Genomic DNA, 72,089 nt, shown 5'->3' with positions numbered 1-72,089 from the left:
AAACAGGGCAGATGAAAAAATCACAGCACCACGGGGGTCACAGGCAACTAGTGATTTTAGTGTGTTTGTACTTTTGTAGTTTGAATAGCTCTGGCTTTGCAACACCAGTGATGTTGGCCTTTCCATTTTTAGCTCTGTGCAGTCTAATATTGCATATGTGTTCGGGTAGTCTACTTTGTAAGTTTCGGGCATGTTTTGTGTTATGACGTCTCTGTGAGGCCAAATTGGTAATTCACCTAATACATCAAACATATAATGAATCCAAGAATTGAAAATATTACTTGCTGCTTGCATGTTTATATTAAATCTGAAGGCAAGGCTTTTTAAGTCTTCGTTGTTGCGGAGTTTCATTAAAACAAACAGCAACTGAGTACGGAGGGGCATCTCTGTTATTTGCCAATCATTGTGCTTGTAGTTTAGAGGTACATTTGTTTGAGTGGTGTGTGGATCATTTGGAATGTCAAATATTGTGCACAGTTGATTGAATCGTTCATATGTAAACCCTGTACTGTATTCCAACATCTTGTGGATTTCACTGCTTTGAAGAAGTTCAGGTGTTAGAGTTTTCTTTTTAAATGTGCCAATTTGTGCTTTAAGGCTTTTTAATTCAGTTTCTTGTAAAGACAATTGCAATTTAATGTTGTTGTTTTCTGCTTCCAATTCCTTCTCCTTTTCAGTGCTCTGACAGGACTGCTCCTCCTCAGGCTCCCTTTCCAGCTGGCATCCAGGAAGTGGGGGGTGCTCAGGACTCTCTGTAAAGAAAAATATGTTTGCACATTAATGATTATAATTTATTGTTCTCACCTTTTACAGCTGCCACTGGTTAGTCAAATTGGAGAGCCTTGTGTTGACCCTGGAGCAGCTACAGTTAGACAACCAGATGACCTGCCCAACTTTCCCCTGCCATCCCAACCTGCCGGCTTCTGCACAGTGCTGAATGAAAGTGCCATGCATCGTTACACAGAACTGAGCATTTCTTTGCCTGATTCTATAGCTCTGGAACAGGAAACCAGAGAACAGAGCACAAACAACTTATGGTTTAACGCAAGGTCTGGCCGAATCACATCAACATCTTTTAAAAGAATCTGCTCTAGGAGAGCTGACCATGAAAAACTAGCTAAAAGTTTAAAGAGCGCAGGATCAGTTCAAACTAAGGCCATGAAAAGAGGCATAGAACAAGAGCCTATAGCAGCGATACATTACACCAAGCTCACAGGTCATCTAGTGTATCCATGTGGTTTTGTTGTAAATCCCAATGCCCCACACCTTGGTACGTCACCTGACCGTAAGGTGATAGAGAGAGGGAATGAAAGCTCAAACTACGGGCTTTTAGAAATTAAGTGTCCTTCCAAGAATAGCTTCACAGAGTGTCCCTACCTTTGCAAGCAGGTTGATGGCAGCTATAAATTAAACGAGTGTCATGCCCATCATTATCAAATAATGGGGCAGCTTGGTCTCTCAGGTATGTCCTGGTGTGATTTCTTTGTTAAATGTGAAGAAGACTACCACCTAGAGAGAATACATTTTGATGCTGCAAAATGGGAACAAATGAAGTGCAAGCTTGATGCATTCTTCTTTAACTTCTATATGATGTGCCAGTGATTCTTATTTTGTTCGATTGTTTTGTTCGCAGTGTTGAGCAAGTTACTTTAACATTGTAATATTCTTTTAGCAAAAGTTGAAACTGAAAATGGTGAGCAAAACGCCACAGAGCAAAAGTGCAGTCACAGATTCATTTTTCTCAGTCCACATTCTTTTGAGTTTGATTTTGATTCTGCACACGGCTTTTTCTTCACCAATATCCAGCTTGATTTGGTACTGCATCTTATTTGGGGAGAGATGCACTTGTATTCCTGTATATTTATATATAGAGGAATACATATATTCCTGTTTATATTGATAAATAAATTGTAATTTATTATTATTATTTATTATTATTTATTGTATTCCTGCATATTTATCTTATTTGAGGAGAGATGCACTTGTATTCCTGTATATATCTATAACTAGTTACTTTTGTAACTAACAATGTTGGATTGACCTATGAACTGAGAATTTGCCAATAAAAGAACAGATCAAATGTCTGAAACCCCTTGCTGCCTATTTTATCATTGAAAACAATACAGTAAATACATTTACGCCAGTAGTAATGTGAAAAATGCGTTCCACTCACCACTTTCAACAGCATGTTGTTGACTCTCTCCTGTATCAGTAGTGGAGGTGGAACCAGAGGAGGCATTCTGCACACAGACTCTGCGTATGCACACACGTTTTGTACATGAGCATCATCACCCTTTAACTTATTTACAGTAACTTATAAATGTAACATGTTGATAAGCACTATTACCATTAGTGCTTATCATATTTATAAATTGGCCTACCGTTTTTTGGGCGACTTTCGACAGCCTCCAAGCTTCTCCTTAGCTGGGTTAGGCCCTTGCACAGCATTTACGGGATTGGGGAACTCAGGGGTAGGTTTTCCGTTCATAAAATGCTACATGAGAGATAAAAACAAAAGTATTTAAAGTTGCTTGTTGGGGCGCTATGTTCGACTTTGTTGTAAACTGATAAAAAATAAAGTTGGGGAGCTCAAAGACCCAACACAACAGCAGCTAACGTTAATGTAGCTAGCGTTAGTTAACATGTTACTGTTGGCTAAAGCTAAAGGGCTCGTTAAACTTAGCTTAGAGAGTAGGTTTACATTCTGGCAATGATATCCATGGTAATCATAACTTTTGTCCAATTTGTGTTCTTGCCTCTAGTTAGTAGATCTAACGTTAGACAACACGGTAAGTTAACTAGTTAAGTTAGCTGTTAGTCTTACCTTTGAGCAGACGTATTTATGCTTTGTAATGTTCCACACATTCAACTGGGAGTGGGGCCGTCCACACTGTTTGATCCATTGTAGACACCGCTCACGTTGAGTTTTCGGCTTTGTAAATGGAAAAAAAAACAACTCCTCCAGACAATCTCTCGGGGTATCTACTATCCGATTTACAAACGCCGTGTGCGCACCGCTTCACCATCTTGCTTGGAGTCAATTGTTTGTCGGACCTGCTCACATAGTAACGGTTGCTATGATGTGTGATTGGACAATGGCCGTTTTGGGGGAGGAGCCGGCGAAAGGTCAATTGGCTTTGCTAAATAACTTCAGGATGTGACAAGAAGGGTTAGGGTATTGGTTGGTTAGTGTTGGTTGGTTAGTATGTTTATGTGTGTAACCTAGTTACCAATGTTTTATGTGTGTAACCTGGTTACCAATGTTTTATCTCCTGGGGGCTTAATATTAACACTTTTCATGCAATTCACTTCATATAGTATAGCAGTACATAATTCAAGTCTCAACTCTTTTTAGAAATATTGTTCATATGTGACTCTGGATCACAAATGTCACATGACTCATGTCGCACGGGTATATTTGTGGCAATAGCCAATAATACATTGTATGGGTATTATAGATTTTTCTTTTATGCAAAAAATCATTAGGATATTAAGTAAAAATCATGTTCCATGAAGATATTTTGTAAATTTCCTACCGTAAATATATAAAACATTTATTTTAGTGAGGGAATGCTGCACAATCGCGAACATAAATGGGCAACTTGAAAGGCGATTTTCTCAATGTTTCTAATAGTTGTATAGAGACTTCCTAATAGTTGTATCTCGGCCAAATATTGTCCTATCCTAACAACCCATACACCAATGGAAAGCTTAATAATTCAGCTTCCATATGATGTATAAATCTCAATTTCAAATAAATTACACATGTGACTGGTTTTGTGGTCCAGGGTCACATATGCAAAAAATATGCTCAATCCCATATGGAATGGTAATGCTTGAAAGTTATGTTTTCTCCGATTTGAGGTACAGTGGAGATCTTTGGTTATATCAGCTGTAATCCTCTAGATAGAAAGGTCATCTTGGACTTAAATTGAAGCCTATAAACTTGGGAAGTTTATGTACATTTAAGGCAGTGATGAAATGATCACTTGAAAATGATCACCTTTGATGACAATTTGTCAGGCGGACAGACATATTTTTTGTATCTTGGGGTATGTTGAGGGTGATATTTGACAGCAAAAAGGCAGCAATCCCCAGAATCTTTTTGTGCTAGTTTCCCCTATGTGTCAGGATACACCATGCAAAAGTGACGATATTCGTTGTATTTGCTCTACATTATCCTGCTTATTACTTGGCCACCAAATAAATCAATAATTTGACACAAAATATTGATTTAAAAAGGAGTTTTTGATTTAAAAATAAATCATTGCTTCCGCTAAAGAAAATAGTCCATTCCGTCTCTACGGTTAGAATCCTGCGTCCATAGCAACGCTCTGTTTTTCATGGCAACGGTGTGTTAGCAGCGTTCTGTTATCAAGAAATAACAGACCGCATTCTACATTAGAATTCAACCAAGCCATGTACTAAGACATATTTTTGGGAGATATAGAGTGAGAAATTATATTTAGTAGGTATGCAGTGAAATTTCGGCCGCAAATAAATATCGGCTGAAAATGGCATTTTTGTTATTTGGCTGAAAATGTATGCCTCCCCTCAGTGTTCAGTGCTCAGGTTTTAGTCTCGCTCTAGCCGTTATCACTGCGCGGTGTGACGCTCCGCTCAATATTGCACTCTATACACGTGCGCTCCGCTCAGTTGCTCACGGCCCATCCGAACACTCAATGCTCATCGGAAAAGCAAAATTCGCTCAAATAATGCACTTATATATATGTGCAATAATATACTTGTTTCTGTTGGCAATAGACCTGCTGTGCTGTTGCATGGTATGGTATAGCTGTGCTGGGCAATGCTGGAAAAATGAAACCCCCTCGTTCACTGGTTCGCTCCCCGCTGCTCTGATAAGAATAGCTTAGGACTATATATTATTTTTAATAATTGGTCAAAAATGTTAAAACCATATGAGGCCAAGGCACTCAAGAATGTAGAAAATATATAAAAAGCCTTTTATTCATGGCTATAACATTTAAAAATGTCACATATAGCCACAAACAGATTTAAGAGACTTGTCTCTTCAGCACATTTGGACTAAACCACTCAATTCATATGGATTAGTTTTACGATTTTACGGTGCCAGCCTCCGGATCGCCAAAGCTGGTAAGCCGCACACAATAGGGGAACAACTGTGTCTACCTTTTAGCCAAAGAGATGACGCGCATCATGTGTGCAGAGAAAGCTGCCAAAGAGTTAAACTTGGTGCCTCTTTCAAATGACACTGTGTCACGGAGAATAAAAGACATGGCTGACGATGTTAAAAAGACACTGATTGAGCGCTGTGAGGCAGACATCGTGAGGCGCTGGCAGTGAAGAAGATGCCTGGTGACCTGAAGTCTGTGCTGGACTCTGCTGTGAAAACTGTGAACTTCATTAAGGCCAGACCGATGAATTCTCGTTTATTTTGTGTGCTCTGCGAGGAAATGGGCAGTGAGCATGTCCAACTCTTGCTTCATACTGAAGTACGGTGGCTTTCAAGAGGAAAGGTGCTTTCGAGGCTTTTTGAATTGCACAAAGAGGTCCATATGTTCTTACAGGACACAAATTTCCTCTTGTCAGACATTTTCGAGGATACTGTGTGGCTCAGTCAGCTGGCAAACTTGTCTGACATTTTTTCACGTTTAAACGAACTGAATTTGGGACTACAGGGACTCTCCATCAATGTTTTTGATGTGCATGACAAAATCAATGCACTGCTTAAGAAGTTGGAGTTATTTGAAATCAAAGTCAAGACAGGTGATGTTTCATCTTTCCCTGCTTTGGAGAGTTTTCTGTCTGAAAATGACATGACGCTTGATGGTAGACTCAGGGAGAACATCACTGCACACCTCGTGTCACTCAGACAACAGTTCCTTGATTATTTCCCAGTGATGCCTGAAGCTGAAGCTAGCAGCTGGATGAGAAACCCTTTCAGCATCGACACCTCTCAGATGGCTTCACTGGACTTAACTGTTGGTGAGCAGGAGAGTTTAATAGAGTTGTCTTGTGACAAACATTGAAGGCAGATTTCAGAAAGCAGACATTGCTGGACTTTTGGATAAAGCAGCACAGTGAATACCATGTGCTTTCCGACAAGGCCGTTTTCATTTAATCTGTAAGTACAGTTTTTATTTCACTTTAAGGTGCAATACATTTTAATTTAATCATTAAAAAAATTACCTGTATGTAAGCAGCACACAGTGCAGTGTTGAAGTTAAAACTGTGTTGTTACAATGTTTAAAGTGGCTGACAACAATAAATATTCTTATTATAAATAAAACTGCCTGTTTTTTGAGCTGTGCATAACTGTAACTGAATCGTTAGGCTACTATTGGTGGTACTTGGAGAGCCAGATATTTTCTGAGGTGGTACTTGGTGTAAAAAGTTTGAGAACCACTGGTTTAGTCCGATCTAAAGTATTTATTAATTATTCAGTCAGTGACAAACATCAGATGGACCCAATAAAATTGTAAGTCCCACCCCAGCTCGTGAACAGAACCAATCAGAGTTGAGGCGGCAGTGCCTGAAGTTAACAATGAACTTGGTGGAAGAGCAGGAGACTGACCGACAAAATGTCGGGGGAAAGAAAACATAAATCAGGGAACCAGAAACGCCATGAGAAGAAGGAGAGGGAGGCCAGGAGATTTGTTGTATCCCAGTCGATCAAGACGTTCTTAAAGACAGGTTGCATTGTTATTTCGTTGGGAATAAGGGACCGTTCGGTATTTATGGAAGGGGCCACCGGAGGAAAATAGGGGAGGGTCATGTCTTTTTATTCTTTGTTGAGGGGAGGGTCATCCAACTTTTTTTAGTCTAGGGGGAGGGTCACCCAACTTTTATATTCATTAAAACAGCAACATTTCAAAGTGGCTTGTTTGGTGCTATTTTTTTTTTCCATTTAGCTCCATGTTGATCTCGCGTTATCAGCCCCCCATCGATATCAGATGGGTCTGACCCAACAAAAATCCAGTTTGGCGCTGTTTGACAGTGCGCGCGCACTTCAGTTCGCGCTTAGAAAAAGTGCATCATGTCAGAACAGAATGCCAAAGAAATGTTTACCCGGCAAAGCTTTAAAGCACGAGCAAATAATGAACTTTTGTTAAGTGCACAGTGTCCTGTGAGTGTAACTCTACGGGCCCTATCTTGCACCCAGCGCAATTGACTTTGTACACCGACGCATGTATCATTCCTATTTTGCACCCGCGCAAAGCGCGCTTTTCCCTCCACAGAAGCACGTCGCTAAACTAGGGAATGAACTTGCGCTCCCTGGGCGGTTCAGCGCAAAAAAGGAGGCATGTTCCGGCGCAAACGTTCCTTCATGCTATTTTGCAGGTTTAGAAAACAATTGCGCCACTATAACCAGGAAAAAATAGTTTAATATTTATAATTTAATAGTTTCATATGCTATTTTAAGGGCGCATGCTTGGCCATAATCAATGTAGCGTGTGCACAACGTGCATACACTTTAATTCTCTCATCTACACACAGACGCAGCAGTTTTCATTTTTGCAAATCATACATTATTACGATAGATAGATAGATAGATAGATAGATAGATAGATAGATAGATAGACGCCAGTTTAACCGAAGTTAATTTGGATGGGTTTCTCCATTTCAATGTAACTTATCTCTTTTACGACCGTGACGAGAGCGTTGCTCTCCTTGGCTGTGAACCGCTCCTGGCGCGCGTCTGGCAAATCCGCCGTTATGATAGGAATCCGCTTTAGAACAAGCACAAGGGAATGTGAGATGACGCTCTGATTGGTTTATTTCACGTTACGGCCAAACCACACCTATGAATAATGAAGCTACTTCAGACCAACACATTTTAGATTGTCGCCTGGCGCAAGAGTCATTTATCCCGCCGGGAAAATAGCAACAGCGCCAAGACCCGCCCACAAAGTTACTTGCGCTTTGTGCTTGACACTTGCGTTTCAGATCGTTAAAATAGGGCCCTACCGCTGCATTAACATGTGATGTGAACGTACGTCGAGTTTAACAGTATTGGGACTGAGGCGCCAGAACTGCAGCTGATAGAATGTGCGCTGTAGGGCGATAGGCCTACTGCATATTTTAGTGTCCATTCTTATTTTGTTTCCACGATGTGTAAGATGTAGGGCTAAATTACTATTATTTAAGTTAACATAAAATACATAGACCTACACCACAAAAACTAGTTTAGGATAAATTCGTTAAAATTGGGCGATTCCAGTGTTATGGACGTGACATTTGCAGTCAAAACTTAAAATAAAAATTCTCAGAAAATGCATTTAATACCAATATTTTGAAACGTCTGAAAGGAGTCAAGACATTAGAAAAATATCAGTCTACACATGCATTTTATTAATATGAGGGAAATACACATCATGTGGCAAAATATTTTTTAGTAATTCTATAAATTACACTGTGCAAACCAAAGATATATACCCACCGGATGAATAAAGATCGGCCTCCACAGAACATAAAATATTATATTATTTTTATTTTATTTTTCGTGTTCGCATTTATGTGAAAAAAAAAAAAACAATGTTACGGGCGTGACAGTTCTCCATTACGGGCATGACTGCTCTGAAGCAACTTTAAAAATTTCACAGAGACCTCAAACAGAAAGCACAAAGCCTTTCTTTAAAGTGAATTTCGTTTTTTTATTAACTTTATCTTAATTTTAATCAATGTTTCATCTGGATTTAATAAATAAGAAGTAGTCTAAATATAGTAGAAAATAGATAATCATGACACGGAGGCGCGGGCGAGTGAACTGGACTCTTGTCTCATAAATGAACCGAAACTCAGCGTAAGGTAGGCTATGCTACTTGCCTCACAGACCTGAGAAATATATAGAAAGCTTGAAATGTCTACTTTTAAACAGAACAATTCAAAACTAAAGAAAACAGACTGCTTTCTGCTTATGAAATGTGCATTTCTCTCTGGCGCGTTCTGAGAAGATCGCGACGCATCGTCAACTTCATCTTTGCAGTAGACACAGAAAACACTTGTTTATTAATAAACAATTAAAATGTCTCCTAGCTATATTTGACATATTAATAATCATTACTTTTGCCGGTTCTTTGTGACAGCTTTTAGATGCTTTATTCGCAACGCCACCCACATGTTGAACGAGTCACACCGCATCAGCACCGAAAACATGATTTTTTTTTTAAATCTAAAATCAAAAATCGTGATACGAACCGGTTTGGTCTATCGTTACAGCCCTAGTAAGATGAGAAAGCAAGAGTTTATGGTTTAAAAAACAAACAAACAATGGCTATCTGAACATCTTTGCCAAGCGCAAACCAGTACAGAATTAGGCTAATCAATAAATTATCGGGGAGGGTCATGCCTTTTTTCACAATCATTTTGGAGGGTCATAGAAAAATGTATTGCTGGCGAAGGGAGGGTCATGTCTTTTTTGACAACAGATCTCAAAACTCCTCCGGTGGCCCCTTAAATAAATAACGAACAGTCCCTAAGAAAACTCCCATCTACAGCCTGCCGGGTCCTGTCACTCTTCATTATCGGTGCGCACCACAATCCACCGAATGATTACGTGGTCAAAATCCCTGTCTTTTACACTATTGTAAATGGAGTTAAAAAATTGACACGAGTCACAGTGCATTGCATTATGCACCTGACCTGCCGGCTGATGATGTATTACATCAAGAAAACACCAATACACACTGCACTTGGTTGAATACATTTATTAGCTTTATTTAATAATATTATCTTCATTAAAAAATAAGACAATACATTACTTTATTTTTTTAAATTTGACTGCATTCTTGTCAATTTATAAATGTTTATTTTTTGATTTATGAATTAGACTGATGGGGAAAAAAACATTATTTTGCTGTTTTTTTAAAATTGGTTTTATTATTATTTAACAATTTCTTTTTATTAGTTGTAATTTTTATATACATTTAACTTTTACAATAAAGGTTTTACAACAACATCACCATCTTCAGTTAAATGTGGGCCTGCATGCTCATCTATTGTACAGTATATGATATTGGTGGTGGGGCCCCACATCAGTATTTTTTCAGGGGGTCCCGAATCCTCTAGCTACAGCCCTGCCCATAATGTTTACTCATTTGGCCAGTAGGTGGAGAGTAGGTCTTTTGTGGCTCTTCGAATGCATTCAACCACATGAGCATCTACACTGCGAAAGCAATCCTGTCAAATGTGTTTTTGACTACCTCTGGAAGTGGTCGATAGTGGACAAGCTCAAAACATTTTAGACTCTATTTACACCTCTCTATTGCAATGTAAATATTTGTATAGTTTAGTGGGGCATACATATGGCACAATTTCATTGAAGAGAAATGGACAAATCTAATTACCTCATTATTTGTCTCAGTTACTTGTCTGAATATTAATAGATAGTAGTACTCAGATTTTTAACCACTCTGTCGCATACAGTATACACAAGCACACACACACTGTTTATTTTTTTATATTTTATTTACAAATACCATCTGTTTATTTGATGCTTACTTGGAATGCCAGATAAACAGTTGGATCACTAATTAACCAATTTGTCACTGCTTATAATTACTTAGCAATGTCAAATAAACATATAATTATCATAGATCATGGATCACTGAACACACAAAACATACTAAAATGAAATGTAATTTTCCTAATCTATCACTGAAGTTTGTGCGAAGATAGAATGAGAACAATTGTATTGTTTTATTGTTAGATTATACCTCTATATCAGTGGTCGGGAACCTATGGCTCGCGAGCCACACCTGGCTCTTTGACAAAAATCATGTGGCTCGCGAGGTCTCTCACCCTTTACCAACAAACGATCGATAAAAAAAAAAAAAAAGTTCTCTCTGCAGAAAAAGCAGCCAATTACAATTCCCTTTTTGTAGCCTACAGCCTACCGAAGTTAATGAAACGTTTATGATAATAATAATATTCAAGTTGTACCGGAAAAAGTGCGTGTTCAGTGCTGTTCGCGAGTGTCACGAGTCACCACAGCAAAACTAACCACTTACGTTTCTGTGGTAACCTACAGCTCCTGCACTGGATTCAAGCAGCTGTAGCTTGTTTAAAGTAATGACGAAAACATTTTTTAGAACAGCAGCGAAAATGTAAAAGTAGGCTATATAAACTTTAATATATCCTTTTATTGAAACGGGTGCTTTTTGACATTTCGGACACATTTCACCCGATGGTACTTTCACTTATGCCGCAGAGACCCTTTATGTCCTATAAATGTGTTGTATTTTTGATAATCCGCGCAGATTTCAGTTGATTCTGTTCAAACATGAATGAATGAGAAAGAAAAGAGCAGGATGTGCTTTATATTGAAAATAAATATTAAAAGCGTGATAAGTCGCGAAAGAGAACTGAATTCTACTGACAGGATGCTGTGCGCGTGCTCCGAGCGCAACACGGACAAGCATAGTAGGCCTAGCCTTTGTCTTTGGTTGCGCGCCTAAACGGCCAAATAAACAGAAATATATCAAAATGCAAAGTCGAGTATTCACGTAAACACAGTAGATGTAAGTACTGTGTGCATTCACTCTCTCTCTGTCTCTCTCTCTCTCACACACACTAAAGAGGATTTATGCTCATCAGTTGGTAACTCAACCTCACAATGAAAGTCCTGCACAATTAATTCCATATTGCAACTTATTTATTATTTGCTGAATATTTGTTTGTTTTTAGTTGTCTATGGACCTAATAATTACTACTGTTGAAATTTTATTGAAAAAAGCACACCTTTAATAATAAAATTATATATATATATATATATATATATATATATATATTATTTTTTTTACTGTGGCTCTTTTGGAAAAATGCATTAACCAAAAATTAAAAAAATGGCTCTTTGGTCAAAAAAGGTTCCCGACCCCTGCTCTATATATACTGTGATTTCACTGAGCAATTGTATGCCTCTGATAAGTAAATTCTGATGAGTGATCACAGAATTTAAGCATTTCACAAGATACAACATCCGCCTGGAGAGCGTGCATTCATCCGCTGGATGGCCTCCATCTGTTGTCTGCTTTGTTGCATCATCATAGCCATAGACTCCTCATGTCTCTTGTTGGAGTTTTCTAACATCTCTGCAAACTCTCTAGCTCTATTACTCTCAGCTTCAGCGTTCTGTCTCTTGAACTCTTCCATCTCCTGGCTCATTCTGTCTGCCTTCTCCTTAAAGCCCTTCTCCAGCAGATCAGCCTGCTCCCTCAGTTTGCTGTCCATGGCACGCTCAGCCTCCTCTCTCTGGAGCCTGATCTCCTCATCCATCTTCACCTTCATCTGTCTCATCCTCTCTTCGTTACTCCGTCTCTCTGCTTCCATCTTCTCTTCAAGTTGTCGCTGCTTCTCCTCTTTCGCTTTGATTTCCTGCTTCAGGAGGGTCGCTTTCTCTGTTTCCTCTGGTCATTCATTGACAAAAACAAAAAAAGGGAAAGAGATGTATTATAGAGACTCAAACTATGTGATTAAGAGTGTATTCTGGTGTAAGACATAAGATATTGTTTTAATATATGATTCACATACAAATACTCCTTTTAAGAGGAACACTTCATTCCACTTTCAACTTCCAAAGAGATTATTTTCATCTAAGTTGCACTCTTTTCAAAAACATGGGCTGCAGTTGTTATTGCAGGGTGCAATTCTTGGACCCTTGAAACAGCTTGTACCAAAATAAGAGGCTGTTACTTCATCTTGTCCATGTGTCCTTCAGTGTCCAGCAGCACTCTCACAAGTACCTAAATCTTTGAGCACCTCTTTCACAAGGACTCTGGTATGAGCTTACAAACATGGAAAATGGGATTTAAAGGCTTAAGACTCTCACCCTTAATAATTTTTTCCTTCTCGGTCAGTTTTTTGTCAGCCTGCAGAATTGCTTTTGATTCCACAGACTTCTGCTTCAGAAACTCCTCCAGGACCTCTTCAGCCTATTACATACAGACACATATAGAAAAAAAAAAGATAATTATGACGATGATCATATGTCTGTACTGTGCAGTATGTGTATAGAAGTGTAATAAGTGTAATATGGGCAAGACCTTGACTTCTTTATTGGCCTGATTTTTATAATTCTTCACAATGTCCTCCAGATCCTTGCAGAAGAGATCATAGCCACCAGGTTTGGCATAGAAACCCTGCTTGAGTTTTTCTGTCATTGTTTCAGAGAGCGATGACAAGAAATCCTCGCATCGTCTCTTTGAAGCTTGCTCGTTTTGGCACAGGTATCCATCAAAGAGTTTATTAATGTTTTCCTAAAAAACACAACATGCACCAGAGGAGATTTCATCTACGTATACTCTGACATCTCTTCATACCATTGAACCCCAGGAGAGGACAGTGAAATAATCACACTGATTATTGGATTTGTATTCAGAACCAACAAAGGGCCAGAAGAGAGATTGCATTGTTAAGTTGGTTACCCAGTGTTACTGAGTCAACAGTTCACAGCATCATCCTAAATTAACTGAAACTGAAAATCCGTGAAGAGATTCGGTCTACCTCTAGACATTTCAGGTACTTCCCGTCAGTGTCCCTGAAGGAACGCTTCATGAAGGTTTGTGTCGCCATATTGCTGAGACGTTGGTGTTCTGAAGACACATCCTTCAGTTCCAGAGGGAAGGATCCCTTCAGCTTCTCCATTCCCCTCTTGTAAACCTCAAGACCCTCCTTCACTGCAGCCTCATTCTCAATCATTGACATGGCGATCACAGCATTCTCCAGACACGGCACAGCCCCACTGGAGATGGTGTCCACATACATTTTCACCAAATGACTTAGAACTTCAGAAAAGGAAAGAATTCAAACAACATGATATGGGAAAGGTATTGAACAACAGACAGTCATCTGTAAGTACATGCAAACTCTAAACAGATTTATTTTTGAGTAACCTCTGCCATTGACTGTGATTCCATCCTTCAGCTTCTTCACAAGGCTCTCGTGAAAGACAAACTTGCAGAAACGATCTGTGACCTCCAGGAACTCAGAGGAAAGATCAGCAGGCTCCAAGCTTTCCAAACGAGACACATTCTCTGGGGCGGTTGGAAACGGGAAAGTGAAGCACGTCCTGGAAGGGAAGAATTTTTGGATGCATTCCCTGGGCAAGTTGAACTCCATCACTTTTTTTGATGTGCCTGAAACAAATAAGCACATGCTGTAGCTCCTCTCAATTCAAGTATAATTAAACCATAAGTATTATCCAAAAAATTATGAATTTTAAGAGAGTAAAACAAAAGATCTGTTGACAAAATCTAGTCACACAAACTCATTATGATAGTGATTGTGAGGACTCTTAAAATAATATTTTTGTACTATTATTAAATTACCATGTTTGAGCTTCAGAGCAAACTCTAGGTACTCATTCTCTGTTGCGTCTTTGCCATCGATCTTTCGCTCAAGGGTGAAGTCCCTCACAGCCCAGATGAAACTAGGGAAGAACTTCACAAACTCGCTTGAATCGTCAGCATCCTCATCGGCATCTGATGATTTGACCTTAATGCACTCTGTTAGTTCAGTAACATATCTGACAGTTTGTTTAGGTATGAACACAAAGAGACTGTCAAACAACACAATTTACAAACTAACAAAAGTTTGTCATTCAATGAAGTACTAAGCAAATTCTCAACACCGGTGCTAAATACTTTAATATCTATGTATTCATAGCCTAGCTATGAAGGAAGCAGTTAGATGTAGATAAGTAGGTGTAGATATAGGTAAGTAGATGAAAATAAAATGTATTTTAGCACCTTACAAAAAGGGACGTCTCCTTGTTTTGACTACTAAGTTGTGCTGTATTTGTTTTCATTTGTAAAAACATCAGCTAAATGACATAATAGTTATCTAGACTGTCAGAAGGATACTGTAGTTCCTCTACAGCCCTGTTGTCAATCGTCCCTCGACTGTTGTAGACCAGAGTGCTGCTCAGTAACACAGCCAGACAGAAGATGTTAGTGTCATGCTTTGAGTCTCCCTGAGAAAGAGAAAGACAATCACTGGAGATTAATCTCAAAGAAAGCTGCTCTATTTAACAGTGCAAATTAGTCTTTAAGTTGGGTGACCAGACGACCCATTATTCCCGGGACAGTACCGTATTTCAGCTCTATTTTTAGTATCCTGACTTATGCGAAAATCATGTTTTGTCCCACATTTTTAAGTATTTTGTTTTTTACGTCACCTTGTCCACATCTCCGAGTCCCTCAGTGTCCAGCAGCACCAGAGTGGTTCCTGCTTTAGTGGGGTGAGACACACACCACATCCAGATGCCCTTCGTCTTGGACTCGATGGTGCTGCCCAGCGCAAATCCTGATAATGCCACACCAAAAAAATTGTATGCATATAACTGCACAATGTTTCTCTCAAGCTTCTGGATGCTCTCAGCACTGTATAGTTCTAACCTGTTTGTTTCCCTGCGAGGCGATTCATCAGGTAGGACTTCCCGGTGCGGTAGAGACCCACCACGGCCACCACCACCACTGGCTCCTGGATCTGCTGCAGGATCTGTAGTGCTGACTCCTGCACACACAGCTTCCCTTCTGACCCAGTGTCAATCAAGCAGACTGGTGTATCCATGATCACTGGAGAGTACAGCTGTACAACAGATACACACATTTAAAATGCCAATAAATAAATAAATAAATAAAATGCAGTGTACTAGAAGTAAAAAGTTAAGGTAGGTTTTGAGATATTCCAGTAAATCTACAGTACACAATACAGTGATTCCCCAGATGAGCAGCTTTTTTCTGTTTGGGGAAGTTTGTGTAAAAGTGTTTCTCATGTTGTCTTAACACACACAAACACATGTGGAAAGACAAAAGCCACTGAATATACTGACTTATAAACATTTATAAACAGTCCAATATAAACCACATCTTTTAACACATCCAGACATCCACAATCACATAATGCACACATACACGTTCACCACAAATGACACAAGCACACTGAATGAGACTAAAATGCTGTAAGCTTTGTTTGTGTCCAGATAAAATATCAGCCCCAATTCAAACTCCTCTGGTCTATAACTTTACTGGGTTTAGTTGATCAAGGTAATTTGAAGCTGTAGCAAGACATGGTCCTAAACTTTATCAAGACATGGGTGACATCTTACAAGGGTGTAGAGATCACTCATACCTACTCATACACACACACACACACACACACACACACACACACACACACAATTTCTATATGGCTTATGGTGACTCTCCATGTGTAATAGCTTTTATGCCGAGCTAATGATATTTCCTATCAGTTGTATTATCAATACCCATGTAACCCATGGATGAAGGAATGTCACTTACTCTTTTGCTTTACTTGACTTCAGTTGCTTGATCTGAGTTGTACACATGTTGTAGCTTCCTCACATTATATCTGTATATCTTAGACACTCCTTCAGGTCCGGCCTCTTAAGGCTAATTGGTCTAGAGTAAGTTAGGGGATGTTCCTGGTCTCTCAGTTTATCTCTGGTTATTCCCTGACTGATTTACATCCACTTTTATTGACTGAGCAAATAGCAATGTGCAGTTTAACTCTTGGTTTCACTTTCAAAATAAGCAACTGCAACATGTGTTAGCAAATACAAGAAACTTGGAGTCTTCCAGAATGTGTAACCACATTGTCATTGTTAATCTGTGGTGTGTTTTTTCCCCCCCGGAAATTCCTAACAATGTCCCTGTGACTTAATCAGTAAAGATGCTGACAATGCAAAGGTAAGAGTCCAGGAAGCTCATTTACTCAACTTTCTACCGTAAAAAATGTGTTCAATAAGTTTACTGTTCAATAAAATGATTGCATAAAGCCTTGATACAAACATCAAACCTTGCAAGATAAACAACAACACAGAACCTTGTGTCTTCAACAAACACATGTAAAGAGTTTAAATTCTAAAGTCTCTGAAATAGCAGATTGCTGCCATGGCCTGACATGCTGAGCTAAGAGCTTGTTAGAGCTGTGATCAATAAACCGTGTCTGTAGCAACTCGTGATAGCAGATCCTTTTAACGTGTTTAATGGTCAAAAGTAGGTGAGGGGGTAAATTACTAATTTTCTGACAGATTATTTCTCTAGAACAAAGTACAAGTGCATTTTCTGTGCTTTCAGCAGTGTTGACAAGTAAAAGTCTAAGATGGGTTGAGAAATATTCCAGCAATTCTACAGTACACAACACCAGATGGGGTCTCATTTATAAAACTGTGCGAAGGATCCTTACTAAAAGTGTACGTGCGCCCGAAAGCCCAAAATGGTGTACGGCAAAAAATATTCAGACTTATAAAACCATTCGTCCACCAGAACCTGCGCAGAATTCACTTTATAAATCCCAGTCAGCGGAAGATTGTGCGCACATGCGTCTCCTCCCTGAAATAACCATACATGGAGATTACAACGCCTCGTTTTACTATGCATATCCTCATCTGCATATCATTTGCATATGATTATTCATCCACGTGATAACATGTTTAACGGTTACAAGACAGTAGGAAAACATGAGATACAGATGTACCGTCACATTACATTGATAAAAATCATTTAGGAGCCTATACTTGCCCTGTTTTTGAATAAATAAATCAAATAGTGTAAAATATATTTCAGAGGAAGTTTTTTATCAACTTATGGGGCCTCAACTCAGGGCCTGTTTTGTGCGTACGCAACGGTTCTAAATGAGGCCCCTGATGAGCAGGTTTTCCTTTTTCTGTTTGGGGACGTTTCTGTAAAAGTGTTTCTCTTGTCGTCTTAATAAACACATACACACATAGAAAGAGATACAAACAAAAGCCACAGAATTTACTGACTTGTATACATGTATAAACATTCCAATATAAACCATATCTTTCAACACATCCAGACATCCACAATCACATAATGCACACATACACACGTTCACCACAAATGACACAAACACACTGAATGAGACTAAAATGCTGTAAGCTTTGTTTGTGTCCAGCTAAAATATCAGCCCCAATTCAAACTCCTCTGGTCTATAACTTTACTGGATTTGGTTCATGAGCAAAGTCATTGGAAGCTGTAGCAAGACATGGTCCTAAACTTTATCAAGACATGTCAAAGTGAAGAGTTACATCACAAATTTTAAAGCACACACACACACAAATTTATATATGGCTTATGGTGACTCTCCCTATGTGTAATAGCTTTTAACCTGAGCTAACGATCATAGGAACATCACTTACTCTTTTGCTTTACTCGACTTCAGCAGCTCGATCTGAGTTGTATACATGTTGTATCTTCCTCACATTATATTTGTATTTCTTAGACACTCCTTCAGGTCCGGCCTCTTAAAGCTAATTGGTCTAGAGTAAGTTAGGGGATTTGCCTGGTCTCTCAGTTTATCTCTGTTTATTCCCTGTGGCTAACTTACATCCACTTTTATTGACTGAGCAAATAGCAATGTGCAGTTTAACTGGTTTCGCTTTCAAAATCAGCAACTTTATCATGTGTTAGCAAATACAAGAACTTGGAGTCTTCCCAGAATGAGTAACCACATTCTCACGGTTAATCTTTAGTGTTTTTATTTTTCTCCCTCCAAATGAAACTGACTGGGAATTCCCAACAATATCTGACTTTCTCCTGGGTATCAGACATCATGAAAACATTGGGGAAATATGTTTACCTCTCTGACTCAATCAGGAGAGCCTGATGGTAAAACAATGCAAAGGTCAAGAGTCCAATGTCTAGGAAGCTCTTATACTCAAACACTTTCTACCAGAGAAATGTATTAGTTAGTTTGGATAAAAAACATTTGAAAGAGTAAATAAACTGTGCCTGTAGCAACTCATTATATATAGCAGATCATTTTAATGGTCAAAAGTAGGTGAGGGAATGACTCATTCTCTGTCAGATTCTTCCTCTAGAAGAACAAGGTATAAGTGAATTTTCTGTGATTTCAGCAGTGTTGACATATTGAAAAAATAACATTCACAACAACTGTTCAAGAAGATATAAAATTAAAGCTAATGTAAGTGATTTTGGGGAGTAGATTTTAACACTCTGATTATTAAACATCATATGTTTGCCTACATCATATGTAGCACAAATGTTAACTAATATCACTTTGTAGACGCAATATATAAACTTTTTGTTTATTTAAACTAAACATGAAACTTTGATAAGTAGGTAGTTTAGTTAGTGTGTGCTCCTCCTACATAGTATGGCTATCACCAGACCAAGCTCAATCTTTTAAGATTGAACATTAGTTTGGGGAGTATTTTCTCCCCAAACTACAAACTGTGTTTCTCCCCAAACTACAAACTACAAACTCCCCAAACTGTGTTTCTATGTATTTTCTACTGTACAAGAGGCGTGATCAATGGGCATAGTTCAAATGACTCTGTACGCAATTGGATAGTCCTTCAACCAATCAGTGACGCGAAAACTCCAGGCAGGAGTTGCAAAACTCCAGGCAACACGTGTCAACAAATGTGTTGGTTTGGAGCATTGATTAGCGATTTGCAGAAGCAGCAGTGGCATCGAGCAATTTTTGCAGGTTGTGCAAAAAAAAACATGAAAGTGAGTGGTATTTACACCCACTCGAGCGATTTGTTTGCTAAACTAAAGAAGCCATGAGCATCGTCAAGAGGTTAAAAGGAATAGGACTGACGTTTGTGGTGCGAGAGATGGGTAAATCAGATAGAGTGTGTGCTTCTCTATCGTCATTGGGTTAAACCCACCAATAGCGCGCCGAGTGGATAAGCCAGTTTGTGATTGGTTCCCACAAATTTGTAACCGAAGCAGGAGAAATAAATGTACAGGTTTCCAGCCTTAGCTGCTGGGCGAAATCAAATAGCCAGCAGATCGGGCTGGGTTTACCCAGTCTACCTCCTACAGGCAGTGGGGGAAGTTTTGTTACAAAGGTTTGTAGAGGATTGATTGTGACAGTCATTGCCCGTGAGATGTGTGTCAGGCAGAATCAGCACCTCTGTAAAGTAGATCATCTTTAGAATATATAATGTATTTTATTTTACAATCACTAAAAAAATCAGTATTATTTACTGATTATATACACTTTACATTTATAACTTGGGATTCCATGCAGAGCCGTCGCATTGACTGTGCGAACTGTGCAACCGCACAGGGCCTCGCGCCACTAGGGGGCCTCGCAATCCTGCTGTTTTTTTGTTTTTTGTTTTTTGAAAAAATTATTATTATTTTTTTTGTCCCCACCACTTTTTAAAACATCTCGCGGCACGAATGTAACAATTCTACAAATAAATAAAACATCTCCAGTTAACTGGCAGAGCATTCATTTCATTTGTTTTTTTAAATAAGAGACGAAGCGCTGAAATGTGTTTTTTAAATAAAGTGATCAAAGTGCTCGTTGCCGCTGTGATCAGTGGCGCGGATACAGTGTTTTCTCGTGTGGCTCGCGCACATGCCGCACTGTCTTCACTCGGACGCGCGCATCAATCCGTTTCGGATACTCTATTCGTTCTGGTGAAATCACAAAACATAATGCACACAAATGTGTCCCTGCTTGATATACAACCACTGATGCACATAATCGGTTTTGATGAGAAAAAAAAAACTATACGAGTGCGGATTAGAACCCAAAATCTCTGACATGCTTGGCGAAAATTCTACCACTGAACCATTCAGATACACGTTGATTGAGTAGGCGGATCTATGTAGGCCTATGTATTCACACGAAAATTCTCGAGCTGACTTGAAGTAAAGTCACTCGTTGCACACTTGATTTTTTTCCCTCTTAAATAAATAGCAAAAAGTCATAGCTGAGACTATGTGCATGATTATGCTGTATTATTCTACTTGATAAAAAAGTATTGCAGCGAGATTATGCATGCAATAGAACTAGAACAGCTACGTCCGTATGACCGTTATTCATGTGCAATTGAGCATCCACATCAAGAGCAGGGCCTCACATTTCAAGTTCGCACAGGGCCTCGCACCCCACCTGCGACGGCACTGATTCCATGCATACATTTATTACAGTATAAACAGGATTACAGTATATATAGTGCTATATAATTAAATGTGATTTTACTTGCTTTATAGACCTTATGCGCCAGAGAAACGTGGGCACCGCCATCTTTAGAATATTGTCTTTGAACTTCCGTTTTTGCGGTCGCTCTGTATATTCCTATGGCATTGCTTGTCCAGGAGTAATTAGCTTTTGAAGTGGATTTACTTAATGTAAAGTTAACGAATGTTATCATGAGGATTGTAATGTTTAAAGCAGATGTCGTAACAAATGTCAGTGGACCGGGAAGATTTTAAAACGAGCCGTTCATTCATAAATAGGCAATATCACTGTGAAAATACAGACCGGAAGTCAAAAGACAACGAGCGCAGCACTGAAAAGGGGCGGGGCTACATAAAGTCTATAGCTGAACTATACTATACTATACTTTTTTCATAATTTCATAACTTTAGCAACATTGGCATTACTTTATTACTATGAAGCTGCTTTGAAACAATCTGTATTGTATAAAGCACCATATAATTAAATCACTTGCAGCAAAATATCACCACAGAAACTCACAGAAATGTCCTCTCCTCCTACTCATATTATATTATTATTCCACCTTTACAACATTACCTCTGATTATTATAAACATCATGTTGCCTTACTCTGATCAGTCTAATCTAATGTTTACAGAACATTGAAGATCTAGGCAACATTCCCCCAAACAACTGCTGTGATTCACTGATCCAGGACGAAGGTTGGCTGCAGCTGGCAAAGGCTTCACATGCTCACTTCAGTGAGGATCTGAGACATTCAGGGTGCTTCTCAATATCCCTCCTCGTCTCCTCGCTCCTCCGTCCTCCATCCTATGACCCGGAAACCGATCGAGCACAGCCATCTTGAAGGACATCTCAATTCTCTAATTGCACCGCGAGGAGTCAAGGATCGAGGAGTGAGGAAGCTTCTTGAGGAGTCATAAGCGAGGATACACAGGTGCATCCTATGCGGAAGAGTTTTATCCACTAAACGTGACGCACGTATAAATTCTCCTCCCCCTTCACATCAGTCACAATCATTTTCATTTATACTTTACCTTTGCAGTTTATATAAACCACACATCTCACATACTTCAACAGGGTATCTTGCTTTATTATTTATTATGAATTTCTTAAATAACCAAACTTCAACAACATAAGGGCAGATCCTTTGAGCGCTGCTGATGACGCTGTGAAGTGACGCTCGAGTGATCAAGTATTCCAATGTATAAAAAAAGCTTTCATTCGATTCCTCCGTCCTCCTTTTCTTTCCTTGCGTCCTTCCCTCGCATCCTACAGGGGGAGGAGCTGAGACGCGGGGAAAGGAAACGAGGATGCACAAATAAGAATTGAGAAGCACCCCCTGTGTCACGGTCTGGGTTGATGAAAGGAACGAGGACTCAAGTGCAGGAACAATGGGTATTTATTGAGTGGTAAAAATAAAACAAAAATACAAACAAAAAACTCCCCGTGGGGGAAAACAAGGCAGGCATCAAGCTCAACAGAACTATGGCAGGAAACAGGAAACAGGAGGGAACATAGACATTGAACTAGCACAGTGCTGCGTTCCAGCCCAAAATTGTCATGCCCTTCACTCGCTAACTTCCCTCCGTCTCGTTCACTCGGATGTACGTCATTGCTTACGTTGCACGAGTTCCACTACTGGCAGAAACTGCGGTGGGCTGAATTGGAACGTCCTAAGCCCTTGATCACTTGGAATCAGCTGTGGAGTTGATTTATTTATTTATTTATTTATTTTTCCCTTTAAGAATGTGTTTAATGCAGCATCCAAATGTTTATAGGTGTGTTTGGGTTGTTTAAAAAAATTTTTTTTTGAATTAATATATCATAGAGTTGTTTGTTGTGGTGGTGATTAGATGAGATCTGTGGGGACGTCACAATCGTACTGCATTGTGGGACATATAGGTGTCTGAAGTGTACATATGAAGTAGACTCGCTCCCTCTGTCAAAATTGAGGGAACGAGGATCTGTCCATATAAACTTCCCTCGTCCACTTCACGAAGTGGAACGCACTTCAAAATGGCGGCAGGGATTCCCCCGAGGGGAAGTGCTTAGGGAAGTTCGCAAGTGCGTGTCTAAAAGTGGACTAGAACGCAGCCCAGGACTGCAAACACAGGGAGAATAAATAGGGAAGCAAACAAAAGAGGGTAACGAGGGAAGGCAGGTAGGGCAAATTAATCAATAATCAGGTAACAAGATGGAAAGGGTAAGACAATCAACGAGAAGAAACAAGAAAACACAAGACAAGCCATGTGCTCACAACAAACAGGACTATGACAAACCGGGAGTGTCAGAGCTCTGTCACCAAACCAAGATATAAACTAGACAGAACCCTCACATTCAGCCTATGAAGTTTTTACTGCTAAATTAAATCTAATACTAATCAAGCCAAACGTAATCATTTAGACAGTGGCTACAATGCTAATGCTATCAGATATGTTTCTGTCAGATTCTAAATTCCAAAATCAGCCTAACAGACGATGTAATTTACATAAATGGATGATCAGCTACCAAACATTACCATATTAAATTGACAAAATGCAGAACTTGAAACAGCTAAAAGTTTATAGTTTAGCTAAAAGTTTATAGCTATGATTTCAAAACAACAAAAAGTCACATCAAATGCAGTGAGATTATAGTAATTACAAATTCAGAAATCTGTAAAAGCAATGATCTACATCTTTCAATACATTTCACTGTATAGAACAGCGGGATCGAGATGCGGGTCTGGGTCTGCTATTTATTGCTTGCATCTGCTGATTGTGCTGCTGCCTCAGTACTTCCATGTTCTGTTCATTTCTTCGCTGCTGATCTGATATCATCTGTGCATACTTTCTCGATGTACTCTCCTCTACCTCTGCATTCTTTCTCTTCAACTCATTTATCTCCCAGGTCATCCTGTCAGCTTTCTCCTGAAAGCCCTTCTCCATCAGGGAAGACTGCTCCCTCAGCTTACTCTCCATTGCGCGCTTTGTCTCCTGTTGTTGGCGGGACATCTCCTCTTCCATCCTTTCAATGACCTGTCTCACCCTCTCTTCATTATTCTGTTGTTCAGTCTCCATCTTCTCCTCCAGTTGACGCTGCCTCTCTTCTTGGGCTATAATTTCCTGTTCCAGAAGGACTGCCCTTTCTCTCTCCTCTGGGAGCCAAAAAAAGAAGGAAGGAGAAGTTTAAGGAAACAGGTGAATTAAAGATGGAGAAGAGACAAGAGTCCAATCATGGAGACAATCTAACATAAATAAACTCTACAGTGTCATCTCACATGTTTACAGTGAGTACACTGAAAACTTGCAGAACTCAAAACATTGTGGATATGAAACGAGATTGCCTCTGATTCTCTTGCTTATATAGCTTACTGTTTTTACTTAGAGCAGGTTTTATTGAAAACAACAACTGTACAACTGGGATGGTGCTATTCACCACATCATGTGTGTCTACTATGTTGAAAACACAAAGCTTTTACCACAAATCCTTCTTTCATTTTCAGTTAGTTTATCATCAGCTTGCAGAATGGCTGTGGTCACTGCAACCTTTTCCTGTAGAAACTTCTCCAACACCTCAGCAATCTTTGAGGACACACAAGGGAAGAGTAAAAGTGGTGTTAAAAATATAACATCACTTTACATTCAAAATATATACCACACTATTGTTATTGCATAATTATGGCTTTGCTGCATTTGAACTAATATTAAATAATATAGAAAATACGATTGTCATAATGTGTATGATTTAACATTTATGACCTTGACTTCTTTGCAGGCCAGTGTATTGTACTGATACACAATGTCCTCCAGGTCCTGGCAGAAGAGATCGTAACCACCAGCTTTGGCATAAAATCCTTGATTGATTCTTTCTGTCATTGGGTCAGAGAGAACTGACATAAGACTTTCACATTTTGCCTCAGAAGCCTTCTCATTGTCCCAGAGATACGCATCAAACTGACGACTGATGGCTTCCTAAAACAGCACACAGAAAAACAGGAAGGATACTTAATGCTCATTATTTGGGTTATTTTGCATATTATCCATCTAATCATTCAACAGATGCTTTTATCCAAAGCAACTTACAAGTCAATATTTACCTACAGTTGTGTTCAAAATTATTTAACCCCCACTGAAATTGATTGTTTTGGCCGGTTTGACATTGATTTTGATCATTCAGTCATCCTGCTTACAATTAAATCAAAGAGGCACGTGTAGGTCAGACAAATATAACATAACATTTATAATGAAATAACCACAAATGTCTTTTCTGTGCTCACATTATTATCAGTTTTATTCAACCCCCAAGTGACATTCAATCTTAGTACTTAGTACAACATCCTTTTACAGTTATAACAGCTTTTAAACGTGAAGCATAGCTTGACACAAGTGTCTTGCAGCGATCTACGGGTATCTTCGCCCATTCATCATGGGCAAAAGCCTCCAGTTCAGTCACATTCTTAGGCTTGCGCACTGCAACTGCTTTCTTTAAGTCCCACCAGAGGTTCTCAATCGGATTTAAGTCTGGTGACTGCGATGGCCACTTCAAAATGTTCCAGCCTTTAATCTGCAACCATGCTCTAGTGCAGTGGTTCTCAAAGTGGGGTCCGTGGCGCACTGCCTGGGGGTCTGTGGAAAGTTCGCTATAAAATATAAACATACCCGGAGAAAGTGCAGGGCCCATCGTCATTCATTACTCCCGCGTGTGTAACGTTAGACCAATGAACATTCGGCTTTTACATTACGTCAATCTACCAAAACATTTCCCTCAGGTTTTAACTTCACGTCTCACAGCTAATGAATTAATAAAAGCCAATTAAACAGGCGCATTGTGTTCATCAGCACTCCCCCTGCTTTAACTTTGGGCCAATAGAAACTCTGTTGTATTACGTCAATCTGTCAAAGTCGTTATTTCGACATAATATCTCGTAATTTCGCCATAATAAGGGGACATTCTAATCTGCATTAAGCCACATTAAGCGTTCTTATAATGGTTTTCTATGGGAGGAAAATGCTTAACGTGTATGCATTTGTTGCGTTGCATATGAACGTTGCGTTCATATTCTGGGCTCATCTGATTTACATAGCCTACTTTGTTATGATTTTAGTATCATAATGATTAATAAATGCACGCACAATTATCCGTGAACTTGATTTGAACAAATGCCTTTCAACTTGTTTGTGAAAAGTTCAGAATTAAATGAATGTGCAGCAATTTGCAGAGAGTCTGTAGGCCTGTTGTAGCCATTAAATAAGCGCATTTAGTTTCATATTTGTTCAAATATTATGATGTTATTTTGTTTCCGTTTATGTTGATTTATGAAAAGTGAACAGCACGAGTAAACATGGAGCGGGTTAGACATGATTTTGACCACTTCATTAAGTTTTGTTTTGTAGAAAGCCTTTCTTTAAAGTGAATTTCGTTTTGTATAAATTGTATCTTAATTTTAATACATTTTTCATCAACCAATTGCCTGTATTTAATGAATAAGATGCAAATATAAAAGACAATAATCATGGAGGCGCCCGCGCGGTCACTTGCACTGCACGTTAACTGGAGCTCATCTCATCCTAACTTAACGAAACTCAATGTATGCCTCACACAGACATGAGAAATACATTAAATACACAAAGCTTGAAATGTCTTTAAACGAAATAATTCAAAACGAAAAGAAAAAGGTTACTCTGATTATGTAATCCATGATGTGCATTTCTCACTATAGGCGCGCTCATTACGAATATGGCGATCGTCAACTTCATCTTTGCAGCAGACGCTGTAATAAAAATCAATGCATGCGTCACCGGATTTACAAATGCACATCTTGCTTGTTGTACGCACACATATTATAACATTATTATAAATTAATACATCTTTTAGAATATTTGATTGAATGCTGAATGTTGCGCTTGTTCAATTTAATAAAATTAAAACTTTAATTGTGATCATTAAAATAATTGAATATTAAATATTTAGTGGCCAAGTTTAGCTCATTCATTAATAGTGTATATATATATATATATATATATATATATATATATATATATATATATATATATATATATATATATATATAATTGCGCAGCTCCCCCTGTCAATGATCTAGCACCCCCTCAGCACATGCGTTAACGATTTTGCCGGGGCTTCAGCCCCGAATGTTTTGAGTGTAGCCCTGAATGTTATTTGAAAAGTTGACTGACAAAAATGAAACTGGACAATAGCCTAAACCCCCGAAATCATAAGTCGCCTTATTTCATTTTGCTTTGGCTTTGCTGCTGCTTTTACTGCTATATGTCAGTAAAACTTTCCTGTCGTATCAGCCGTGTGCTCGCAGCGTGCACTCTTCAATATCAAGCGCAAATGCAGCGCGCCCTGTATCACGCAAAAGAAACTACGAGCATGTACGTCGTGTTCTGTCGTCAATTAAGTATTGAAATAACCAAAAGGGAGATTAAAACTGCGTAATTTTTCATTATTAATATTCTAACATTTTATCAATATTGCAAAGCCATCAAAACTGACCCGTGTCATAAAAAAATTATTTTGTGACCAAAAATGTGAAAAATACATCTAGCCTAAATGATCGTTCTTGACATTCTTTTAACTATAAGCAACCCAATTTGTCTAGATCTGTAATATTATTTCCTTTGTATAATGAGCTTGTCTTTGTTTTAAATTATATTGTATTTTTATTGTGAGTGTGAATTGCTGCACAGTCCTGTGATTTAGTCAGCTTGATTAACATTATTACAATGTATTCCTATTTAACACAGATGTTCTTTGCTAATTACAGAAACTATAAGCAAAATATAAGTATAGATATATATTTATAAAATAAACAAACAAAAGATTGCACTAGTGTTTGAAATGTAACATCTATATGCAAAATAATCCTTAAAAGATTTCTCATTTAAGGCCATTCCTGTTTGGAATATGTGATTGTGTATTGTCAACAACAATAAGAAGAAACATTCTGCATTTCCATTTTGTAGTGTGGACCATTCATTTCAACATTTATCATCATTCTCATGTTTAAGAATCTGTTATCTGCTTGATAATTTATGCTACTGCCCACTGACATGCTTTTAAAGCTATTGTTATCCATTTTTTTGGGGCCTTCAAACACCTTAAAATGCACATATGTAGGTCCGATAAATCCAAATTTTCTCGGGGGACCATGCCCCCGAACCCCCCTAACTACCTCACATTTGAATGCGCGTGTCTGTGGGGTAATGTGGGGCTGGTGTGGCTGCCCCCTGCATATAGACCTACAATATACATTATTCTCTGTATCGAATCATGTTATCTTGTAACCCACCCCCAGCCCCTGATGTTTCAGGCTCAGCCCCTGATGTTTTTAAAACCTAAAAACGCCCCTGCCCCTTTCCCATCTTTCTCTCTCTCTCTCTCTCTCTCTCTCTCTCTCTCTCTCTCTCTCTCTCTCTCTCTCTCTCACACACACACACATGATTTAGCTATTACATTTGTGTTGCGGTTATGAGGGGGTCCTTGGAATTTTTTCTGCCCTATGAGGGGTCCCCATCTCCATATAGTTTGAGAACCCCTGCTCTAGTGGACTTGGAGGTATGCTTAGGATCATTGTCCTGTTGAAAGGTCCAACGTCTCCCAAGCCTCAGGTTTGTGACGGACTGCATCACATTGTCATCCAATATCTCCTGGTACTGAAGAGAATTCATGGTACCTTGCACACGCTGAAGCTTCCCAGTACCTGCAGAAGCAAAACAGCCCCAAAGCATGATTGACCCCCCGCCATGCTTCACTGTAGGCAAGGTGTTCTTTTCTTCATAGGCCTTGTTCTTCCTCCTCCAAACATAGCGTTGATCCATGGGCCCAAACAGTTCTAATTTTGTTTCATCAGTCCACAGAACACTATCCCAAAACTTCTGTGGTTTGTCCACATGACTTTTGGCATACTGCAGTCGACTCTTCTTATTCTTTGGAGACAGCAAGGGGGTGCGCCTGGGAGTTCTGGCATGGAGGCCTTCATTACGCAGGGTGCGCCGTATTGTCTGAGCAGAAACTTCAGTACCTACATCTGACAAATCTTTTCTCAGTTCCTCAGCAGTCACACGGGGACTTTTCTCCACTCTACGCTTCAGGTAGCGCACAGCAGTCGAAGTCAGCATCTTCTTTCTGCCACGACCAGGTAGCGTTTCAACAGTGCCCTTTGCCTTGAATTTGCGAATGATGCTTCCTATGGTGTCTCTTGGTATGTTTAACATCTTTGCAATCTTCTTATAGCCATTGCCCTTCCTGTGAAGAGTAATCACCTCTTCTCTTGTCTTCCTGGACCATTCTCTTGACTTCACCATGTTTGTAACCACACCAGTAAATGTCTAGAAGGAGCTGAGTGTCACAGTCATTTTAAAGCTGCCTAATTGGTGCTTATTAGGCTTTATTGCTGCTCCCTGACATCCACAGGTGTTTTCAATACCTGATTGAAAACACTTCAATGAACCTCTGTTCTTCAGAGTGGTAGTCTTTAAGGGGTTGAATAATTGTGTCAATGAAGAATTCACAAAAGAAACATTTACTACTGTATTACAAAACCAATTGATGTCATTTTAGTTGCATATGGTTCTTTAAGAAGTCCTTGTAGGATTTCATTCTGAATACAATTACAAATGTACACTAAATTCCCTAAAACCATTTACAGCATTGGGGGGGTTGAATAATTTTGAACACAACTGTACCAGTGGTGGAAGCTACCATGCCATGTGTCTTATCCTAACCACTGGGAACAAGTAGGGGTTCAGTGTCTTACCCAAGGACACTTGATATATATAGCCAGGATGCACCAGGGTTTGAACCAGGAACCTTTTGACTATCAGTGAATTTCTCTACCCCCTGAGCCACTGTTTTCCAGGTTAAACTTAGATGTTTATAAATTAAAAAATAAATTATGTTTTATTAACAAAGTTCGGTAGGAGCATGTTCAGATAATTAACACAAGTGGAGAGCACTCAGCAATCAATGGTAAGAGGTATATGGTAAGGTATAATGGTAAGACCACCCCTTCTCCACACTTCTAGTCCTAACCACTTACATACGGGGGGAGTACTCTGGGTTTGGGCCAAACTCTGAGCTCGTGGGCCTCCCCCTGGACAGCACGCCAAATACGCATTAAACTTTACCCGCTCAAATTGTATGTAAGTGTGAACTCGTGAAATTCATTAGAGGGAGTGAGAGATGCATACCTGTTTAATAACTTCAAAACCAGGGGACTTTATCCCCTAGTTATTGAGAAATATTATGTACAGTAGCTCAGAGTGACGTATGCGTGTGTGTGTGCTTCAATGAAAACAGTATATTAATATAGAACGGTGATTCGTAGACTTGGAACTACCTGTGCAATAAACAATTTTATAACACACCTTCCAGCCAATCAGACTTCAGTATTCAGACAGACCATGGTATAATTTGGTATGGCAACTCCCACCTACCTCTAAAGATGTCAAGTACGTCCCATCATGGTCCCTGAAGGAGCGTTTCATGAAGGTTTGTGTTGCCATGAGGCTGAAACACTGGTGTTCCAGGGTGATTTCATTCAGTTCCACAGGGAAAGAGTCCTTCAGCTTCTCCATTCCACTCTGGTAAACCTCAAGGCCCTCCTTCACTGCAGCCTCATTCTCAATCATTGACATGGCGATTACAGCGTTCTCCAGACACGGCACAGCCCCACTGGAGATGGTGTCCACGTACGTTTTCACAAGATGACCCAAAACTTTAGGGAGGCAGAGGGGTCAAACACAAAGAATTAAAAAAGGTCAATATAAATGGACACTGGCTACTTAGAGTAGCAGATGGCAGGTAATGTGGTTAACTGAGAGGTTTAATTTCTGAAGCTGTTTTTGATTTTTCAAGCATCATGTCACTAAGATGTTGGTGAATAAAATGTGCAAAAATAGGAAACACTGCCCACCATACAAAAAGGGCAATCCAAAACATTGAGGCTTCCTGATTTACCTCTTCCAGTGACCGTGTGTCCATCTTTCAGATTTTTCGCTTGGCTCTGGTCAAAGATAAACTGGCAGAAACGATCAGTGACCTCCAAGAATTGTTTTGAAATCTCAGCTGGGTCCAGCGTCTCCAGATAAGAGACATTGTCCGGATTGGTTGGGAATGGGAAGGTGAAACATTTCCGTGAAGGGAAATATTTACGAATACACTCTCTTGGAAGGTTGTAATTATTCACTTGACTCGAGTTACCTTCAAAAGAACAACACAAAGCTTTCCTTTAGTCAAATGATACACAGTGTACAAAATTAACTCTTTAAAATCAAAGAAACTGTAAGCCTCCAATTTATCTTCAAAAAATAAATAAATGATAATGACCAATTGACTAGATAAACACAGGAAGCTAAAATCTGTTATTGGAACAGTTCCACATATCCATAAACTAGCTACATAATCTGATAATGCAGGTAATTAAAAAAAAAACTTTCAGGCTTTAAATATTACCTAGTTTTAGCTTCAGAGCAAACTCTAGATATTCATCTTCTGTTGCGTCTTGGCCATTGATTTTTAGCTGCAGAGTGAAGTCCCTCACAGCCCAGATGAAACTAGGGAAGAACTTCACAAACTCTGAATCATCTACAACTTCATCAGGTGATTTGATCTTGATGTACTCTGTTAGCTCAGCGACATATATGTTTACTGTGAGTTAAAGAACTGATTAGATAGATTCACTATAAGCCATATATAAAATCAGTTGTTATTTACCAAATGTAGCCAAAGGCCAAATTCCAAAATACATAATATGAAGGCCATAATGACATTGAGTCTTTGTAATTTAAATGCATGAAAATCTTTTTGAAATATAATTTGCAAGCTCTAAAATTAAACAAAGAGGAATTGTGACTGCACTTGTTGCTTTATCCTGGTAACATAGTAGATGCATGGTCATTATTATCTAACTCATATTTATGTATATATCAATATTAATATATCAATGTATACATTTATTAATTTTACATCAAATTACTTGACAGTCATACACAACAACAATATATTTTTAAGATCCTGCTTTTGGAGGGCAAATTGACAATGAAATTCAAATTATGATCAGAAGGATACTGCATTTCCTCTATGGCCCGGTTGTCGATAGTTCCTCGGCTGTTCAGCACTAGAGTGCTACTCAGAAGGACGGCCAGAGAGAAGATCTTGGTGTCATGCTTTGAGTCCCCCTGAGATAAATAGGATGTGTGGATTTGACATGAGACCATAATAGAGACAAAATGCCTGACATTTTATTGAATGGTGCTCTAAATAATGATCTGTAATTGTGAGATTGGTGTACAATATGATATTTCAGATCCTGAAGATATTAATTCTCATGCTGCTTTTATCACAGTTTATTTCGCCATCTGTATGGATGGAGAGTAGCGCCTTGATCGTGAGCATCTTTGTCTGTATACAGACTTTCTCTTTCTTCTTCCCCCAGCTAAATATAATAACTAAAGTCATCACTACGACACACATTAACCAGCATCGGCTCTGGCTCTTGTTCAAACAGATGCATTCTGGGATTGATTGTAATGTTAATAGGTTCTGGTCCTGGGATTACATTTTGTAGCATTCCGGGTTCATCTTGCATTCACACAGAAGACTCTCCAGCAATTTATGCAATCAAAGTTTTTTGTGAATGAAGAGATAGATAGATAGATAGATAGACAAATAATCTTTAAAACTCACTCTAGGGTCTATAGATCCACCCCCAACTAGGGCATGAAGGGCCTCAGTGACTACCATGAACTGATAAGAGGGTTTATTGCTGTTAAAAATATGGTCATGCAAATGAGCAAGCTTGAAACGAAGAGCCACAAATTTCCAACAGAGGAATTTTACTGCTTGGAAATTCCACCTTTCTCATTGGTCAAGCAAACCCGGAGGGGACCTTTCTCAGGCTTTATATAGCCTCTACACAAGCCCTTTCCTCGCTTGGCCTTCTCGGTACGTTCGCGTAGCCTCACCAGGCCCCAGGGCACCAGGCCTTGACTCACAACCGGCCATTCAGGAGAGAGAGGACTCTCTCAACCACAACAGAATCAAGGACAACATCGGGAGTTTGTCTCAATTTCTTCATTCAATGCAGAAGAAGTCAATCGCTACTCCAACTATCGAGTCACGGAACCAATGAGATCTTCTTCAAAGACGTCACACACTGCTTCCACTGCAAGGGAGATGCAAGTATCGCACATTTTAAACGGGTTTAATAATAAGCGGTAGACGCCTCTTTTGAAAGAAGAAAGATTATGGTTCTTTTCATAGTTAAATGGATCTTTTCCATAGTTTAATTTCCTGTTTCAGGTTTCATTCTGTCACTTACCATTTTACCCATGTATGGGTGATTGTGTGTATGTGTGTTTAGATTAGTGGTGTTTGTTATTTAGTTGATAAAATGTGTGCACAATACATATTTGGTTCTGATTATCTGCCTTGCAAACAAAGTCAATTTAATTATTACAGATTCTGACTACATGTTCTGTGTAGTACTGTACAGTAAGACAATTATTTGCCAACATTGTAAATGAATATTTCTATTTATTAATTAATTAATTAATAATCAATATTAAGTGTTCACAGGATAAAATGATTAATTGATTGTAATATTACTGTATCTACATCAAGTTTATCTGATTAACTGACCCAAATATTGATAATTAATCATAAGTTATACATATTCATTGTTAATATTTCCCTTTTGAGCTAATTTGCTACAATAGACAGATACTACATGATGAAACTAGTTTGGCAGTCACCTTGTCCACGTCTCCGAGTCCCTCAGTGTCCAGCAGCACCAGAGTGGTTCCTGCTTTAGTGGGGTGAGACACACACCACATCCAGATGCCCTTCGTCTTGGACTCGATGGTGCTGCCCAGCGCAAATCCTGATAAAAAACAAAGACCTGTATGCATACAGGTAACTGCACAATGTTTCTCTTGAGCTTCTGGATGCTCTCAGCACTGTACAGTTCTAACCTGTTTGTTTCCCCGCAAGGCGATTCATCAGGTAGGACTTCCCGGTGCGGTAGAGACCCACCACGGCCACCACCACCACTGGCTCCTGGATCTGCTGCAGGATCTGTAGTGCTGACTCCTGCACACACAGCTTCCCTTCTGACCCAGTGTCAATCAAGCAGACTGGTGTATCCATGATCACTGGAGAATACAGCTGTACAACAGATACACACTTTTAAATTCCTGAATTCCTGTTGAGAAATATTCCAGTAATTCTACAGTACACAACACCAGATCAGCAGTTTTTCCGTTTAGGGAAGTTTCTGTAAAATTATTTATCATGTCGTCTTAACACACACATACACATGTTGAAAGAGAAACAAACAAAAGCCACAGAATTTACTGACTTGTATACATATTTAAACATTACAATAAAACCTACATCTTTCAACACATGCAAACATCCACAATCACATAATGCACACATACACACGTTCACCACAAATGACACAAGCACACTGAATGAGACTAAAATGCTGTAAGCTTTGTTTGTGTCCAGATAAAATATCAGCCCCAATTCAAACTCCTCTTGTCTATAACTTTACTGGGTTTAGTTCATGAACAAAGTCATTTGAAGCTGTAACAAGACATGTCAGGGTGTAGAGATCAATCATACCTACTCAAACACACACACACATTTATACATGGCTTATGGTGACTCTCCATATTTGTAATAGCTTTTATGCCGAGCTAATGATATTTCCTAACAGTTGTATTATCAATACCCATGTAACCCATGGATGAAGGAACATCACTTACTCTTTTGCTTTACTTGACTTCAGCAGCTCGATCTGAGTTGTATACATGTTGTAGCTTCCTCACATTATATCTGTATATCTTAGACACTCCTTCAGGTCCGGCCTCTTAAAGCTAATTGGTCTAGAGTAAGTTAGGGGATTTCCCTTGTCTCTCAGTTTATCTCTGGTTATTCCCTGACTGACTTACATCCACTTTTATTGACTGAGCAAATAACAATGTGCAGTTTAACACTTGGTTTCACTTTCAAAATAAGTTACAAAACATGTTTCAACTGCAACATGTGTTAGCAAATACAAGAACTTGGAGTCTTCCCAGAATGTGCAACCACATTCTCACGGTTAATCTGTGGTGTTTTTAGTTTTCTCCCTCCGAATGAAACTGACTGGGAATTCCCAACAATATCTGACTTTCTCCTGGGTATCAGACTTAATGAAAACATTGGGGAAATATGTTTACCTCTGTGACTCAATCAGGAGAGCCTGATGCTAAAACAATGCATAGGTCAAGAGTCCAATGTCTAGGAAGCTCTTATACTCAAAACACTTTCTACCAGAAAAAATGTATTAGATAGTTTGGATAAAAAAACATATGAAAGAGTAAATAAACCGTACCGGTAGCAACTCATTATAGCAGATCCTTTTAATGGTCAAAAGTAAGTGAGGGAATGACTCATTCTCTGTCAGATTCTTCCTCTAGAAAGGTATAAGGGAATTTTCTGTGATTTCAGCAGTGTTGACATATTGAAAAAATCACATACAACTGTTCAAGAAGATATCAAATTAAAGCTAATGTAAGTGATTTTGGGGAGTAGATTTTAGCACAAATGTTAACTAATATCACTTTGTAGAAGCAATATATACACTTTTTGTTTCTTTAAACTGAACATGATACTTTGACAAGTAGGTAGTTTAGTTAGTGTGTGCTCCTCCTACAGGCAGTGGGGGAGTTTTGTTATAAAGGCTTGTAGAGGATTGTGACAGTCATTGACCGTGAGACGTGTGTCAGCACCAGTAAAGAAGATCATCTTTAGAATATGCAATGTATTTTATTTTACTGTCACTAAAAAAATCAGGGCTCTTCGGATACCATGCTTTATTACCGTATAAACAGTATTACAGCGCCATATGACTTTACTTGCTTTATAGCTTAACTTTACTTTTTTTCATAATTGCTAAACCTTTGCAACATTGCCATTTTATTACTGTGAAGCTGCTTTGAAACAATCTGTATTTTATAGAGCACCATTTAAATACATGTGATTAGGCAAATATCTCTTAGCAAAACATCCACACATAAACTCACACTCCTCTCCTCCTGCTCGTATTGTATTATATCAGCTTTACAACATTACCAATCATCTGGGCCTCTGATTATTAAACAACATATTTTTGTTCATTATAATCAGATTTTTACAGAACATGAAGATCCTCATAAACATATTTGAGGAGTGTAAAGAGGAAAACAATTTATGCCAGGTGTAAAATATCACAAGTCAACAACACTAGCTTTTTTTGCTTTTAATATTATCTAACATAGTGTTATTTTCCTACTGTACTTTTGGAATCAATGGAATCCTGTACAAAAAATTATATGACATCATACAGATCAATTTGTATTAACGTTAGAAATTAAGTTGGAGACATTCAGAGAAAAGATGGATCAAAGATTATTTAGCAACCCCACAAAATCCACGCTAGTCTTCCGTATCCGAATTCAAACGTTCAAGTAACTCCTTAACAGGGTAAATTCTGTGTAGAATTTTAAATGATAATTTTCCACTGAATGTTTTCATATTTAGATGAGCAAAACACTGTTGAACATGGCAAATCATTTTTCTTTAATACACTTAACTTTTTAACATTTAAACTTTATCGCCAATTTCCTTATTTCAAAGTTTTTGTTAAGGCTGCAAATTCCAATCCAGAAGAGGATTTCCTACGCTTGGATCCAGGGAATCTGTAATTATTTTTTATTTTATGTTATATAGGCCTATGTATATCCCCCGGTTTCACAGACAAGGTTTAAGTCTAGTTCCAGATTAAAATGCATGTTTGAGCTGTTTTAACTAAAAGCAACTTGCACTGACAAATCTTAAAATACATCAGTGCCATTTAATGTTTTTTCTAAGGCATGTTTGTTAAATCTAATTAAATGTTCTAATTGAACTAAAGCCTAATCCTGGCTTAATATAAGCTCTGTCTGTGAACCCGGGCCTATATGTTATAAGCTAAAAAGTGTATTGAGTTGTTTGCATAGACTATGATTAACTAAAAGTTTTCATTTCTTATTATTAATAAATGTATTTATATAAAAGTTGAGAATTGTGGGGTTTGTTATTGATGATCATAATAGGTAACTGTAACATGCATCAAGGAAAGTTATATGTGTAGATGTGTGTATGGTATGACTGTATTTTATGGAAAATACTTTTGTTAATCGGATTAATTATATCTTAGTAAAATGATGTCTGCGCAACATCAATCTGATGTCTTGCAGCTGTATTAACATCTCAAGAACAATAAACTGTAAACAGTCATGAACAATAAACAGCTGTACATAGTGAAACATAAAGCTCAATATAAGACACCTCATTCTTTTTTTCTCTTTTCTAACAAACCACTAACAGTCCTGTGAATAGAACAAATACGGTATAAGGCTGGTGATGCAATCCTTCATCATGGTATATTTCTGACCGTCGCGAGCTGCCTCGTGTGAGTAGCCGCGTTTCCATTACCTTTCAAATTGCGCAAATTGAAATTGAAAATTGAAAATACGCCCAATGGAAACACATCAATTGCACAAAAACTCCCATTTATCGAAGAAAAATAAATAAAATAAAAATATTTCCCAAAACTGCAATGAAAACAGTTTTTGTGCATTTAGAGGTCAGCTGTCATATAAACATAATATACTTGAATTAATGTACAATACTTGCAATGTCGTCCCCACGACAACGCATAGTATTACGTGCATCGGCGCGTCGCGTATCAAAAACTAGGACGACACATTTGGCTACTGGCTACGCATCGAGTTCGACAGATAATGGCGGCCGAAGCGTAGCGATGCGTTAACTATGTAACGGCCCTACCTGATGTTATTCGACTAACATTTTTTCCTCTTGCGATAAGTCATTCCACAAATCATAGCAACGGACGTTGGTAGGTTTATGTATATCTCAGCTACTGCACTGGCCATTATTATTAATCAAAGGATGTGTGTTATCCAATCATTAATGGCAAAGAAAGACCCTTATACTTGTGAGCAGCACATATGAGGTGTTTCTGGGTGTTTCTCCCTCATATCTGCTTCGAGGTCTTGGTTGAGGCATTTATTTGAGGTTTAGAATCCATTATTCCTGTAATTCTTTTGTCTTATATGAATTCTTAAGAACTCTGTCTCGTATTCTGTCCAAACACACTGCGTCATCTACGTCAGGTGACCTGTAAATGCGCAAAAAACTGTTTCCATTGCAGTTTTACGAAATATTTATTTTTCGAATTGCCTGAAAAACCACCTCATGCTAGCGTAAAAAAATTTTGTTAAAAAAGTTTTTGAGAAAATTACGTGTTTCCATTAAGCGTATTTTCAATTCGCGCAATTTGAAGGGTAATGGAAACGCGGCTAATGAGACTAAGAAACTCTTTCACTAACACTGTGGAGTCACAACAAACATGAACATTAAAATCACCAACAATTAAAATTCTATCAAATTTAGGGGTAATATCCCCTAGAAATTCTGAGAACTCGGCGATAAAGTTTTTATTTGTTTTTGGTGATAAACAATAAACCACTGCCACCACCAACAAGTTTACAGAGTTCAATGAAAATATTTTGAACTTCAAAGCTTGTGAAAATCTCTAAAATTCTAAAAGTTTCTAAAATTCGGCAACAAAAACTGTCTCTAAAAACAGATGCCAGTCCTCCACCCCGGCCAGACAAACAGGGTGAATTAAAAAATGTATAATTAGGAGGGGTAAGTTCAGAGAAAGGACTATTATCTCCAAAAGACAGCCAGGTCTCAGTCACGAATGAAAAAATCTAAGTTACCAGAGTTTATAAAGTCGTTAAAGATAAACGTATTGTTTCTAAGCGACCTCGAATTTACTAAAGACATTTTGATCGAAGATGAGTCACCTGTTGCGAGATGATGTGCGATGCCCGACAGAGTGGTCGAAGATGATGATAATCCACCCCACCGCGCTGACGAAGAGGCGGCAATGACGAAATTATGAAAATAAGGGACACTCAAAATATATGTACTGTATCATACAGTATATATAATTTCAGGTTCGTATGTGTTTATAGTATATAAACACATTTGTTTTGCTTAACCTATTTATCTAGCCTACAATTTAATTCTAAATTGTTAATTTCATTTTGATATTGCACCCAGGGTTTTGTCTGTGCAGGCATCTCATTGTCAAGCTAGAAATCATCAGTGCACGTGTGTAGCGTTGACATTTATAGCTAATCAGAGTGAGGGGGATTACGTTCAAGATGCCTGACCTTAATAGAGTTTTAGAAGAGGTAGATGCGTTATATGTCAGTATTAAGATGCAGTTTATTGCTGAAGGGAGGTTTAATCGCAACCATCTGACAATGGAGGAAGTACCGTTGAGCGTTGCATCATTTCACCGGTCACATAATGTGCTGAAGTCAGGAGTGATGTTTGGATACCTCAGAGCCACAGGGACCCCTGGCATGGAAAAGTGGTGGATTCCTCTCACTGAAAGGTTACAGTGTCTCTCCACAGATGTCAGGCATGCTTTGCTCCTTGTTGCTCCGGAGTGTATTGCTGTGTTCAGAGACAGATCTGGAAGGTATGTGTAACCCGTTACACGTGATAACTTTGTGTCAAACTTACTAATGGACCAGTGAGCTCAGAAAAATAGGTTAGTCCAAGAAGAGAGATGATGCAGCAGCAGTAGTGAATACTCAGACAAACCAAGATGAGGTAAGAAGTTTAAATTTATATTGAAACAATAAAATGAAAATAAATGATTACAGAAATTTATACTCAATGTGGTAGATTTTTACCCCTATCTTCCTTTCAAGGTTTCAAGGCGGTTTCTCGTTGTTAAGGTAAGTTGATACTTCTCGCTAGATTGAATTTGGTGAGTCACTAATTAGAATAGCCAAATAGGTTCAAGTATTAACCATCTAATTGACTTGTTGTCTTTCTTTTAATACCTTGTTGTTAGATTGTTATTTTAGTTAATCAATAATAGAACAATGACCCATATTGTCAGGATACAGGCACGGAGACAGAGGTAAGTGAATCCAAACACAGCTTTATTCAAGTAAACAAGAGTGCAAGGTGAGTATTCAGTGAGTTCAGGTGCAGATTCGGTGAAGATCACTCGGTGCGGGGCAGACAACAGGTGAGCATGTTCTCTTCAGGTTAGTTAATGTCAAGTAGTCACAGTTCATTGATACTTGTCTTTTTCTCTTACAGATGCAGTCGGTAGCACACAAGTTCAGATGAAACACAGGAAGCTCGGGAGGATGCAGGATCACAGGTAACATGGAATCAAGCAGGATATCTGGAGACAGCGGAACAATGATAAAGAGGTTAGTGCTTCACAGTTAAGTAAACGTTACTTTGCGGCATCATGATGCATCAGAGACTTCAGAAGATAATGGTCAGTTCCTATTGGAGGCTTGACAAAGAAGTGGGGCTATGGTGAGTGTTTTATAGTGCTGGATAATGACTGTGCTGATTGGGAACAGGTGCGAGTGATTAGTAATCCGGAGAAAGTGAGTGCAGGTGCGCCAAAGAGGATACTGGGTATTGTAGTGTATGACAGAGCCAGAGAGAACCAGGGAAACCGTGACACATATATAACCTCACAAAGAATAAAAAAAATAAAATAAAACAAAGGTAAAAAAGACAAAACAAAACCCAAGTTCACTCTGAATGTAAAATACCCAGAATTGCATCAGATGTTTTCTCAATGACCAGATCAGTTCATAAAATCAGTCCCAAAAGTCCATGAGGGGCTTAATTCAGTCGTCCAATTTTATCCCGGATGGGACAAAATGAATGAATGTGCAGTTCTATCCTACCATTCAAAGATGAAAAAGTTCAGTTTCTGTTTCTCTTTCAAAAGGGAAATCAAAGGATTCGACAAACGGGTGGCTCGCCAGTCCAACCCCACCAATAAGCACACGGGAAGAGTTGAGACAATCCAGGAATGATTCACACGTTGTTCGATTCACATTGCAGAGTGGATCACATTCATCAGCTGAACATCACACTCGCACGAAAGCAAAAACAGAAGAAAAAAACCTGGCCTTGAAGATACAAGGCCAAAATAACAATTAGCATTTGATATTATATACAAATCAATTCAGTTTACACACAATTTCTAATAAAACACAGCAAATAATGTCTTTTCATACAACTCTGTGCAATAAATTGCCTTTGTGCAATAAATACATTTTTGCATACTTGTTTGTAAACCTCTTATTTAACATACAAATGCACTTCATGCCATTAATTTAGCATAAATGGCCTAATTACAGTTTCCATTTTACACTTAGGGCTGTATTTGCCATTAATACTTCACCAAATAAACAATAATTTGATGTAATACACTTAATATGACCTTGAATCTTATTGAACCAAACTGAAATGAAAATGAATGAAAACTATATTAACTCACCAAGGAACTCGTTTACATGTACATCGGGAAAAACCAGGGAAGTTCCAGATGATACACGTTCCAAAATGTCACTCAAACATGCACTGCTTCACTCTGAACCCTTCGTTAGAGATATATATACACACAAGTCATATTAGCTTCAAGCTAGCACTAATATTGCGTCATTAAAATACGGTCAACACATATTCATATTGTGAACAATCACATCACTTCAACTCGTTTTAACTGCTACCCAGATAGCATGTATAATCGGCCCGAGCTCGGCTGCCCCGCGGCGCCTGCGGCTCAGACTCGGCATCGGCGTGTGTTAACCGGGCCGACTGTGGCCCGCAGCTCGCTCTGGCACATGCATTTTTGTTACGGCTGTAAAGCACTGGGCCGATTCATGTTCACCGTAACTGGTCGGCTCTGCTGTATGATCTGGACCACTTCTGGAAATGACTCGGCTTAGGTTAAATCAAGGATGGTTTTAATGTAGCAATAATTAACATAAAACTTATTTTAAAATTGACGTAAATTCCTGATTGTATCTTAGGATGTTATACTCGTCGAATGTCGTGACTTCCAAAACAAAATATCTGCGGTAAATAATAATAATAATAATAATAATAATAGTGTAATTTTGCACAGAGCATTATTTAATATTTATAACCATAGCAAAAATATTTAGTTGTCATGAAGATCATTCTTTACGTGTATTTTAAACATGATATCTGGGATGGGTAGCCTACATGCATAACGTCTTGTTAGCAACATGAGTCTAAAATTAATTTTACTGGCTATTTCAAATGTTTACCAGCAGTGACGGTTAAACTCTGGGCGCTCGGCTCAGATGCGTTTACCAGCATGAAGCCGATTTCAACAGTTGCTGCAGCAAGCGTCAGCACAAGACGTGTGCACAACTTTCGGTGAGATAAAACTCAACGCCTGACTTAAAATCACCCCCTTTCGATCCTGCGCCATTACGGTGAACTTGAGGTAAGTCTTGTGTTCTATTTCCTTAAAAAGCATCAACATTTCAACAATAAATTCTTATTTCAGTAAATAGGCAGTGGGCCAAGTCCGTCTATCTCGTTTAGTTTTTGATTTGACAGTTACCCAGCAGCTGTCTGGCTCATTTTTTTATTTGTCTGTATGAATAATTCACAAAAAGATTACCGATTGTTTCCAACGCCAATTGTTGCACATTAAAGTATAAAAATAGATTTAATTTCGCTAGCTGATCACAAACGTTGGCCGGAGTGAGATCCAATCAACGCTCGTGTTGTTACCTTGTTGAATTGATTTGGCCAATCACGTTATTCGTTGAACCGGCGTCGCGTCAGTCTGAAGCCAAATCAACCCACCCTGGAGAGACCGGTGTGTCTCGGCAAGACAACGTCAAGGTAAGATTTGTTTTGCAATGATTATACACCCCTATATCTTAATGCTTTTCATATAAGTTGTATTTAAGACTGCAAGCTATAAAATGTTTTTTTGATGAAAACAGTAACATTAGCCACGAAAGAATGTGGGTAGTGGAGCAGTAAATCTGACGTTAGGTCTAACGGTATGCTGCTTAGGCTAATCCAAAATAATCATTCGGTACATACACAATGAACTAAGCAAAGAGTATTCAAATACGGGATAATTACGGGAAAAATATTTAAACGGGAAGACAGCAGGAAATAAGTCTGACTAGTAAGGGAGAATCACGGGGTAAACGGTATTGGTTACAGCAAGCTACCTAGGCTACAAGTAAGCTAGACTAATTATCAGCTAAAAAGAGTGCAAACCAAAACAAAGAAATGATTTCAAATCAACTTTATAGTGGTAGTCATGGAGTTATTTAAGACAATTATGGTTGATTGAAACGATTGATAGTGGTTGGGCTTCACCTACATAACAGAACAGGTATACTGTATGGTGGAAAAATATTTTAGTTAAAGATGGCTGTTTTTGAGTTATTTAACAAAATTATTTGTGGTCAGAACTGCAGTAGTCTTGGCAAGCTCGTTTAAGATGGTTAGCATCTTAATACAAATGTCAAGATGAAAAGTGTGATTTAAAATGAGTAATGTGCGCTTTCTGTGTTTATTTATCTGAATATAATTCAGTTGTTTATCTAACTCACAGACACGGACAGGACAACATCATATCTCTCCACACCCAAATGACTACAGAGGTGATCGTTGACAATCATCACATCAACAGCACCATGATGGAGCAGGTCAAGATCACGGAGTTGCTTAGTATCCACATCACAGATGACCCATCTTGATCTATCGACACCACCAACAGAACCTGGCCAAGAAAGTCCAAAAACCTCTGCACTTCCTCCCACAGTTGAGGAAGGCTCATCTCCCAAAAATCCATCCTCTTAATTTTCTATAGGGGAATCATAGAGAGCCTCTTCCTTCCACCCCCACCCTCCAGTAACCTAAGGGCAGCTGATTGACTCTTGCACAAATACACTGGTAGTTTACACTATGATGCTGCTACATTGGTTTATTTTGAAATTTGCTATGAACATTTGACCCCACTTACACACAAATTGCACTGCCTTTTGCTGCTTGTCATGTCATCCACTTGCACAATAACACTATATTAATTAGGGATGAGTCACGATTTTCGAATATTCGATTAGCTGATTTTATTATAGAATAGGATGTGCGGGATGATTGTCTTTAAAAAATCCCCATGTTTTAGTTGTGGTTATAAGTTGCAATCCTAAATTCACATAAAATTTTTACACATTTAATAAATATATTCTTAATATTTGTTGTTTTCGTTTCTATGTTTGAGCTTATTTATCTCAATATTAATAACAGTCTGGTTAATTTTGAGTCTTGAATTGTAAACTCTCAAGGGTTGGATTTTTAAATATATATTGGTTGTGTCTATTCAGAATGACTTCTGAGCAGCTACCTTTTTATTTTGGGTATGTCATGTATGCATCACTTGCCAAAATTGGGGCTGACTAGTAAGGGGTTAAACTTATATAAATTAAACGAATGTTTAAATTTTTTAACTTATATTTAAGCGTCACACCGCTCCGCTTTATTCATATGCTCTCATTTTATTAATACAAATAATTTAGTAGCCTATCCTTGCCTTGTTTTTGAATGAATAAATCAAATAGTGTAAAATACATTTCAGAGAATTTTTTTCTCAATCTTTTCCACTGGCCAAATAGTATTTTTAATTGATTTCTATTTTTAATGGAAACAGATAGACCTTGTTGTGCATTATTTGCACGAAACCATTTTCTCAGACAATCTGCTATTATCATAAGCAATTAGTTAAAACATTAAAACACAGCATGCCAGAGGAGAAGTGTTCAAAAGCATTGCATCTACAACAAATATTTATATTTATTGAATATAAAAATGTTGTAACTTCTCAGTAATTATTTCATGTAGTTAAAGTGTTTAACACCATTAATGAGAATGGCATATTTAATCTAAATGTTTATATCAGAGGTAAAACATGTATTATTTTATTTATTTAAACCGTTATTGTGAACATGCACTGTATTTATGATTAGGACTTTACAGAGATTTACGGTTTTACTTCATCTGCCGTTAGACAAGCTATGCGTCAGTTTCACTATATGGCCCAGCATTCTGGTCACTGACCTTTAAAGATTATATGCCTCCGCTGTAGAATCTGTGTTCATTATTTACATTGGTTGTCAAGGAAACGGGAGGTTTTCTAACGTTATGATTAGTACTCCTGCTTCTTTGCCGGTTTAAAAAAGTAAGAGTTTGTAAGGACATTTTGCGTCAAATGTGCATACAACAAAGTTGGAAACAATGTCTATAGTACTTATACGATTTTATTACATGACCTCAGCAAAAAAAAACGTAGACAGCTGTGAGGTAAGTATTAAATTCGTAATTTCGAGGTCCGGCCCACCGCCTAAAAGTAACGTTAGTGCAAGTGGGGGTAATATGAAAGCTACTTTTATGGCGCGAACGAAGCTAACATTGACTAACTTAGCTGCGCTGTTTTTGCGCTAGCAGCTCATATTTTCGTTCTGCTAGCTTGGCAAAGAATTAGTCGCTAGGCTAGACACCGTTTTTATTGAATGCAATTTACGTGAATAATATTTACGAGCACAGTCTGTGATCTGTGGAAGTGGAACAAATGTTAGCTGGCTTAAGGCCAATTCATACCGCACAGAGAAACGCCAACAAACACGTTTTGTCATAAAGTATGTGGACATTTTGATCCTGTAAGAAAATATTTATTTTAATATGTAAATAGAGGAATGATGTGGGACTTTGGTCTGCTGAAAGCTGGGTCATGTCTGTTGCTGAGTGAGATCGGGACTCTATTATGAAAATGAACTGAGGACTCTTATAACGTTCTGAATCTCTAGTCAAACAGACAATCCTCACAGCATGAGGCGATGAGAGGGGAAAAACGCTCCCACGGTACACTCAACTCACCAGCAGACAGCAAAGGATAGAGCTCTGCGCCGGCGACCTCACAGTTGGGGATTATGATTACGCTGACACGTTTGCTCCTGTTTTTACAGGTATACAACAACTTAATATGCACAGTCCTGTAATTCCGATGTAGGCTATATGTTCATGCTGCAAATATTTTGTGTATTAATGTTCTGGGTTGTGAAGATCTATATGTGCAGACTTATTTTTTACAGTCTAATGGTGCAGACCGTCCGCCATTTTGTGAACGCTGTGACATGACGTCGTGAAGTGCATGGCCTTTTGCACAGGGGCCTGTAACAGATGCACTCTCGACATTTAACAAAATATAAAACGAGAAGAAAGTCGTGTCTGAAAGCTGCAATCTTTTACTTGTATTGCTAAAATGAATGAATATCTCGTGTTTTTCCGTGGGTGCTCGAGTTTTTCGGTGTCTGTTGGGGCAGTGTGAACATGACACTTATTTTTCATAACATTCTGAATACAACGGCCAACTTTTGGTGACTTTTTTTTGTTGGTGTTTGCTGGCGTTTGTCTGCGGTGTGAATTGGCCTCTAGTTGTACTTTTATGGCGCAAACTGAAATCGCACTTTATAGCTAACATCAACATTACCTTTGGCTAAATGTGGTCTGTACAGGCAGGTTTGAAAAGTTTATTAGCTAACGTTACCTTCATCAGGGCTGGGCAATATGGCTGAAAACTGTATCATGATAGCGTTTCATATCTATCGATAATTTTATTTATTTATTTATTTATTTAAAATAAGGACCAGTAGAAAAAATATAGTTACTTTATGACAGTATATTTACATTTAACATTTTTTATTTTAAACTTAACCTTCCTCTGATTATAATCCCCTCAGTTATAAAGGCAGAAATGTCAACACAACCATGGAAAACAACACCATGGAAGACACAAAAAACAGGTCTTCTCGGGAGGCTGTGCCTACAGGTAGGAATTCTACAAAGTGATCTCTCTCGGTTTACTCTGACATATCTATGTACAATGTTTTGCTACTAATCTGTTATGCCTGCTTTTTCTTGTGTCTTACAGCAATTGCTAAGGAGATCCTCATCCAGCTTGATTCTATCAGAGAGCAGCAGTTGCTCATCCTGATGCAGCTCCTACAAATCTCCAGCAGTTCCAGACTTCACGCCAGACCCAACACATTTTGGGCTCCCACTTTCAACTATTGAGGAGCTACAATGTTTGGAGGAGACATTAAAGAATCCAGAGGAGAAGAAGAATTTGGTGAGTTAAATTATGCATTAATCAGATCATTCCTAAAAGTCAGTCCCCACTCTCACTCATGCTATATTCCTTAAATAACTAACGAGTTACATGTCTTTGTTTCAGACTGTTCTCCTTGGAATGGTCGGAGGCATGACTCTTAAAAACACTGTGGGGCAGGTCCTGAAAAGAGCAATGAACACTTCGCTGGCGAGACTCATTAAAAGTGTGGTTCTGGGTGAGTGTCAGTGCTGGATAACTGCACTGTGGTGACATCCCAGGGCTCTACAGTTCAAAATATTTATTTATTTTTTTACTGGGTGTGACAGTGACAAAGTATTTAGGAGCACCAGTGCGACTGACCTGATCAGGGTTTTTGGGTGCACCCTCCATTGAAACTAGGGCTGTAACGATTCCTTGATTAAAGTCGAGTACTCGATTTAAAAAAATCCTCAATTGCAATTTACCCGTGTTGAGTAACCGGCAAAATACTGGAAGTGGCGCATTCCACAGACGAGAATCCATGAACCACATTATTACACCATTTTCTAAGGCTACGCGATCTATTTAAAACCATTTACAATCATAATATAGCATAATGCTATCATGAAATCACAAAGGCTGTGATTTAGTTAAGAATGCTCCGGCATCGCCTTATAATGGGTAGGTTAATTTGTCATTGATCAGAAGGTGCTCCTAAATTTTTGACTGTGCTCCTAAACTTTTTAAATTAAAAAGAAATGTAGGCTAAGTGTAGAGCCCTGCATCCAAATTAAGTTTTGGTGGTTGCTGAGTAACATCATGTGGTCATGCTGCCCTCTTCTATCTTGTGTTTTTCTCAGATGCAGTCCACCGCAATGCCCTGACCAAAGAATTTAAAAAAGAGGAAACAGAGCTGCTCATCACCAGGTGTCTGCAGTTAGCCTCTGATAGGGATGGTGGCCGAAGCCAGAGGGCGAACAGGCAGACAACGTAGACAACTCAAAAACGCGGTGGGCCAGAATTAAATGTTTCAAAGTTTAAAATGTTGATATTGGCAAATGGTATTTGAACTCCTTGATTCTACATTAATGCTGTGATATTATTTCTATTCTATTAAAATATGTTATTAATAAGTGTGTGTGCGTAGACAACTCAAACGCAGTGGGCCAGAATTAAATGTTTTAAAGTTAAAAATGTTGATATTGGCAAATGGTATTTGAACTCCTTGATTCTACATTAATGCTGTGATATTATTTCTATTCTATTAAAATCTGTTATTAATAAGTGTGTGTGCGTAGACAACTCAAACGCAGTGGGCCAGAATTAAATGTTTTAAAGTTAAAAATGTTGATATTGGAAAATGGTATTTGAACTCCTTGATTCTACATTAATGCTGTGATATTTATTGTATTCTTTTAAATTCAAATCTGTTATTAATAAGTGTGTGTGCGTAGACAACTCAAACGCAGTGGGCCAGAATTAAATGTTTCAAAGTTAAAAATGTTGATATTGGAAAGTGGTATTTGAACTCCTTAAATCTACATTAATGCTGTGATATTATTTCTATTCTATTCAAATCTGTTATTAAAAAGTTTGTGTGTTTATCCTATTTTTGTAGTGTGGTCCAATAAAAAATGCATTAAACATGAAACCTGTCTTCCTTGTGCTGTTTTACTTTGTTTATCTTGCATAAATAACGGCTGCTAAGCAATTTTAGTATTAACTTGACATAAATGGAAATCAATAAAGTTCCCAAATAAGGAACGGGATTGGAGGCGATCTTACGTCCTCTCACTCGGGGTTCCGCAATCGGGCCGCGTTAAAACCGAGCGCTCGGCCGAGTGTCTTTAGCCTTAATCGGGCCGCGTTAAAACCGAGCGCTCGCAGAGCAATCGGACCTAGATTCATGCCGAGGATCGGCCGATTGTTTTAGCCTTCATCGGGCCGTTTTCGGCCCGCGCAATTTTTGCTATCTGGGTACTTATTAGTGATGTGTCATTCGCCAACGATCCGTTCATTGTGTGCGTCACATGACAAATGAACCAAAGACTTGGAAGGTAAATTAAATATTTATGTTCCCTGTAAATTATCTTTGGCTGCATTATAATGATTTCTTCATTCAAAATATGATTGAGATTGCGTAGGTCGATGTTTTCGGGGAATTTGGCTGTTAAAAGTATAACATTTAAAGCCACTTAAATGAACGAAATGACTCAAATAAAGATTCGTTCATTTTGATGAACAAGATCGAACGAGAGAGTCAGTAAAATGATCCGAACTTCCCATCACTACTACTTATTTCTACATCATCGGCATATAAATTATATAGAGACAATTTAAACAACTCTTACATCAGCTCTTACTCAATTTGAAGCTTTAAATCTCCCGGAGCAGCAACAAGCATCCACTCGCGTCAGAGGTTCATGAAGAAAAGAAAGATCTAGAATGCGCTGCTCTCTAAAAGTGCCGCAATAGCGGACGTTTAACTGACGTCACTCAAAATGCGATCTCATTGGAGGCTTTGCACAGGGAGATAACGCTATTGGATACATTTATAATATTCTATATTTTATATTTCTCTATTTTTATATCATTCATTAATTTGTTTGCAGTCTTATACTGTATTTTCTCTGTCAACAGTTTTCATGCTTTTAATCTTATTTAATTTGAAGTTCCTTCTGTCTCTGCCAGTACCCACTGGTAACCTGGGTTACATACGGATACTTTGATTCTCACTCGAGGACTGCTGCAGGCTTGCCCCATCCGACTGGTCATGGAACTGCTGTCATGTTGACTTTCACCCACCTGAGTGACATGGTAGACAGAGTTCTCAAGATCTTCTGGGATCGTGGTGATGAGACCAGCTATGAATTTATGCCTGTGTCTTTTGAAGCAGAGCAACAGTCTGTCCAACTGCTTTCAACATCTGTTTGTGAACCGGTATCACAAGTGATTTCAGCTCCACCAGAACCAGCAACAAATGTTGGAGCCAAAGTAAATTGTGTTGGCTCAGAAGCTGAAAACCGAGATGTGGTAGATAAAACAAATAAGCACTTAAGAAGAAAAGAAATGCGTAAAACATTTAAAATGTCAAAACAAGGCAGAAAACCTAAGGACACGGCTGCATCTTATGCCATCAGGAAACATAAAAAAGGGATTGTGAGAGACAGAGGTATGCCACTGCTTTGCAATACCAATCAAAGAAAAAAGAAGCAAATAAGGTAAAGTATAATCAAGATGCTCTCTTCCGAAACCAAATGAAATGGTCTATAGTGAGAAGATACAGCACGGATACAGAGGAAGATTAAAGAAAACATGAAGAAGAGGTACAGCACAGATGCTCTCTTCCAGAAGATGAAAGAATACAGTAAGAAGAGGTACAGCACAGATGCTCTCTTCCAAAAGAAGAAAGAGTACATTAAGAAGAGGTACAGCACAGATGCTCTCTTCCAAAAGAAGAAGAAAGAGTACATTAAGAAGAGGTACAGCACAGATGCTCTCTTCCAAAAGAAGAAGAAAGAGTACATTAAGAAGAGGTACAGCACAGATACTCTCTTCCAGAGGAAAATGAAAGCCTACATGGTTAAGAGATATGCAGGTGACCAAGAGTTCAGGGCACATCACATCCTGCAATGTACCCTGCGCAAGACCCAAAAATGTGCCGGCGATGCTACATATCACGTTTTTCATCGGTTGCAATGCGCACTCAGGATAAAAAAGAAATATACATCTTACATCCATCCTAGCAAGGAAACACCCCAGCCTTTGGTTAACAAAGCGATAGAAAGTGCCATACATGCATTCCGGTGTAAGATTCAGCATGGTCCTACACATGTCTGCTCAGTCTGTCACAGAGCCCTGTTTCCTGATCAAGTCAGGGTCTGTAATAGAACGAGATATGACAAAAACATTCATGCCAAGACCAAGAAGTGAGGCCCAGCTGCTGCAGGTGAAGCTGAAGAGACACGTTAAGTTTAAAGGATACCAGCAGTTCCACACGGTGAATATGCAAAACGCTATTGCAGCTTTATCGAAGCTGAAAGCAATGCATTCGGAATACAGGGATATCTCCATAAGAGAAACTGCTAAATTTGAAAGTCCCCTATATGAGGAAGCTGATGTCTCTGAAAGTCACCTAGACGAGGAAGCTGAAGTCTCTGAGATGCAACAAAAAGTCTATGTTGCTGAGCAGGATGAGTTTCGACCCGGGCTCACATTAGACACGTGCATGCAGCCTCCCGACATCGTACAGGAGATCTTGTCGTACGGTGAGGGAATATTTAGTATCGCACCTGCACAAGGACAAAAGCCTGTTGGATTTTTCAAAATCCCAAAGCTGGAAGCCTGTTCAATTCCCCACTGGACAGAATTCCATTGATGAGGAAAGACAAATTTCAATATCTCCTAGTATGTACAGTATTTCAATGTGAGATTGTTCAGCGTGGACACGCGTTTTGCAAAAGATCAGAGTTATCTTTTCTTTGCACAGTTTGTAACAGAAACGTAACTGGCTAGAAACAGCATGTCTATTCAGTTGCAAAAAGGCAAACCTGTCAAAAGAGACGGCCGAAGAATTTCTAACACACTGCTTCAAGACAACCGGGAGAATGAAAGATTGGTACACAACAGAGACGCCACGCGGTTCATGCAACCACTGAGAGGCTCTCCGTTGTATTGGGAGAAAACTTTGAGGGATCTACAGGCTATGATAAGACATTTAGGAACCCCTACGTTTTTTTGCACATTAAGTGCAGCCGAAATGAGATGGCCTGAAGTAATTAGAGCAATCAAGGCCCAGCAAGGTGAACATGTCAACTTTTCCGAGCTTGACTGGACGACAAAGTGTGAAATTCTCCGAAGCAATCCAGTCACTGTAATGCGCATGTTTGAGAAACGGGTGGATGCGCTAATGACTCATCTGCTTTTGTTGCCTGCCCAACCCATTGGTAAAATTGAGGACTACTTTTACCGAGTGGAGTTTCAAGCTAGAGGAAGCCCACATATCCATCTTCTTGTTTGGAAAAAGGACGCACCCGAATTTGACAAGGACTCTGATAAGGATGTTTGTGACTTTATTGACCGCAACATAACCTGCCAGTTGCCCGATCCCTCGGCTGATCCAGAGCTTCACCAAATCGTCACAGAGGTTCAGCTTCACAGCAGGAACCACTCAAAGTCCTGTAAGAAGGGAAATCTATTGTGTCGATTTGGGTTCCACAAAGTAACGGTGTCTAGCACCACGATCACTCATCCTCGACCACAGCGCCCTGAAGAAGAGGATGACACGGACACTTCTCCATCTGGAAGCTGCATGTTTGCATCTAAACAACCACAGCGTCCTGAAGAAGAGCATGAGAAAGCCTAAAAGCAAGCAGACAGAAGGAAGTTGAGACGGGAGGCTGCTCAAAAGGCAATGAGCGAAGCCAGGACAAAACTCAAGCTGGTGTGGGATCTGTTGAATGACCCCCAAGCCTCTTTTGACAGCTTGTCAGACCTACTGACAAAGAGTAAGTTGTCCATCGATGACTACAATGAGAACGTTGAAGAATTGTCCAATGCCAACGTGATTCTGCTGAAGCGTGATCCAAAGGAGTCTTAGGTGAATGGATACAATCCCGATTTGTTGAGGGCATGGAACGTTAATATGGACATTCAGTTTGTTCTTGACGCTTTTAGCTGCGTTATGTATATGCTTTTGTATATTTCCAAACCGGAGCATGAAATGGGCGATTTACTTAAGAACGTTATCAAGAGTGTGCGTGAGACGAACGTTAGCGAGGAAGATGAAATGAAGCAGATAATGCAAGCCTACTCCAAACACAGGCAAGTTAGCGCTCAGGAGTCTGTGGCACGAACATGCAGTTTACCATTGAAGAAGTGTTCATGAAGTGTTGTGTTTCTACCGACGGATGATGACGCGCTAAAAATGAGTCTTCCCCTAAGCGTCCTACAAAATAAAAATCCCGATTCGGAGGATGTGTGGATGTCAGGGATGATAGATAAATACAGAGCAAGGCCTCAAAGGCGTTACTTTGAAAAGATGTGTCTGGCAGATTTTGCTTCGGAGTGCGGCATCGTGTACGGTCAACAAATTAAAGGCAAAAACGTTCACCAGCTGCTCAACGGCATGGGTTTTTTCAGAAGAGAACGTCTGGGAAGGCAGCAGTTATTAGGTATGCACGTTTTTCGGAGGAAAAACAACCCGAAAAGTTTTACAGAAGATTACTTAAGCTTTATATGCCACATTGAAGCAACGAACAGTTAAAACCTCCTAGATTTCCAACTTATGAGACATTTTACAAGAGTGCAGGGGTGGAACTACCTACTCACCCTGGTTTGCTGATGCCTGTCTGTGCCATAGTCCAAGCAATTCAGAAAACACAGCAACGAGGTGGATAAGGCGTTCGATCAGCTGCAACAGCAAGGGCCATCTGAGAACGCATGAACCGCTTTTGCACCTGAAATTGAAGTGGATCGTTTAGAGTGCGTTGCAGAATGACAAGACATCCATCCAGATGATGAGAATGTACAAGATGATGTCCCAGAATTTCAGATTCTTGAACATGGAGATGGAGTCGTGCCACAAATAGAGGCACTGCAGATGAGCATCGAATTTGTCAGGAGGTTGTTTAGAAGTCTAAACGAGACGCAGGCAGCCATATTCTACACGGTCTGCCAGTGGTGTCAGAAACGCGTGTGTGGGGTCATAATCCGGAACAGTTATTCTACTTCGTGTCAGGTGGTGCTGGTTGTGGCAAATCACATGTCATCAAGTGCATTAACATGGAAGCGACCAAGATTCTGCGACAACTGTCTCGACTACGGGAGGAAGGAGATCTGTCTGTGCCTACGGTGCTCTTGAGTGTGTTTACTGGAACGGCAGTGTTCAACATATCCGGTAAAACACTGCATTCCATCTTAAAACTTCCAAGGAATCTGAAGCCACCGTATCAAGGACTTGGAAATGCCCTAGATGAACTACGAGCAAGACTGCGCGACGTGGAGATTCTTATCATCGATGAAGTGTCCATGATTTCGAAGGATCTTTTTGCCTACATAAACTGGAGATTTCAGCAAATCAAAGGCAACAAGAAACCTTTCGGGGGAATCTCTGTCCTCGCTGTGGGCGACTTTTAACAACTGCCACCTTTGGGTAAAGCCAAACCACTCTGCGTGTACGAAGAGGGTGTTTTGGACTTCTGGAAAGACCATTTCCAAATGATTACCCTCTCCGAGATCATGCGTCAGAAAGAAGACCTGGCTTTTGCCCAACTCTTAAACCGCCTACTGGTGAAGCAGAAGACCGACGATCTTGCCGAAGAAGATAGAGCTTTGCTATTCCAGTGTAGTGTCTGGACCAATCAGACACACACAAGTTATTCATTTATTTAATGAATAATCCAGCCAACTCACTCTCCCAACAAAGGCCTGTGAAACTACCCCCAAAAACTAACATCCCAAATGAAGCTAACACACACTGAGGCTGATAAGAGTTTTACGACCCAAAGGAATTTCCAGAGAGTGTGACTCTCACTTAAACTCTTGCAGAGGAGGAGAAATAAACCCTGTAATCCTATATATTCTATATATAATCACTTGAGAAATGTGTAAACATGTATCTAATTTTCCCATCTCATGATTTTCCTTTTACGTGGTGTGGCGTTTGTATTCTTGTAAACTCTATTGGGTTAATGTTTCAAACTTTGCATATTATGGTTAGCCAAAATCATATGTGTGGCATGTTTGGTATCTATAAAATCCAATCTTCGCCTCCGATTTGCTAATTTACATTACATTTTGCTAACTTTGTGACACATTAGTGTTATAAGAATCTTAAAGATTCGTTTCTTAAAGGGTTAGTTCACCCAAAAATGAAAATTCTGTCAGTAATTACTCACCCTCATGTTGTTCCAACCGCGTAAGACCTTCGTTCATCTTCGGAACACAAATTAAGATATTTTTGATGAAATCTGAGCCAAGTCTGAATCCTCCATCGGCTGCTATGTGACCGAAACTTGCTGGCCCAGAAAAGTTATTAAAGAGATCGTTAATATAGTCCAAGTGACTCCAGTGGCTCAATCTTAAGTATATCAAGCGACGAGAATACTTTTTGTGCGCAAAAACAAACAAAAATAACGACTTTATTCCACTATTCATTTCCTTCTCTCTAGACCTCTAGTTGATTCGCGTAGTGTTTTTGCGCAGCGCGTCTGTGTACACGTCACCACGTAGGCTCACTATTGGCCGACGCCGGTCATGTGTGTGATGCGTGATGACGTGTACACAGACGCGCAGCGCAAAAACACTACGAGGCCCAGAGAGAAGGAAATGAAAAGTGGAATAAAGTCGTTATTTTTGTTTGTTTTTGCGCACAAAAAGTATTCTCGTCGCTTGATATACTTAAGATTGAGCCACTGGAGTCACTTGGACTATATTAACGACCTCTTTAATAACTTTTCTGGGCCAGCAAGTTTCGGTCACATAGCAGCCTATGGAGGATTCAGACTTGGCTCATTTTTCATCAAAAATATCTTAATTTGTGTTCCGAAGATGAACGAAGGTCTTACGCGGTTGGAACAACATGAGGGTGAGTAATTACTGATAGAATTTTCATTTTTGGGTGAACTAACCCTTTAAACACCCAATGAAAGTACATTGCCCTGCTAGAACACAATGGGTCGTAAAATTTCCCTCCAAAGGGAAATCTTCTCATTGGCTCACATACATCCAGAGGTTGTGCCATCTTCACGCTTTAAAGTCACTGATCAGCTCTTAGCTCTCGCTTAGTCCCTTTCTGAAATGCTGACATGAAGATGATGCTGAACTAGAAGTTTCTAAGGACCCACCAAACTTGTGCCAGGCTGCGGCCTTGTCTTTCCATTCACCAAAGATATTCTGGAAACCACTGGTTCTCTCTCATCAAGACCACATCAGCAAAGATCAACTGGAGCCTCAACAAATTGCATCAGGACAGTTTAATTCAAATGGGCGAGACATGCAAGTATCAAACTTAGTCTCATAATTTGATACATTAAGTATCCTTACTCCTTTAAAGAAGGGCGTCTTAGAACTAAACTGATGGTTTGCTCAAGGCTGTTGATCTGCTGAATTTCAATCAATGCTATTACTTCTTGCTTTCCTGTATTCTGCTTCAGCTCTCTTTCCCTTGGTAAACTGTATGCATGTATGTGTGTGTATGTTAGATTAGTTTAAGTGTTTAGACTAGTTAATAAAATCTTGTTCATGTCACACGTAAAGTTGTCCGTGTCTCAAGCTCATAACTGGAGTCACTAATCATTTAGATTTTTGCTACTGCTCTTAGTAGTAATGTAAATTAAGAAAGACATTTCCCATGCCCCGGAAATGTACATTTCTTAGAGTTAATAAACAATTAATCCTGAGTGTTCACAGGACAAACAGGCTAATTGATTGTAATATTAATTTAGTCATAATGGTCATAATCATAATGGTGACTAGGAATTTGGATGTTGAAGATGGAATAGTCAACGGGTGTTTTGGAAAGATTGCAAACATTGTCAATAAGACAAAAGATGGAATCGACACCCTGCAAATGTTAGGACTTCAGCTCGACAATCCAAACGCAGGCAAGAAACACCGCAAAAGGGTGCAAAGTGAAGAAGACGACTTGGTTTACATCGAGAGATCTGAAGAAACTCTTAGGAAAGGAGCAGTTCGTCAACAATTCCCCATAAAGTTAGCCTACGCCTGCACAGCTCACAAAGTTCAAGGCATGACAATGGATAATGCCGTTGTGTCACTGAAGAAGATTTTTTAGCCAGGAATAGCCTACGTTGCCCTCAGCAGAACAACCTCACTTCGTGGATTGCTCATTACGGACTTCAGTGAAAAGAAGATATATGCAGATCCTACAGTCACAGCCTCATTGGGAAACATGACAAGAGCGACATTTAAAGGAATCATGCCACTTTTGCAGCAGGTGAGGGAAACCAACATGGATCAAATGCTTAAAATCATTCATCACAACACAGAAGGACTGTCATCCCACATTGAAGATATCAGATGCCATCATGAACTGCTTCTATCGGATATTCTTTTCATGGCGGAAACTCACCTTACCGGATCATTCACTACACCTCATGTCCAATTGGAAGGATACAACATGTTTCTGCGTAACAGACATGTCTCCTACTCGACACACCAAGAAATTGCACAGAAAGCTGGTGGTGGAGTCGCAATATATTGAAAAGAGCATATTTCAGCTCAGCCTAGGCAGTTTGTACAAAATGTGACCGATCAGGAGTATGTCGTCATCAAAGTAGATAGCCCAATCAAAGCAACAATCGCTGCTGTCTACAGGCCACCACACTTCGTGGTTTTTTTCTGGAGGAGTGCTGGTGTCCCCCGGCCCACGCACAGAAAACTGCAGGAAGAAGATGAAGAAGCAGCTGGTCCCTCCACAGCTGGTCCTTCCTTGGCTAGTTCCTCAGCCATGAGGAAAAGATGCCTCTCGAGGGATGTCAGGACCACTTTTGACTGCAAGAAATGCAATAGTCCCGTTTGCAAAAGACACTGCATTCTAATCTGTGACCTCCGCTCCAATCCGTTAGAATATAGTTATTATATATGGTATATAATTATATGTATAAAGTAAATGATGTAAATTATTTATTTATTATATAAATATATAATTACAGTATAAAATATAGAATAAATATAAATATTGTATATAGTTAGTATAGTAGTTTCTCTATTTTCATTTACTGTAGCTTGTTGTTCATTATTGCTGTTTCCTTTTTTACTGTTCAACTGTTTTGCTACTGGTCACTGACTTTTACACAAAATAGACATGTTAAAAAAAAAAAAAAAAAAAAAAAAAACCTTGACAAGAAATAGTCTTTGAGATTGTTTAAAGCTACACTGTAATTTTTAAATTGATTCTTAGCAAAAAAAAAAAAAAACATTAGTGGTTACACCATGGTTCTACATGTTTTTCTCTCAATACTCTCACCAGATGCCGCTAATCTGCCTTCAAAAAATAATCCATATGAAAAATGGATTTTAATTATTGCATAAATATTAATTAGTACCATAAAATTCTCTGAAAATACAATAATACAAAAGAAACAAAAATATGAAACAAAAATATTGAATAAAAATATATTACATTGATTTTACAGGGGCGGGGGTGGGGTGGAGTGTTACATTTCAGTGGTTTAGTCGCAAACAACACAAGTGTGACTCCCAAATGAGGAGCACCAGAGGGTTAAAAACTCATTACTTAGATTTAACGGCAAAGCATTATTAACAAGTTCTGGTCAAATAAAACTTCACTGATTGAGCGTCTGAGATTGCTCTACATACAAGCTTTTAGCAAGTATTTTTAGCAACTAATTTTTTGTTTTGCTACAAGTTATTTACAAGTTTTAGTCCAGAATGTGACTTTTTTCGCACAGAAACAAAGTTGTATGCACGTTTTTGTGTAACAAAACAATAAACATCTTTCTCAATGACACGTAAAATGAATTTTATTAAAAAAAAAAAAAATTATATATATTTGATTTATTTAACTTGAATTAAAAAAGCACATTCCACTGAAATTAAATTCATCATGTGCCATCATGTTTTAATTAATTTATCAAGGTAGATTCCACAAAAAAAAAAAACAACAACCTTGCATTCAACTATAAGTGTATCTTCGCCTGCCTGTTTTTGATCCCTTGTGTGAACCTGCTGGGTTGTTTCACGAGCTTCGCGCCTTGGAGATGTTTAAATTCCCTCCCAAGCTGTCATTTTGAGAGGACAAAAGGGCAAAGCAGCTGGGTCCAACTGTTTTAAGGTAAGTTTATATAATGTTTTATTTTTTTATTAATAATTAGTTTGAATTAGCACAATTATAACTTTTTTTTGCAGCAATAATTCTTAAACTTATACAGACTAAAATTGGTGATGCAACTTGTACGGCAAACAATTGTTACCTCAGAATCAGATATTGACTTGCATAGTCATTTTAGGGTGAGATGATAGATTAATACAGTTAATGATTCTGTATCACACAGAACCATGAAATATGTGAATATCTGTGAAAACAGAGAAAACACAACAGTCATTACTGTCACTGATAAGCGAATTGAACGTGAGTCGAGTCACTCAAAACAAAACAATTGAGTAATGTGACTCACTGTTCTTATGTAAAACACCTACAATTGTCCATACCTACATTTAAAAGGCATAAAAAGTACCCTACGTAAAATGCCATGGGACCGCAGGTCTAAAAAGAAATTACCATCCGGTTCAAATAAACCGGTTCACCAATTTTGAAACAAAATGGTTCCCGGAAATGAATCGACTTGTCAGCACCGCGAAAACTTTCAAAGTGCGTGCGTGCATCAGTGCCGTGGGTTGGACCAGTGAGGTGACTTGATGCATGTGTGGTACAAAAAGTTTTTTACATAACGTAGACTAACCATGTTCCGTACAACAACGTTCCGTACATATGAACTTTTACCGCCAATCGCTAAATAAATACTTCCAGGTCATACACACACACATATATATATATATATATATATATATATATATATATATATATATATATATATATATATATATATATATATATATATATCTGTGTAGTCTTCATTTATCCCTCTTTCATCTCTGACCAAGACAGAGACACCCCAGCCATTTGTTCCTGTGATATTTCAGTAAGTTTGCTAGGTGCGCCAACTGCGCTTGAAAATGGCCGGTGGGCAAGCTACACTTCATACAGTTGCTTGGGTGGGGAGACAGCTAGAGCAGCGAAAATGTACATTTCGATTTAATTTATGCTTTTCACAGTATTACAGTCTTTATAAAAAGAATATTATGTTATCACAAATTGTTAAATATATTACCTTTTTGTTGACTAAATGCTTTGAAATGGGAATTTTTAAACGATTGCGGGCGATGACTGTTTGGCGCCACTCTGAGGCAGCAGAAAGGCAGCACGTCTGTCAGCACAGACGCTGTTTGCCCATCATCCTGCGTGCAGCGATGATGTTTATATTCATAAAGGGCCAATTAAGTTAATGTTAACATAACTTGTTACATGAATTGAATATTTTAACATTATTCAGCAAATTAAATATTAACTCAATCAACTGTGATGTTATTTCATAGCCAACTTTTCATAAAATGTAACTTATGTTATTTAACAAACTTAAAGTTAAACACAATGATAGGATATTCACAAATATTTAATAAGACTTCATACATCAAATGATTGTTTATAAATTGTTTTTATTTACACAGTTTTGTAATGACATAATTTGAAGTTAACGTGATGTTAACGTTAAAAATGTTATAACATATCATCATTTTAAAGGAAAGTTACACAAAGTTACAAGGAAAGTAAAACCAAAAGATGTCAGGAAAGAAAAAGCTGTACGCAAAGGAGATCTTAGTGCAGGCAGTAGAGGAAGTGAGAGCAGGAGCTAGCTTGAGGGCCACAGCAAAGAAAATATGGCATTCCCCACACCACTCTACAGGATAATAAAAAATATATATATTCCCACAACCCTCATCCTAATTCGACCCTGACACCCACAGAGGAAGAGGCCCTTATTTCTTTTATTTTTTGGATGGCGGATCATGGCTTCCCAGTTACAAGATCCCTAGTAAAGATTCTTGTAGCTGGGATCATCAAGGAAAGTGGCCGGACAGAGAGCACCACTGTCAATTTAGAGAAGGGGCCAAGTGATGTCTGGTAGTCCAGGTTTAAGGCCTGCCATCCGGAACTGACGTCACGGACGGCAGACTCCCTGGACAGAGCCAGAGTCCATGGTCCTACACCAGAGGCCAATGAAGGTATTTTTTAAATATATGAAGCCCTCTATGTAATGCATGGTTTGGATGAAAAGCCACAGCTCATCTACAACTGTGACGAGACTGGCTTTGGGGACAAGCCTAGGTCAAGGGAGAAGGTGCTCTGCCAGACTGGGAGGAAGCATGTTTACCAGCAGCAGACAACGACCAGGGAGCACATCACAGTGCACTGCTGTATGAATGCAGCCGGGGACAGCATTCCACCTTTCATCATTTACCCCGGCTGCCTTCCGAGTACTGCACATAGGCTGGATGGGCCCCCCAACGCCCTCTATGGCATCCAGGACAGAGGATACATGGATTCGGAGCTATTCCTGAAATGGCGCCGCTATTTTATCCAGTACGCACCTAAGGAGAGACCACTAGTACTAATCATGGACCAACACGAGACACATGTTTCTAAAAATGTAATCGTGTATTGCAGGGAAAATAAGATTTTCTGTCTTCGAAATTCTCTGCCTTCCTGCCCACACCACCCACATCCTTCAGACCCTGGATATCGCGGTCTTCAAGACTGCCTTCTCCACCATGGATTCCCGACTGGGTCTGGTAAGAGGGGATCTTGTGGTGGGGAAGAGGCAGTTATCTTCTCTTCTGAAAAGCTTTACCCCACTGCTGTCACAGCCCAAACCATCAAGGCTGGTTTCCGCAAGGCTGGAATCTTTCCTTTGTCCAGGGCTGCTGTGGACACAACCCAGGTCATTTTAACTTTAATACAATAATAATTCATCCTCTAAGCTACATACTTTTCTTTTAAAGTTTTCTAATGAGTTTTACAAATGTTTTACTTTCTTAGGTGGTGAGACAGCTCCCATCTGCAGATCCATCCAGCACTCAAGCCACTCCCTCAAACACCTTGCCCCACCTGTAAAAGAGTGACTCTAAAAAATGACCTGGTGGCAGCAGGTGTTATCCCTGAGAGTCTGGCCAATGTCCTCATGAGCCCAGCCTTGGAGAGGAAGGAGAAGGTGAGGCGTCGCATTCCGTTGCCAGCCCGTGTCATCACCAGCGACCAGTATTTCAGCCTGCTGGTAGAAAAAGAAGCTGAAGAGAAAGAAAAAGAAGAAAAGAAAAGAAAGCGGAAGGAAGAGATGGCAAAGAAGGATGAAAAAAGAAGCACCTCCTCGGACTGAAGAGGATGGAGAACACTGCACTCTCTGCAAAAGAGTGGTCCGGCCTGGCTCAGATGACACCATCGATGAATGGGTCCAGTGTGATCTGTGCCATTTGTGGTTCCACTTGGAGTGCGCAGGGGTGGAGGAAGTGCAGGACACTGACTGGCTGTGCCATAAATGTTTTATGTCCACATAAAAACGCACGTTACACACACACACACACACACACACACAAATGTAAATAGTGCACAGGTTTAACTTACAGTTTAATATGTCTAGTTCTGTTTTTTTTTTTTTAACCCTTTAGAGGTTAAACCAAGGTAGGTTGCACCAACAACAGCGTAAAAAGGAGTGACCTCTCCTTTTATTTGATTCTAGCGAGGCAACTGAGCCAGAAAGGAGAGAGAAATGGCTCCAGGCGATTGGAAGAGGTGTTAGTTCACACAGCACAAAGCGACAGCTTTCTGTGGTACCTGGTCGATGCAGGCGCTAGGAGACTGTCTATATACTGATAAGACATTCTGTAATAGAGCCCGACCGATAAAGGATTTTTAAGGCCGATACCGATACAAATATTTGGTGATTTAAAAATCCGATATTCCAATATATCGGCCGATATATATATATTTTTTTAAAAATCCAGAAACGCGTAACAAAACATGAACAGATTTCCCTAACATATGTTATTTGTAGTTATTTAAGAGTCCTCAGCCTTACTAAAATAATATGATAATGCAGTTTAAAAATAAACTTGTTTGTTTTATTGTCACAACAGAACAGAATATATTAAAGTTCTGATAAATATAATGTATATTAAAAATACAAACTTAAGATATGAAACTTAAAGTCCTTTGAACAAAACAAAATCAACTATTATTATTAATATTGACAGTAATAATTTAAAAAAATCAATGATGATGATATTATTATTATCATCATCATTTGTATTATTATTAAACAAGACAAAGGTCACTCCTATTGTTGTGTGTGTGTGTGTGTGTGTGTGTGTGTGTGTGTGTGTGTGTGTGTGTGTGTGCCATCATTTCACCATCAAATGGAAGTTTTATCAGAAAACTAATCAGAAATCACTGGAAACAGCGTTGAAAACAAACATGATAAAAGCGGCCGTTTGCTGGCATTTTTGTTGTTTACTTGAATATTTAAAACCCAAGCATCGATGTTTTACCACAGGTTTACAATAAAAAGTGATACATTGATCATAATGAATTAATTTATGTCAAAATTGCACATTAGTCACTCAGAAATAAATTACCGTTAACGTTAGGTCTATTTCACACAAAAAAAAAAGAGGACACACTTACTTCTTCAGTTGCGTCTGTTTTTGTTTATCTGGTAGTTACAGGACATATTTACATCACATTTAAAAAGAATGATAATTTCTACAAATATATGCCATACGACCTGAGGAGCTTTAGCACTCTCTCGACTCCCATACAGATATTTTCAGTCAGAGAAACAGAGGAAGCTCCCGAAAAAAAAGTTGCTTTATTTTATGATAGTCCGGTATAAAGAGACGAGACGTAAGTTACTGACAGATAAAATAAAAACATGACTGTGATAGCCTTAATTATTGGTCGGATTTCTTCAAGCGTTCACTATGTTTTTTTACTATGCGTTTCTTCAAGCGTTTACTATGTTTACTATGGTAATGGTTAGCGCGCATAGTCTTTTGCGTCACAAACAGAAGGCATTCAAACATGAACGCGAGTTAAATTACCGTATTTTAAAAGTCTTTAATGCTGACAGAATCATCCGGCGCTGCCGTCTCCCGACTCAGGTGAACTCCGCCTCTGTTCGTAACCTCTCCTCTAGCCCGAGCTGGCCCGCTTTGGCCCAAGGTATTCGAGGGGCCAGAAATCCTGGCCGTTGGCCTCGAGTAAGCCCCGATCCAGCCCCAGAAGTGACAGTGGAAACACGACTGGGCCTGGCACGCACTAGCCATAGGCACTAGCACAGCCCGGCCCTGGCACGACCATGGGCACGACAGTGAAACGCGGCTATTGATGTTAGCAGTCTTCCTTGTAGAGTGCCCTCTGGTGGACAAACTATGCAGTGCCAACACTCATAACATGGTTGCAGGGTGTTTCGTCCGGTTTTATTTTATTTTTTAAATATTCATTTATCGCCCGTTATAAATGCCGATACCGATAGTTTGGAAAATGCCTAATATCGGCCGATAATATCTGTAATAGAAGATCTGTATTCTGCCAACTCTGACACATTCAGCGTGAGACACACGCAATTGACACTTTTCACACACTCTCGTGCCACACATCCACAGAAAAATCGCGAAGCAAAGAGGACACGGAAACCGACAGACTAGACAGAGCAGGTTAGTTATGATATATATAAAAAAGCTCAGCTCTCAGATTCTGTAACTTTTATTACGAAATTCAAACACGTTTTGGCGCTTGTAAATGTGACGCGACAGACCATAATAGGCTATAGCACGTTAGTTGGCAAGAAAAAAAGAGCTAGGCTATAGAGAGTATTTTGCTAAATATGTTTACTAATTACATATTTATTATATTTTTACTTATATCATTAAATAAAGTTGTTAATATAATAAAAAAAACGCATTATATTTACGAGTTATTTTTAACATTAAATAATACTGCCAGCTGATAGGGCTCTCTGTATGTTTAACCAAGCTCCAGTATCCCTTACATTTTAAGACAGGTGTACAAGAAAGCTAAAATCACCACTTGTCAACCACTTAGGGACTGTTCGTTTTTTATTTTTGGGGCCACCGGAGGAGTTTTGAGATCTGTTGTCAAAAAAGACATGACCCTCCCTTCGCCAGCAATAAATTTTTCTATGACCCTCCAAAATGATTGTGAAAAAAGGCATGACCCTCCCCGATAATTTATTGATTAATTGATTAGCCTACTTCTGTACTGGTTTGCGCTTGGCAAAGATGTTCAGATAGCCATTGTTTTTTTTGTTTTTTTGTTTTGTTTTTTAAACCATAACGTTAAACTCTTGCTTTCTCATCTTACTAGGGCTGTAACGATAGACCAAACCTACGATTCGGTTCATATCACGATTTTTGATTTTAGATTTGAAAAAAATCATGTTTTCGGTGCGGTGTGACTCGTTCAACATGAGGGTGGCGCTGCCAATAAAGCATCTAAAAGCTGTCACAAAGAACCGGCAAAAGTAATGATTACTAATATGTCAAATATAGCAAGGAGACATTTTAATTGTTTATTAATAAACAAGTGTTTTCTGTATCGACTGCAAAGATGAAGTTGACGATGCGTCGCGATCTTCTCAGAACGCGCCAGAGAGAAATGCACATTTCATAAGCAGAAAGCAGTCTGTTTTCCTTCGTTTTGAATTGTTCTGCTTAAAAGTAGACATTTCAAGCTTTCTATATATTTCTCAGGTCTGTGAGGCAAGTAGCATACCTTACGCTGAGTGTCGGTTCATTTATGAGACAAGAGTCCAGTTCACTTGCCCGCGCCTCCGTGTCATGATTATCTATTTTCTACTATATTTACTTCTTATTTATTAAATCCAGATGAAACATTGATTAAAATTAAGATACAATTAATAAAAATTCACTTTAAAGAAAGGCTTTGTGCTTTCTGTTTGAGGTCTCTGTGATATTTTTAAAGTCGCTTCAGAGCAGTCATGTCCGTATGGAGAACTGTCACGCCCGTAACATTTTTATTTTTATTTTTTTTCACATAAATGCGAACACGAAAAATAAAATAAAAATAATATTATATTTTATGTTCTGTGGAGGCCGATCTTTATTAATCCGGTGGGTATATATCTTTTGGTTTGCACAGTGTAATTTATAGAATTAGGCTACTAGAAAAATTTTTGTGCCACGTCACATGTGTATTTCCCTCATATTAATAAAACGCATGTGTAGACTGATATTTTTCTAATGTCTTGACTCCTTTCAGACGTTTCAAAATATTGGTATTAAATGCATTTTCTGAGAATTTATATTTCAAGTTTTGACTGCAAATGTCACGTCCATAACACTGGAATCGCCCAATTTTAACGAATTTATAGATGTGGTATAAATATATCACATATAAATATGTGGTAGCCCTACATCTTACACATCGTGGAAACAAAATAAGAATGGAAACTAAAATATGGTAGTATCGCGCTACAGCGCACATTCTATTAGCGCGGCTCTGGCTCCTCAGTCCCAATACTGTAAAACTCGACGTACATTCACGTCACACATGTTAATGCAGCGGTAGAGTTACACTCACATGACACTGTGCACTTATTCGCAATCACAAAAGTTCATTATTTGCTCGTGCTTTAAAGCTTTGCCGGGTAAATATTTCATTGGCGTTCTGTTCTGACATGATGCACTTTTTCTAAGCACGAACTGAAGTGCGCGCGCACTGTCAAACAGCGCCAAACTGGATTTTTGTTGGGTCAGACCCATCTGATATCGAAGGGGGGCTGATAACGCGAGATCAACATGGAGCTAAATGGAAAAAAATAGCACCAAACAAGCCACTTTGAAATGTTGCTGTTTTCATGAATATAAAAGTTGGGTGACCCTCCCCCCTAGACTAAAAAAAGTTGGATGACCCTCCCCTCAACAAAGAATAAAAAGACATGACCCTCCCCTATTTTCCTCCGGTGGCCCCTTCCATAAATTCCGAACGGTCCCTTATAAACTACAATTGGCTTTATGCACAGCTGCACTACTTCCTGAACTTCGGCCAGCTCCGTTGTTTCCTGTCTGCCATTATTGGATTAAACTGATTAATCCAGGTGTGTCTGATTATTGTTGTTATGACAACTGAGGTCAGGCACACCTGGATTAATCAATTTGTTACATTGTAACACACACAACATTAGGCGAGAGAAATAGCAGGCCTATATGTATGCATTTACCTTTTATCAAAGTGGGTGTTTATCCCCACCAGGATGTCTTCCACTGGTACCTGGGCTGCTCTGATGCCACAGCCAGTGGCCAGCTGTACCAGGTGTACCAGGTGACAGATGCAGCCAAGGTCCTGGACGTGGGGCTGGTCTTGGCGGATTTCTCGTGCTGACATACATCATTCCTTCCCCCATGTGAGATGCTAAAGTCGCAGTTACAAAACGCGTGACTGTCCCCCACCCTGCTCCTCTTCAGAAAAGTAAATTCGCTGTCCCAGTGATCGCGGTATTTACATGAGGGTTTTGTTTTTTTGGCAGGAGTGCCTTCCGTCTCTGTCGTAGCGTCCATCATCCGTCCAAAAGAAAAACATTAATGCTTTAAAAACACTTAAAGCCATAAGTATAAGAACTCACAACATGTCTTCTTTTGGTAATGTTATATTAGGGAAGAATGTCAGGGAAAAAGAGATACAGCAGGGAAATGCTAGATGCAGCATTAAATGCTGTAAAGTCAGGAGAAAGTGTGAGGAGTGTCTCACAGAAATTTGAGATACCGAAGTCTACCCTGTCAGACCACAAGCTGGGGAAATCTGAATGTGGGCCTCATCCAAATAGAGCCCTTACCCTGGAGGAAGAAGAATCTTTAGTCAATTATATTGTTTGGATGGCAGATCATGGTTTTCCCCTAACAAGAACCATTGTCAAGTGTCTTGCCCTGGAAATAATTAAAGAAAGCAGCCGGAAGACTCTGGTCAACCTGGAGATGGGGTTGAGTGACAACTGGTGGGTCCGCTTCAAAGCTCGCCACCCAGAGCTGACCACCCAGACACCGGACTCCCTTGATAGGGCCAGGCTCCTTGCTAGGCAGGCTAAGGCAGCAAGAAGAGGAGCGCCTGCAATGGATGATGGCAGCTACTGTTCAATCTGCAAAAGCACCTTGCCACCAGGGTCCAACGCAGAGGTGGATGAGTGGATCCAGTGCGACCTCTGCCAGCTGTGGTTCCTCATGGTGTGTGGATGCAGACACTGTCCCTGACGGAGAGTGGCTGTGTCACAAGTGTGGTGTCACTATGTAAATAGATGTAAATAGATATAGATAGATAAACAGATAGAATAGATAGATAGATAACATTAGATATAGACATTATATAGAAGTCCTCAATAATATAAATAGTTTCAGATAAAATGTAATGTAAAAATAGTTTATACACACATTATTATTATTAACGTTATCCATCATCATACATTCACACAACACTATAATTTCTAATGTACATATCAGTCATTATAAATTGTTATTGTTAAAATTAAGTTAATGGGTTAATTTAATGTTATTTGTGTTCATTCTGTTTTTTTGTTTTTTAACGTTATCAATTTTATGTGGGGAAATTAGTTCTCTTTTGTAATAATTAAATGCGTTCAAAAATTCACCAAATTGGCAGAATTGTGCTTATTTACGGTAAATGAATCCTCCACATGGCTTTACATGAGCAGTATTTCTAGCTATAACAATATACTAAGATGATTTAAAATTCTTAAATATAACGTTAACGTTAGAATATAATGTTTTCAACGTCAGTTTTCAGTTGCGCACCACCATTTTGGACTGCCATGTGCTTCACATGAGCAATTGTTGATTAAAAGAGTGTATAGACACTTATAAATAATAAATATACAACATATGAAGATTAATATCGTTATTTTACCAACTTATAGTTGTTAAAATTTATATGTAATGGGTTATTACTTATAAATTTGGACTTCAGTTTATGGACCAATTAGTAGATCAGAAGATCGCTATGTTCGACTACGGAGATGGAGGGTTATTGCTGAGGGATGACAGGAGACCACAGTTAAGGTAAGAAGTATATAACTTTTAAAAATGTTTGTTTAAATGCACAGGCCTTTCCCCTTTTTAAAGTGAACACAATAAAATCAAATAAACAATTAAAAGTGAATTACTTCAATTCAATGAAAAGAAATAAAATAACAAATCACTGTCAGTTTCACACTAGAAATACATTAATCATGTACCCAACTTGACAAATGCAAATTGACAAAAACCTGTTCAGACTCAACCACAATTTTGTAATATCACGCACACGTCGATGATAGGTTCAATTTTCAAATATTCAATCACTGATATATCAGTCCCTTCCAGGGGCGATTCTAGGATTTTCATTTTAGGGGGGCTCAGCCCCCAATGAGGGTATGATTTAAAAAAAAAAAAAAGTTAGTTTATGGTCTAATGCTCATTATTAACTAGTTTCATTAATTCATCCAGTAACATGCATATGGCAGGGTTTTATAATCACTGAGGTCCTGAATGTGAGGTATTTAGGGGGGTTGGGGGGCTTGGTTGGAAATTTTGATTTCTCTGATCTACATATGTGCATTTTAAGATGTTTTGAAGGCCCAAAAAATTGGATAACAATAGCTTTAAAACCATGTGCGGGCAGCTGTTTATTTTTCTCACTTTGTTTTTATCTTGCTCTGTCTTTTCCCCTCCTAAAGCTGAGCTCTGACTGATATAGGCTTTTCATTTTTGTCTGTCAGTGAAGAAAGTAAACATAGGGTCAACTGATCAGATAAAGCTACCAGGAAAGCTATAATTTTTTTTATATCAGTCGATATCGATAATTATCACGATAAAAGTCAAATCTTTATTTCTTTAAAGTTTAAAGGCAGATTTTTGCTCCTAAGTGAAAGTTGTAGAAACCAGAGCGTTAACTGTGGTTTTAAACTACTCTTTATTGTCAGAACATATCATGACAAACACTTGCCAAACAGGAGAACATTTCACAAATCTGAGGTAGAACATTCAAACATTTGTCATTTTTCCTTAACAAAATAAATATATTTATTGGACAATTTCTTAGTTTCTGCATGTGCTAATTTTTTTTGGGTAAAATGTAATAATATGACTGTTTGAGTTTTATTAAACTTAACCATTGGTCATCCAGTATCATGCATTTAGATCATGACAACCTCACTCTCATGGCAAAATGTAACTTTATGGTTTCTATGGTATTTGTATGAAAAACAGTAGTCTAAATACATTATTAAATACTGTAATTATATTCCATTAGTCCTTTAATACATTGTCTACATTAATAATACAATACAATTCAATATCCTACATTTCATGGTGCAGTTAATATTACTAGGCTAACAGTAAATCCGTGGTAAATGATGGGAATTTGTAGACGGAAAAGCCTTCAGACTGTATCGTTGCACACAGTTTGGCAGCGCTGTTTCATCTGCCTTTAAGCTGGTTTAAATCACTGAGACATTTGTGTTCCTCGCATTTGTGTTCCTCGACCGAGAGCGATCAGAGTAAACGCGTCTGCTCTAACTTTAATGAGCTCGCCCTTGCGCTGCCGTTTGGACTTTGAGCCGATCGGATAAATGGTCCGTGTGGCGCGCGGTTCAAATGAGTTTCGTTCCGCTTTTGGCGCATAAACATTATCGAACATTTATCGACCTCTTGATATCGTTTTATCGAGAAAAATTATATCGCGATAATTATCGTTATCGTTTTATCGCCCAGCCCTACATTCATTATTGATCTAGGCCTAATATTTGGCCGTAGACAGGGCTTTATAATCAAAGAGGTCATAAATTTGAGGTTGTTATGGGGTTAAACATTTTTATTTCTCTGATATGTGCATTTCAAGACGTTTGAAGGCCAAAAAAGGATAAGAAATAGATTTAAAACCTGCTCTCTCCTCATCTACATCACTCTGTCTTTTTCTCTCAGTCTCCTGATCTTGCCCTGTCTCTTCCCCTCCTAAAGCTGAACTTTTTTAATTTACTGAAGGCTACAAATTGTATTATATTAATTCTCAACATGTACACATGCATTATTAATCTTGTGCCTATGAAAACGGCTTTGTTAATGTTTCTTGTCCCCTCACAATGACATAATTACATGTTATATAGGCCTATTTTCAGCTAAAAATGGCAAAATTACACAAAAGTTTATTAGTTTTCTAATTATTTTTGTCATTCGTTTAACATTTATGACCTAAAAAACTGTCAAATATAAAATGCTTAGTTTAGCTACTTACATCTTCTTAACTCACACTTGACCGTAAACTGAAGCGTCAGTCGTGCTGCTAAAATTCGCGCTCAGCAGCTTCTGTGAACATAAAGCCCGCCTACTTTGATTTGATTGGTCATCTCAAATATTCTGACATTGACGAGCACCACAGACCAATGAGTGAAAGACCAATGAGGCTCAGATGAACACACACACACCACACCCACACCGTCCTCTGTTTCTGATGTGCGCTCTGCTTGGCGCTGCTGCGGATTGAAGATGAAGAACACTCTGAATCTGATTATAACAAGACTGAAGCGAACACGAATTTGTGTAGCCTACACTTAATCAGAAATATTTAGGGGGGCTAGGCAGAAGTTTAAAAAGGGCCTAATGACGCCATTGGTTCTCAGCAATTTGTAGTGTGTCAATAAGGTAACAATTGTCTCCTTTAAATGGTGCCGCTTGTCTTTTCATTTCTCCTGTTCGGGGATCTTTTTTGTAATCATGTGCATCAATGTTTATAATATTTGAAAATCGGGAGGATATGGCTTCACTGTGTGATTGTCTACCTCTTTATTGGTTGCATAGATATGCAATGCATCAGTGGGACACTCTTCAGGGGAGGATCTTATGACGGTTTCTAACATGCACCTGTCTGCATCAGTCAGCTTCTCGTGCTTCTTTTTTACTCTCAAGTCTGTTGAGCAGCTCAGCATATGCAAGATCATCTCTCTGTCTCATGATCTGAGTCAAAGTTATCATTTGAAAATGATCTGTCCAGAAGTCCAGCACATGGTCCTCATACACACAGAGTGGTTTTGCTCTTCCCACATGTGATAATTGATAATAATCTCCCACAACTAATACAGATAATCCCAGGGTTCTCAAGTTTTATCAAAATCTTGGAGTGAGATCACATGCAGTTGGGGGAGGAGCCCTAATGGAGCCCCGCCCCCACCTGTCCCCGCCCCCCAATTTTACCCATTGTTCATAATTAACCAGCACAAATTGAAATTATAACAATTGGTAAATCTGATAAATGACAGAGCAATTAATCACATCAAATATACTCTTTAATGTTATATTTCAAAATTACAATTAAGTTACAAAAATATAACAAATTGCTCCAAACAGTTTGG

General features: G+C 38.8%; 3 protein-coding genes and 1 long non-coding RNA gene across 6 annotated transcripts in view; 1 reads left to right on the top strand and 3 right to left on the bottom strand.

The window, feature by feature from the left end:
• The window catches only part of LOC307156843 (uncharacterized protein), a 3,663-nt gene extending 643 nt beyond the window's left edge, over nt 1–3,020 (bottom strand). The window contains exons 1-4 of the mRNA XM_079868524.1: nt 2,825–3,020; nt 2,382–2,494; nt 2,174–2,253; nt 1–752 (exon numbers count right to left, since the gene is read on the bottom strand). The exon at nt 1–752 is cut by the window's left edge and continues 643 nt beyond it. Coding sequence (XP_079724650.1) covers nt 1–752; nt 2,174–2,253; nt 2,382–2,488 — 939 coding nt within the window. The 5' untranslated portion in view covers nt 2,489–2,494; nt 2,825–3,020. The remainder of the gene's footprint in view (nt 753–2,173; nt 2,254–2,381; nt 2,495–2,824) is intronic.
• An 8,761-nt stretch (nt 3,021–11,781) lies between these two features.
• Nucleotides 11,782–18,239, bottom strand: LOC307157331 (guanylate-binding protein 4-like). Of its 2 annotated transcripts, none has more exons than XM_079869212.1 (10): nt 18,164–18,239; nt 15,375–15,567; nt 15,155–15,282; nt 14,841–14,950; nt 14,307–14,503; nt 13,872–14,114; nt 13,483–13,763; nt 13,023–13,235; nt 12,809–12,911; nt 11,782–12,386 (listed from the first exon to the last, which is right to left on the bottom strand). In XM_079869212.1, the coding sequence occupies exons 2-10, from the start codon at nt 15,547–15,549 to the stop codon at nt 11,944–11,946; spliced, it is 1,893 nt and encodes a 630-aa protein (XP_079725338.1). In that variant the 5' UTR covers nt 15,550–15,567; nt 18,164–18,239; the 3' UTR covers nt 11,782–11,943. The 2 variants fall into 2 exon arrangements, with proteins under 2 accessions (XP_079725338.1, XP_079725337.1); XM_079869211.1 differs by lacking the exon at nt 18,164–18,239 and adding an exon at nt 16,281–16,353.
• Nucleotides 18,240–22,353: 4,114 nt separating this feature from the next.
• Nucleotides 22,354–34,852, bottom strand: LOC307157424 (guanylate-binding protein 4-like). Its single transcript, XM_079869362.1, has 10 exons — nt 34,748–34,852; nt 33,950–34,142; nt 33,731–33,858; nt 32,046–32,155; nt 31,431–31,618; nt 30,936–31,178; nt 30,413–30,693; nt 24,713–24,925; nt 24,433–24,535; nt 22,354–24,108 (listed from the first exon to the last, which is right to left on the bottom strand). The coding sequence occupies exons 2-10, from the start codon at nt 34,122–34,124 to the stop codon at nt 23,663–23,665; spliced, it is 1,887 nt and encodes a 628-aa protein (XP_079725488.1). The 5' UTR covers nt 34,125–34,142; nt 34,748–34,852; the 3' UTR covers nt 22,354–23,662.
• Nucleotides 34,853–42,364: 7,512 nt separating this feature from the next.
• Nucleotides 42,365–48,070, top strand: LOC307157939. Of its 2 annotated transcripts, none has more exons than XR_013821136.1 (5): nt 42,365–42,390; nt 46,709–46,797; nt 46,900–47,097; nt 47,203–47,314; nt 47,919–48,070. It is a non-coding gene; the product is annotated as an uncharacterized lncRNA (long non-coding RNA). The 2 variants fall into 2 exon arrangements; XR_013821137.1 differs by lacking the exon at nt 42,365–42,390 and adding an exon at nt 45,894–45,934.
• Nucleotides 48,071–72,089: the final 24,019 nt, after the last annotated feature.

Source organism: Squalius cephalus (assembly GCF_949319135.1).
Source record: "Squalius cephalus genome assembly, chromosome: 4".
Classification (NCBI taxonomy): Eukaryota; Metazoa; Chordata; class Actinopteri; order Cypriniformes; family Leuciscidae; genus Squalius; species Squalius cephalus.
This window is presented reverse-complemented; position numbering and strand designations above follow the sequence as displayed.

Excerpts from the sequence above, each read along its gene's own strand:
- LOC307157331 (XM_079869212.1), bottom strand. The coding sequence starts at position 15,549 with ATGGATACACCAGTCTGCTTGATTGACACTGGGTCAGAAGGGAAGCTG. Across the intron at positions 14,951-15,154 it reads GACTCGGAGATGTGGACAAG|GGAGACTCAAAGCATGACAC; the intron begins GTGACGTAAAAA and ends TCTCTTTCTCAG. Across the intron at positions 14,115-14,306 it reads TGCTCTGAAGCTCAAACATG|GCACATCAAAAAAAGTGATG; the intron begins GTAATTTAATAA and ends TATTTGTTTCAG.
- LOC307157424 (XM_079869362.1), bottom strand. The coding sequence starts at position 34,124 with ATGGATACACCAGTCTGCTTGATTGACACTGGGTCAGAAGGGAAGCTG. Across the intron at positions 32,156-33,730 it reads GACTCGGAGACGTGGACAAG|GGGGACTCAAAGCATGACAC; the intron begins GTGACTGCCAAA and ends TATTTATCTCAG. Across the intron at positions 31,179-31,430 it reads TGCTCTGAAGCTAAAACTAG|GTAACTCGAGTCAAGTGAAT; the intron begins GTAATATTTAAA and ends GTTCTTTTGAAG.